This window comes from Piliocolobus tephrosceles, chromosome 12 (genome assembly GCF_002776525.5).
Source record: "Piliocolobus tephrosceles isolate RC106 chromosome 12, ASM277652v3, whole genome shotgun sequence".
In the NCBI taxonomy this organism is placed as follows: Eukaryota; Metazoa; Chordata; class Mammalia; order Primates; family Cercopithecidae; genus Piliocolobus; species Piliocolobus tephrosceles.
Window position 1 is genome coordinate 75,755,857 of NC_045445.1, and position 72,089 is coordinate 75,827,945.

General features: G+C 40.7%; 2 protein-coding genes across 2 annotated transcripts; one reads left to right on the forward strand and one right to left on the reverse strand.

Moving 5' to 3' along the window:
- Positions 1-15,057: 15,057 nt before the first annotated feature.
- TAF9B (TATA-box binding protein associated factor 9b) lies at positions 15,058-23,896 on the forward strand. The gene is made up of 7 exons (XM_023202334.1): positions 15,058-15,195; positions 15,832-15,913; positions 16,667-16,803; positions 16,882-17,016; positions 17,775-17,850; positions 20,153-20,263; positions 21,883-23,896. The coding sequence occupies exons 1-7, from the start codon at positions 15,145-15,147 to the stop codon at positions 22,044-22,046; spliced, it is 756 nt and encodes a 251-aa protein (XP_023058102.1). The 5' UTR covers positions 15,058-15,144; the 3' UTR covers positions 22,047-23,896.
- A 3,471-nt stretch (positions 23,897-27,367) lies between these two features.
- PGK1 (phosphoglycerate kinase 1) lies at positions 27,368-49,921 on the reverse strand. Its single transcript, XM_023202333.1, has 11 exons — positions 49,557-49,921; positions 43,335-43,385; positions 39,664-39,819; positions 39,403-39,547; positions 36,149-36,252; positions 35,395-35,514; positions 30,815-30,929; positions 30,390-30,569; positions 28,703-28,880; positions 28,212-28,310; positions 27,368-27,848 (listed from the first exon to the last, which is right to left on the reverse strand). The coding sequence occupies exons 1-11, from the start codon at positions 49,619-49,621 to the stop codon at positions 27,808-27,810; spliced, it is 1,254 nt and encodes a 417-aa protein (XP_023058101.1). The 5' UTR covers positions 49,622-49,921; the 3' UTR covers positions 27,368-27,807.
- Positions 49,922-72,089: the final 22,168 nt, after the last annotated feature.

Genomic DNA, 72,089 nt, shown 5'->3' on the forward strand with positions numbered 1-72,089 from the left:
AGCAATAGTTTCAGGGGGTCTCCCTACATCTCCCCCTTTTCTCTGATTTAAATGAACCATAGCAATCATACCTTGGTGCTGATTACGACTAGATTGAAGAATACTTTTTCCAATTTTACACATGAACAATAAACCAATAGCACAAATTATACACAGAACAAAATTAACGATAGTGGATCCTCCCAAATATTTTACCCATTGAATGGGGTTGAGATTAGATAACCCCTCAGAGATACCGTCTAAAACTTCAACACTGGGTAAAGCAGTTAAGTGTGCTTGAGAGGCCTCAAAAATCTGTTCTTTTAGTTTGCTTATGTCTAAACTTAAATTATCTTCACTTCCTTGTAAATGGCATTTTACCAATTCCCAATTGTGAACAGACTCATTATATTGAAACGGAGTTATACAAAAACCAGAAGTATTCCAAAGACATTGCATTTTTAATCTATGTTGTAAACTCATAATTCTATCTCCCATCCATATAACAACTTGTCTTAGATCATTAATTTGATTGGCCAATTTTTGATCAATACCTGACTGAGAATTCCACACTTGAGTAGAATTTGCTTGCCATTTATCCACAAAATGAACAGTTTGAATAGATTGATGTAATGCAACTCCAGCAGTAGCAGCAGTCGCAGTAACAGAAATCAAGCCCATTATTACTGCAATTAATGTAAAAATAAATCATTTACTCCTCTTAGGAATTTTTTGTAGAATATTGTTAATAACATGGATAGAAGGGGAAGATTCTCAAGGCCTATGTAAGGCTACAGGGAGCTAAATACCTTCTCTGACTCTGACTATTAAAATACTATGGTATTGATTAAAGGATGAGTCAAAACAAGTATACAAGTAACAATTAACACAGGTAAATATTTTTTTAAAATAATATGCATCTTTTGTACTAATAACATATATGGTGGTCTAACACAACTTTTAAGTGGGATAGTTTTGTTGGACTCCATATAGAGAGTACATATATTTTGGGATAGTACTCATTTTTGTGAATGTGGAGTGGGGGGAATAGGTTGAATGAGAGGTGGTGGGGGGACATTAGCAACAGGGGGGTAGAAGTCCTCATAATCTTTACTGTCCCATCTTTGAATTGACCTTTTGATGATTGCCACAGTGATATTTTTGGCTGTGTGGAAATAGTAGTGTAAATCAATCTGCTGTCTTAGTTTTCGAGGTGACAAGGTAGATTTACTTATAACACTTTCTCCAGCCCAAAGTCTCAACCAGTCATAGCTATGGTTAATCTCCATAATTCTGAATGTTCAGGTCCTAAGTGGGGAACAACGAGCCTTGGCTTTGGAGAGGCAACCCCTGCCCCTTTCCACTTAAAAGGAAAAACGGAGTTAAACATACGATATAATAGCAGAGGGTTATCATTACTTTTTAGATAAGTAATATCATTGAGAAAATGTTGATAATCTCTGTGACCTTGAGAGCAATCATTAGTAATATGACCTTTAGGAGCCCAATCAGCAATGGTGTAGTGAGAAGAATTAAATAACACAGTTCCTTCTGAACTAACACAATCCTTCCATATTAATTTGTCAGCATTGGAAGACAAGTTCAGGGGACACGCAGGTCCTAAAGGCTTATATTGGGATGTGTGAATATAATCAGTGATTCTTATTTTGATCTGTCTTAGAGGTTTTAATGAGAGCCCTGATACCAAGTTTCCTAATAGAGGGACAGAGTGACTAGATGGTAGTGTAACTGCCCAAGTTTGAATATCTAATGAAAGACATCCATTAGCGGGTCCCAGGCACAAGGTGGATACCTAAAACCTAAAGTGATATTTAAAGGGGTTCTTTGTTCTGAAGGTTGGGCAGGACAACGATCATCTACAGAACCAGGCATCCAAATACTATCATTAACATAGACCTCAATAGGGGCGTCCATCCATGTCATGGCTCGAATAAGAAGAGGAAAAGGAATATAGGCTCAATATGTATGGTTTTCAACAGTCTGTGGGGTGACAGATGGTAGAAGGATCAGTGTCATCAGGAGGAGGCAGAGGTTGAGCCAGACCTGGATCGCTGCAGACAAGTTGTTCAGGATGATTGACTGGATTGTCTGTTGTAAAGGAGTTAGCGTGGTCATTTTCTTCTTTTTGACGATTGGATGTGTTAGTTGTTTCCTGCTGTGGCATTTTTTCCAGCAAATTTCTCTGTCTTGTTGTTGCATGCATCTTCAGGACACAATTTCAGGTGTCTAGCAGGAATCCAAACAGGAGATTGATGTTCACATGGGGAAACACAAGCATAGCCTCTTCCCCACATTAAAATAGAACCTTTTGACCATAAATTAGATTGAACATCTTTCCACCATACTTCCCTTCCTTGGTTTACCTTGGGATAGTTACCAGAAAAATGTTTTTCAGCAGCAGTAACAGAACTAGATTTAGGAATATTAAGAAAATTTAATGTGAGCAATTCCAAGTTTAGTTGTATGTGAGGGATAGACAACTCCTTATTCCCCTCTTTTTGTTTAAGTAATTGTAATTTTAAAGTTTTGTTAGTTCTTTCTACAATAGCTTGGCTTTGTGGGTTATAAGGGATACCAGTAATATGTTTAATATGCCACTGATCAAGACAATTTTTAAAAGCTTTACTGCAATAGGCTGGACTATTGTCTGTTTTGGGCTCACTAGTAATTGCCATAACCACAAAACATGAAAACATATGTTTTTTAATGTGAGAAGTGGCTTCTCCAGTTTGACATGTAGCCCAGAAGAAACTGGAAAAGGTGTCAACTGCGACATGCACATAAGCTAATTTTCCAAAAGAAGGAACATGAGTAACATCCATTTGCCAAACAGCATTAGGAGAAAGGCCTTGGGGATTAACTCCGGGAGATTATGTGGGTAAGACAAGAACCTGACACTGAGAACAGTGTTGTACAATTTGTTTAGCTTGTTCCAAATGAGAGAATATTTATGTTTAATATTCTCTCACTAATGAGGCATTAGTATGGGTGAGTTGATGAAATTGTTCTGCATCTATAATGGCTAGAGAAACTATAGTATCAACGTTATGATTACCACTGGATAAAGGTCCAGGGAAATTAGTATGAAATCGAATGTGAGTGATGAAAAAAGGGTGGTTTCAGTTTCTGACATTTTTTTGTAACAAAGGGAACAAGGAAAATAGATTAGTGTCAGTAATATTTTTGGTGGTAGCTGTTTCTATTGCCTTAGTGGCATGGACTACATAAGCTGAGTCAGAGACAATATTAAGAGGCTGATCAAAATCCTGTAATGCAGAGATAACAGCAAACAACTCGGCTTTTTGAGTAGAAGTGTATGGAGTAGAAACGACTTTATCTTTAGGTCCTACATACCCTGCCTTTCCATTACTGGATCTATCAGTAAAAATGGTAACAGCTGCCTCTAGTGGTGATGAACTTGTAAGTTTTGGTAGAATCCAGGAAGTATTTCACAGAAATTGAAAGAATTTTGACTTAGGCAAATGATTATCAATAGTACCAGTGAAGTCAGCCAGATTAGTCTGCCAGCACAAAGATGTAGAAAAGGCAGTTTTAACTTCATTTTTTGACAAAGGGACCACAATAATGTTTGGATCAAAGCCAGAAATTTTAGTGATATGTTGACGTCCTAACCCAATCAAAGTGGCCATTTGATCAAGATATAATGAAAGAGTTTTAGAGGCCGAATTAGGAGGAAATACCCTTTCAACTAGAGAATCATTTTGTACTGTAAGTCCCGTAGGAAAGTGGATGGAAGGAAAAACTAAAAATTGTAAAGGCAAATTTGGGTCAATACGAGAGACTTGTGCCTCTCTCACTCTTTGTTCTACAAAAGACAACTCTTGTTTTGCTGGTTCAGATAGAGAGTGAGGACTGTTTAAATCTGTATCTCCTGATAAAGTAGCAAATAGATGAGATAATGCATAAGTAGGGATGCCTAAGGTTGGTCTGAGATAGTTGATGTCACTAGTAATTTTTGAAAATAATTTAAGGTGTTTAAATTGTCAGTACAAAGTTGGACTTTTGGGGGCTTAATGGAGTGAGCTTCTAGCTGCATTCCTAAGTACAGAAAAGGAGTGGCTTGTTGAATTTTATCAGGAGTGATGTGGAGTCCTGCACTGGCAACAGCTAATTTTAAAGAAGTAAAACATTGAATTAATTCATCTTTAGTGGGGGCAGCAATCAGTATATCATCCATATAATGAAGAATGTAATTATTTTTAAAAGTCTGTTGGATAGGTTGTAACACAGTACCAACAAACAACTTACAAATAATAGGATTGTTAATCATTCCTTAAGGTAAAACTTTCCATTGATATCTAGCTGCAGGAGCTGAATTGTTAATGGAAGGTATAGTGAAAGCAAATTTTTCACAGTCTGACTTGTCTAAAGGAATATGAAAAAAAGCAGTCTTTAAGGTCAATGATAATTAAAGGCCATATGATGTTTGGTTTTCCATTCCTAAGTTACTTCACTTAGAATATTAGTCTAATGAGATCAAAGATATAATAAAAAGTCTCCCACAAAAGAAAAGCCCAGGACCTGATGGCTTTACTGATTAATTCTATGAAATATTTAAAGAACTAATACCAATTCTATTAAAACTATTCTCAAAAAACAGAGGAGGATAGAACACCATCAAACTCTTTTCTATGAGGCCAGTATTACTGTGATACCAAAACCAGACAAAGACACTTCAAAAAAAGAAAACTACAGGCCAATATCTTTGATAAATATTCATGCATAAATCTTCAACAAAATACTAGCAAACCAAGTTAAACAAAACATTAAGAAGATAATTCATCATGATCAAGTGGGATTTATCCCTGGGATGAAAAACTGGTTCAACAAACACAAATCAATCAACGTGATAGATCTTAGCAACAAAATAAAGAATGAAAACTATATGATTATTTCAATTGATGGTGAAAAAGCATTTGATAAAATTCAACATCCCTTCAGGACAAAAACCATCAGAAAACTGGGTATAGAAGGAACATACCTCAACATAATAAAAGCCATATATGACAGACCCATAGAGAGTATCATACTAAATGGGGAATAACTTAAAGCCCTTCCTCTAAGATATGGAACAGGATAAAGATGCCCACTTTCACTACTGTTATTCACCATAGTACTGGAAGTCCTTGCTAGAGCAATCAGACAAGAGAAAGAAATACAGGGCATCCAAATTGAAAAGGAAGAAGTCAAATTATCCTTGTTTGCAGATGATATAATCCTATATTTGGAAAAATCTAAAGATTCCATCAAAAAACCATCAAACTGACAAATTCAGTAAAGTTGTATAATACAAAATCAACATACAAAAATCAGTAGCATTTCTATATACCAACAGTAAACAATGTGAATAAGAAACAAACAAAAAAAGAAATCCTATTTAAAATTGCCACAAATAAATTTAAATACCTAAAAATTAACTTAAGAAGGTCTATTAGTCCATTTTCACACCACTGATAAAGACATACCCGAGGCTGGGCAATTTACAAAAGAAAGGGGTTTAATAGACTTATGGTTCCACGTGGCTGCAGAGGCCTAACAATCAAGGTGGAAGGCAAGAAGGAGCAAGTCATGTCTTACATGGATGGCAGCAAGCAAAGACAGAAATTGTGCAGGGGAACTCCTCTTGATAAAACCATCAGATCTCCTGAGACTTATTCACTATTGTGAGAACAGCAGGGGAAAGACCAGCTCCCATGATTCAATTACCTCCCACTGGGTCCCACGCACAATATGTGGGAATTGTGGCAGTTACAATTCAAGATGAGATTTGAGTGGGGACACAGCCAAACCATATCATTCCAACCCTGGCCCCTTCCAAATCTCATATCCTCACATCTCAAAGCCAATCATGCTTTCCCAACAGTCCCCCAAAGTCTTACCTCATTTCAGCATTAACTCAAAAGTCCACAGTCCAAAGTCTCAACTGAGACAAGGCAAGTCCCTTCTGCCTATGAGCCTGTAAAATCAAAAGCAAGCTACTAACTTCCTAGATACAATGGAGGTACAGGCATTGGGTAAATACAGCCATTCCAAATGGGAGAAACTGGCCAAAAGAAAGGGGCTATAGACCCCATGCAAATCCAAAATCCAGCAGGGCAGACAAATCTTAAAGGTCCAAAATGATCTCCTTTGACTCTATGTCTCACATCCAGGTTACACTGATGCAAAAGATGGGTTGCTATGGTCTTGGGTAGCGGGTAGCTCTAGCCCTGTGACTTTTCAGGGTATAGCCTCCCTCCTGAATGCCTTCACAGGCTGGCAGTGAGTGTCCACAGCTTTTCCAGGCACACAGTACAAGTTGTCAGTGGATCTACCATTCTGGGGTCTGGAGGACAGTAACCCTCTTCTCACAGCTCCACCAGGTGGTGCCCCAGTAGGAACTCTTTGTGGGGGCTCTGACCCCACATTTCCCTCCCATACTGCCCTAGCAAGAGGTTCTCCATGAGAAGGCTCCAACGCCACATTTCCCTTCCACACTGCCCTAGCAGAGATTCTCCATGACAGCTCTGTGCCTGCAGCAAACTTCTGCCTGGGGATCCAGGCATTTCCATACATCCTCTGAGATCTAGGCAGAGGTTCCCAAATCTCAATTCTTGACTTCTGTGTTCTTGCAGTCTCAATACCATGTGGCAAGGCTTGAGGCTTGAACCCTCTAAAGCCACAGCCCAAGCTCTACATTGACCCCTTTCACCCATGGCTGGGGTGGCTGGGATGTTGGGCACCAAGTCCCTAGGCTGAACACAGCACTGGGACCCTGGACCTGGCCCACAAAACTACTTTTTCCTCCTAGGCCTCTGGGCCTGTGATGGAGGGCCTGCCCTGAAGACCTCTGATATGCCCTGGATACATTTTCCCCATTGCCTTGAGGATTAGCATTCAGCCCCTTGTTATTTATGCAGATTTCTTCAGTGGACTTAAATTTATCCTCAGAAAATGGGATTTTCTCTTCTATGGCATTGTAAGGCTACAAATTTTCCAAAGTTTTATGCTTTTCTTCCCTTATAAAACTGAATGCCTTTAACAGCACCCAAGTTATCTCTTGAATGCTTTGCTGCTTAGAAATTTCTTCTGCCATATACCCTAAATCATCTCTCAAGTTCAAAGTTCCACAAATCTCTAAGGCAGGGGCAAAATTCCACCACGTCTCTTTGCTAAAACATAACAAGAGTCACCTCTGCTCCAGTTCCAAACAAGTTCCTCATTTCCATCTGAGACCACCTCAGCCTGGACTTTCTTGTCCAGATTGCTATCAGCATTTTGGGCAAAGCCATTAAACAAGTCCCTAGGGAGTTTCAAACTTTCCCACATTTTTTCTGTCTTCTTCTGAGCCCTCCAAACTGTTCCAACCTCTGCTTGTTACCCAGTTCCAAAGTCACTTCCACATTTTTGGGTATCTTTTCAGCAGCACCTCATTTCTGGTACCAATTTATTGTATTAGTCCACTTTCACACTGCTGATAAAGACATACCCGAGACTGGGCAGTTTACAAAAGAAAGAGGTTTAATTGGACTCAGTTCCACGTGGCAGGGGAGACCTCACAATCATGGCAGAAGGCAAGGAGGAGCAAGTCACATCTTACATGGATGGCAGCAGGGAAAAAGAGAGACCTTGTGCAGAAAAACCCTAGATTTTTAAAACATTCAGATCTCATGAAACTCATTCACTCTCACAAGAACAGTGCAGGAAAGACCCACCCCCATAATTCAGTCACCTCCCACCAGGTTCCTCCCATGACACATGGGAAATGTGGGAGTTACAATTCAAGATGAGATTTGGTTGGGGACACAGCCAAATCATATCACTACCCAAAGAAGACTATGTCAAGGCATTTAATAATCAGAACCCCAAAGGTCAAGGACAAACAAAGGATCATAAAAGCAGCAAGAGGAAAGAAACAAATAACATACAATGGAGCTGCAATACATGTGGCACCAAACTTTTCAGAGAAAACCTTACAGGCCAGGAGATCTGTAAGGTACAAGCAATCTACAGATTCAATAAAATTTCCATCAGTATACCAATGACATTCTTCACAGAAACAGAAAAAACAATCCTAAAATGTTTATAGAACCAATAAAACTCCAGAATAGCCAATGCTGTCCTAAGCAATAAGAACAAAACTAGAGGAATCACATTACCTGACCTCAAATTATATTACAGAGCTACAGTTACCAAAACAGCCTGGTAGTGGCATTAAAACAGACACATAGACCAATGGAACAAAATATAAAACCCAGAAACAAATCCACACAAATACAGTGAACTCATTGTTGACAAAAGTGCCAAGAACATACACTGGGAAAAAGACACTCTCTTCAATAAATGATGCTGGGAAAACTGAATATCCATATGCAGAAGAATGAAACTAGATTCACATATCTCTTGCCATATACAAAAATCAAATCAAAACGGATTAAATACCTAAATCTAAGACCTGAAACTATGAAACTACTGAAACAAAACATTGGAGAAACTCCAAAAGGCATCAATCTTGGCAAAGATTTCTTGAGTAATACCCCACAAGTACAAGCAACCAAAGCAAAAATAGGCAAATGAGATCACATCAAGTTAAAAAGCTCCTGTACAGCAAATGATGCAATCAACAAAGTGAAGAGACTACCCATAGAATAGGAGAAAATATTTGCAAACTACCCATCTGACAAGGGATTAATAACCAGACAATATAAGAAGCTCAAACAACTCTATAGGAAAATAATCTAATAATCTGATTTTTTTAAATAGGCAAAAGAGTTGAATAGACATTCTCAAAAGAAGACACAAAAATGGAAAACGTACATGAAAAGGTGTTTGACATCATTGACAATCAGAGAAATACAAATCAAAACTACAATGAGATATTATCTCATTCCAGTTAAAATGGCTTTTATACAAAAGACAGGCAGTAACAAATGCTGACGAGGGTGTGGAAAAAAGAGAGTCTCCTACACTGTTGGTGAGATTGTAAATTATTAATATTCAGCCACTATAAAGAAGAGTTTGGAAGTTCCTCAAAAAAACAAAAATATAGCTACCATGTAATCCAGCAATCCAACTGCTGGGTATACCCAAAAGAAAGAAAATCCATATACCAAAGAGATGTCTGCACTCCCATGTTTATTGCAGCACTCTTCACAATAGCCATTATTTGGAAGCAATCTAAGTGTCCATCAACAGATGAATGGATAAAGAAAATGTGGTACCAAAACAAGGATGCCCTCTCTCACCACTCCTATTCAACATAGTATTGGATTCCTGGCCAAAACAATCAGGCAAAAGAAACAAAGGGCATCGAAATAGGAAGAGAGGACGTGAAACTGTCCCTGTTTGCAGATGACATGATTCTGTGTCTAGAAAATCCATAGTCTCAGGCCAAAAGCTCCTTTAGCTGATAAACAACTTCAGCAAAGTTTCAGGATACAAAAATCAATGGACAAAAATCACTAGCATTTCTATACACCAACAACAGTGAAGCCAAGAGCCACATTAGGAATACAATGCCATTCACAATTGCCACAAAAAGAATAAAATACCTAGGAATATAGCTAACCAGTGAGGTGAAAGATCTCTACAATCAGAACTCCAAACACTGCTCAAAGAAATCTGAGATGATACAAACAAATAGAAAAACATTCCATGCTCATGGATAGGAAGAATCAATATTGTTTAAATGGCCATATTGCCCATTTACAGATTCAATGCTATTCCTATCAAACCACCAATGATATTCTTCACAGAACTAGAAAAAATTTTTCTTTTTTTTTTTTTTTTGAGACAGAGTCTTGCTCTGTCACCCAGTCTAGAGTACGATGGCATGATCTCAGCTCATTGCAACCTCCACCTCCCGGGTTTAAGCGATTCTCCTGCCTCAGTCTCCCGAGTAGCTGGGATTACAGGTGCCCACCACTGCACCCAGCTAATTTTTGTGTTTTTAGTAGAGACTAAAAATCTCTACTAAAAGAGGGTTTCGCCATGTTGGCCAGACTGGTTTTGAACTCCTGACCTCAGGTGATCTGCCCACCCCGGCCTCCCAAAGTGCTGGGATTACAGGCATGAGCCACCACACCTGGCCAAAAAAACTATTTTAAAATTCATCTGGGAAAAAAAAAAAAAAAAAAAAAAAAAAAAGCTCTAATAGCCCAGGCAATCCTAAGCAAAGAGAACAAAGCTGGAGGCATCATGTTACATGACTTCAAACTATACTACAGGACTACAGTAATCAAAATAGCACGGTGCTCATACAAAAACAGACACATAGACCAATGGAACAAAATATGGGACCCAGAAATAAGCTCATACACCTACAACCATCTGATCTTCAACAAAGCTGACAAAAACAAGCAATGGGGAAAGGACTCCCTATTCAATAAATGGTGCTGGGATATCTGGCTAGCCATAGACAAAAGATTGAAACTGGACCCCTTTCTTATACCATATACAAAAATCAATGCAAGATGGATTAAAGACTTAAATGTAAAACTTGAAACTATAAAAATCCTAGAAGACAACCCAGGCAATGCCATTCTGGACATAGGAATAAGCAAAGATTCATAATAAAGATGCCAAAAGCAATTGCAACAAAAGCAAAAATTGACGGATGGGATCTAATTAAACTTGAGAGCTTCTGCAGTGCAAAAGAAACTATCAACAGAGTAAACAGACAACCTACAGAATGGGAGAAAATATTTGCAAATTATGCATCTGACAAAGGTCTAGTATTCAGCATCTCTAAGCAACTTAAACAAATGCACAAGAAAAAACAACCCCGTCAATAGGTGGGCAAAGGATATAAACTGATACTTTTCAAAAGAAGACATACATGTGGCCAACATGTATATGAGAAAAGCTCAATATCACTGATCATTAGAGAAATGCAAATCAAAGCCACAATGAGATACCATTTCACACCAGTCAGAATGGCTGTTATTAAAACGTCAAGCCAGGCACAGTGGCTTATTTCTGTAATCCTAGCACTTTGGGAGGCTGAAGTGGGCAGATCGCTTGAGTCCAGGAGTTAGAGACAAGCCTGGGCAATATGGCAGAACCCCACCTCTACAAAAAGTACCAAAATTACCTGGATATGGTGGCACACACCTATAGTCCCATCTACTAAGGAGGCTGAGGTGGGAGGATCGCTTGAGCCCAGGAGGTCAAAGCTGCAATGAGCTGTGAGCGTGCCTCTGTAGTCCATCCAGGGTGACAGAGTGAGACCCAGTCTCAAATAAAAAGAAGTCAAAAAATAACAGGCGTTGGCAAGGTTGCAGAGAAAAGGGAACGCTTATACACTGTTGGAGGTAGTGTAAATTAGTTCAGCCATTCTGGAAAGCAGTGTGGCAATTCCTCAAAGAGCTAAAAAGAGAACTACCATTTTACCCAACAATCCCATAACTGGGTATATACCCAAAGGAATATAAATCATCTACCATAAAGACAAATACAAGCCAGGTGCAGTGGACACCTGTAATGCTAGCACTTTGGGATGCCGAGGCAGGTGGATCACTTGAGGTCAGAAGTTCGAGACCAGCCTGGCCAACATGATGAAACCCTGTCTCTACTAAAAAAAATACATAAATTAGCTGGAAATCACTTGAACCTGGGAGGCAGAGGTTACAATGAACCGAGATCACATCACTACACTCTAGCCTGGGCAACAGAGCAGGACTCCATCTAAATATATATACACACACACACACACACACACACACATATATATGCATGTGAATGTTCATTGCAGCATTATGCACTATAGTAAAGACACAGAATCAACCTAAATGCCCATCAGTGACAGATTGGATAAATAAAATGTAGTACATATACACCATGGAATACTATGCAGCCATAAAAATGAACAAGATCAGGTCTTCTGGGAACATGGATGGAGCTGAAGGCCATTATTCTTGGCAAACTAACGCAGGAACGGAAAACCAAATACCACATGTTCTCACTCATAAGTGGGAGGTAAATGATGAGAACTCATAGACACAAAGAGGGGAACAACAGACACTGGGGCCTACCTAAGATTGGAGGGTAAGAGGAGGAAGAAGATTAGGAAAAATAACTATTTGGTGCTAGGGTGACAAAATAATCTGTATGACAAACCCCTGTGACACAAGTTTACCTATATAACAAACCTGTACATATACCCCTGAACATAAAATAAAAAAATTTTTTAATGTGGCACTTACACGCAATGGAGTACTATTCAGCCATAAAAAAGAATGAGATCCTGTTATTTGCAACCACAAGGATGGAACCAAAAGTCATTATGGTAAGTGAAATAAGCCAACGACAGAAATACAAACATCACATGTTTTCACTTATTTGTGGGATCCAAAACTAAAAACAATTGAACTCATGGACACAGAGAGTAGAAAGATGGTTACCACAGGCTGGAAAGGATAGTGGGATACAGGTATGTTTATGTGTACAACAAAATAGAAACAATGAATAAAATCTGGCATTTGCTAGCACGACAGGGTGACTATAGTCAAAATAACTTAATTGTAAATTTTAAAATAACAAAGAGTGCAATTGGATTGCTTGTAACACAAACAATAAATGCTTGAAGAGACGGATACCCTATTTTCCATGATGTGATTATTTCACATTGCATGCATGCATCAAAACATTTCACATACCCCATAAATATATATACTTACTATATGCACAGAAAAATTAAAAATATAGATAGATAGCTGTTTGTCTTATTGTATTTACATTCCTTTTAAAAGTCATATTTCTATATATAAAGAATACACAATACAGAGTACAAAATTTAAATGTGCAAGAGTTAGATTGTGCAGAAGACAGAAATATAATGAAAAACATTGTTAGATTTTCTCACACATATTATTTAACTTATCCTACTATTAATTACTACTAATGGCCACGGTTTAGTCCTAGTGTTGTTTAAATAGCACTTATGTAACAGAAAATAATACATAAAAACATAATTTCAAGCGAACACATTGTTAAGTAATGATACATATGGACAATTATTTATAATATATTATGGGTTTTCTTCATCTACAACATCTAGGTCCTGGGTTGGCTCTCTGAAAGTTGGTCACCCAAAGACTGTAGTACCATTCTAGTGGGAGGAAAAATATACAAACAAGATACTATTTGTAAATTGCACAGAATAGAAACTGATAAACAATGGTGCCTTCTGTGAAAGTGACATCAGTGGCCGGAACAGGTGAGAGAGGCTTTCTTTTACTAGAGTATTTTAAGGTAGTCTTAAATGTTGTACCCTGCAAATATACCACGTATTTTTATTTTATTTTATTTCTTTTTTTGAGACGGAGTCTCTCTGTCGCCCAGGCTGGAGTGCAGTGGCACCATCTCGACTCACTGCAACCTCCACCTCCTGGGTTCCAGCTATTCTCCTGCCTCAGCCTCCTGAGTAGCTGGGACTATAGGCTTGTGCCGCCACGCCCGGCTAAATTTTGTATTTTTAGTAGAGACAGGATTTCACCACGTTAGCCAGGCCGATCTCAAACTCCTGACGTTAAGTGATCCGCCTGCCTCGGCCTCCCAAAGCGCTGGTATTACAGGCGTGAGCCACCGTGCCTGGCCTCCACCTATTTTTAAATGTACCTTGCAAATATTCAAAAGCAAGCGACTGTTCTGCACAGGGGTTGGCAACAGTGAGAGTGGGGAAAGGCACTAGCTCAGCGTGGGGGCACGTGCTCTCACTCGAAACAATGTATTCAGAACACACGGTTCTTGGGAGTTCCGGCCCAAACTTCAAGCTGGCGGCGAGGTGGATGGCTGATTCTGTTGAGTCTGATGAGGTGAGCTGCTCCGCAAAACTGAAGGGCCCACTGAGCCTGGGAAATTAGTGTGTACTTGTGTATGTGTTTGTGAGGAGAGCCGCTGGAGGGTTTTAAGGAAAACAGTGATTGGATTTATGACCAAAAGGTCCGTCTAGCTGTGTAAGGAATGTCGGGGGACACTATTTGGGGAGCATATTTCTGTAATCTTGGTGAGTACGGATGTTGGCTTGGACTCGTTAGCATAGTAGTACTGGATGGAGATGTGGAGACATGGATAGAACTTTGGGAGGTCACCCGGACAAGACTTGTTGCTAGATTGAATGTGGATTGTGAGGGAAAGCACCAACATGGCTGCCTGCTCCGTTTCTGGCCTGGGTGAGTTCCTGTTCCGGAGATGGAGAATCCTAGGGCGTTGGTTTATGTGGAGGGTAAGAATGAGTTATCTGCGACATTTTAAGCCAGAGATAGTTAACTGATGCACTTTTTTTTAAAGTCACTGGGGCTAGATGGTCGGTTCTCATGAGAGTCATTCGGGCAGTTCTGTGGGGAGGGGCGGGGAAGGGTGTAACTGGGAGGCAAGGAAGGGTCCTGTGTTGGCCTCAGCGGGGTGACAGGAAGCTGCTCGGTGCCGAGAGTGGCTACAGGGTCTCTAACGGGCAGAGTGAAGGCTTTAGTTTTTCATCAGTGTGAAATGGGCAGCCACGGTAGGGCTTTGAGTGTGCCAAGGGCTAATGAAAATCCTGTGTGGACAGCAAGCTATTGGGTAGGATTGCCAGATTTAGCTAATAAAAATCCGGGACACCTGGTTAAATATGAACATCAAAACAATTATTTCGTAGCATAAGTATGGCCTGTGCAAATCTGGGATATACTTATACTAAAAATGTATTCGTTGTTGATGTGACATTCAAATGTAACTAGTCCAACTGTGTTGGACCAAGCAGCCCTAACACTGACTGGGTCTGGAATTTCGGGAAGCCGAAAGGGGCCAAGGTGGTAGCCATGGAGGTGTGAGGAGGGATCCCCGCAAAGGTGAGGTTGGCCCATTTGGTGCCCTTTGCCGGAGAACAACTCTGGGGAGTCGAGCTTCTCGGCTCCTCTACTTCTTTCAGCCCCCAGCAGGCTCCACGGGGAAGGATTACCTGCCTCTTCCAATCCTGAGCTCCGGCGCCCGAGCGCCTCTCTTCCCCTGGCCAGGGCCTTGCTGAAACTCCCGCCCCCGGCGGCTGGCACGTAACCCCGCCTTCCACTTCCCTCCTCCCGCTCCCCGCAGGGGTGGAGCCTGAGCGAGGAGCCCGCGAGCTCCTCTGTCTCTCCTCTCTCCTCGGATGACGAGTGGCTGGATAACATGGAGTCGGGCAAGATGGCGCCTCCCAAGAACGCTCCGAGAGATGCCTTGGTAAGTGGGAAGGATGAGCGGCGGAGCGCGAAGCCAGGTGCAGCCAGGGACCTGCGAGGCAGGGCCACGCTGAGGGCCTGAGGGTGGGCTCGCACGCTCGTTTCAGTCTGGTCAGGGTCGTCAGGAGGTGAGGGTGATGGGGATGCGCCCTGGCCCCCGGGCCCCTATCTCGCCGCTCGGGCCAAGCTCTGCCAGAGGGTCGTGGTCCAGCGGAGCTTGCGGAACGGCTGCCCAGCTTTGTGTCCTGGGCTTCGGGCCCCTGCCGCCCCCTCGTCTCTACCTGTCTGCCAGCCCTGACTCTGCGTCCAGGGTTCTGATGCTAGCTTATCCCGCCGCCACAGCCAAAAATGACAACCAGCTGGAGCTATCCCTGCCTCTGCTGGGGAAGCCAACTTGTCTTCTCTTTGCCCCTCACCCCGCCCCCAACCCCGCCAAAAAATAAAAATAAACGTTTTCTGCAAAAGCATACTATGCGATTTGGTGTGATCACTGACTCACTTGGGAGGGCAAGGGTGAGTAGGACTTTGGAGCCCAAAGAAGGGGAACCTTGTATCATAAATATAAATACTACCCTTCTGTCCAGCCTTGATTTCCAGTACCAAATTCTGCATCTGGCGTTTTTATTTGAATCCACAGGTGATGGCACAGATCCTGAAGGATATGGGAATCACAGAATATGAACCAAGGGTTATAAATCAAATGTTGGAATTTGCTTTCCGTAAGTTAATGAAACACCAAAAACTTGCCTAACTTGTGAACTAGAAAAGATATTTTTATTGTAAGGACATTTTCTTTTCTTTTCTTTTCTTTTTTGAGACAGGGACTCGCTGTTGCCCAGGCTGGAGGGCAGTGGCGGGATCTCGGGTCACTGCAGCCTCCGGCTCCTGGGTTCAAGCGATTCTCATGCCTCAACCTCCTGAGCTGGGACTACAGGCACTTGCCACCATGCCCGGCTAAGTTTTGTATTTTTTGTAGAAAGGGAGTTTCGCCATATTGCCCAGGCAGGCCTTGAACTACTGACTCAAGTGATCCGCCCATCGTGGCCTCCCAAAGTGCTGGGATTACAGGCGTAAGCCACCGCGCCCAGCCTTGTAAGAACATTTTAAACCAAATTATGTTAACAGTATCGTAGAATTCAGCCTACAGAACTAAAAAGGAGTTCATGCTAGGGGACAGTAGTATTCATACGGTGATATCTGTTTAAAACTGATCATATAGACAGGACAATTACCTATTAAAATCAGCATTTAGGCTGGGCACAGTAGCTTACACCTGTAATCTCGGCACTTCGGGAGGCTGAGGCCGGAGGCCAGGAGTTTGAGTTATGCCTGGGCAACATAGTGAGACCCTGTCTCTACAAAAAAACACAAAATTTATAAACTGTCTACAAATTAGTGGAAACTTTTTTTAAGTAGCCATAAATATTAAGCTGTCTTCATATGTTTAAGAAAAGATTGTTTTGTTCTTAAAGGTTATGTGACTACAATTCTGGATGATGCAAAAATTTATTCGAGCCATGCTAAGAAACCTAACGTTGATGCAGATGATGTGAGACTGGCAATCCAGTGTCGTGCTGACCAATCTTTTACCTCTCCTCCCCCAAGAGATGTGAGCAAACTTGGATTTGAAGTTATTTTTACTTAAAATTTTTTAAACTGTAGTTCTAATAAGGATTTTTTTTTTAAGTTTTTACTGGATATCGCAAGGCAGAAAAATCAAACCCCTTTGCCACTGATTAAGCCATATGCAGGACCTAGACTGCCACCTGATAGATACTGCTTAACAGCTCCAAACTATAGGCTGAAGTCCTTAATTAAAAAGGTAAGAAATTTTAGCCAACTTTTCTTTTTTTAAAAGGTGGAATATGATAGGGGACTTTGTGAAAAGCAAATTCCTGTAGCTAGTATAATAGATTAAAAGTTAAGATAACTTACTAGAATTTTTTTAATTTAAAAAATTTTTTGAGCTAGATGGAACTTTAGTGCTCATCTAACTCAACAGTCATTGTTCACATCAGGAAGCGGGGCCTGAACTCATTTGTGAAGTTGGTAGCAAAGCTAGGACTGATTCCAAGCCTCATAACTCCCAATCTTTCCACTATATCATAGTTTTTTAGTGAGGCCTAATAATAGAGGGAATGATACCATCAGGAATTGGGCCAGCTTTCTGAAATACGACCTAAAGCCCTCCCACCACTGAAAAAGTTCTCCCTATAATAGGCTGCCTTTGTTTTCTGAAGTTCTACTAGAAGAGTTTTATTCTTTTTTGGGTTAAGAAATTGACTAGTTAAGATTACAAATCACAAAGTAGTTAGCTGTTATCCCCATTCAAATAAGACTCTATCTTAAACTTTAATACTGCATAAGATTATATATGTATTCATATCTATTTTTATATAAAGACATGTATATGTTTATGCAAACCCCAGATTAAATGTTGGATTTAGAACACTGAGAGAACAAAAACAGGACTTTCTTGCCATGGATAATCCATAATCATTTACATCAGCAATCCTAATTTCATTCCTGGTAAATTTAGGTGTCATATCTTAACATTAATTTGCTTTTTAAATCCCCTAGGGACCTAATCAAGGGAGACTAGTTCCACGATTAAGTGTTGGTGCTGTTAGTAGCAAACCTACTACTCCTACTATAGGTAAGTGAGAGGAGACAATGGCATTTCTGGCTGGTAAAGCAGTGCCTCAGCACTTGGTTTTGAACTATAATGCAAGTCAAAAAGTGAATCAGAAATTCTTGTGTATGTGTTACTATTAATAATTTTACTCATCCTCTAATAAAACTATAAACATACATGTTACTGGCTTTCAAAATGAGAAAGCCACAAGGAACGTCTGATCTCAAATGAGTATAAAATTGGACATTGCCCCCATTGTTGGTGGTATAAACTCTGATACCAAAAGCAGTTTACTCTTAGCTGTGTACTTTATGCCTTCTATAAGGTGCCACAGACACTTATGGCAGTAGACTACCTATTAGAAATTTAAATTTCCAAATAAATTGATAAGAGAATACAGTAGAAGATTAAGATGTACAAAAATCTTAAGGATCTCAAAGAAAAAAATTGTTTTTAATTCTAACCACCACGCCAGCCCTAAAGATGCAAGTTTTAAACTTTAAAAAAAATTAAAATGAGTTGGCCAGGTGCAGTGGCTCATGCCTGTAATCCTAGCACTTTGGGAGGCCGAGGCGGGCCTATCACTTGAGGTCAGGAGTTCAAGACCAGCCTGGCCAACATGGTGAAACCCCGTCTCTACTGAAAATATAAACATTAGCCGGGCATGGTGATGGGTGCCCGTAATCCCAGCTACTCAGGAGGCTGAGGCACGAGAATCACTTGAACCCAAGAGGCGGAGGTTACAGTGAGCCGAGGTCATGCCACTGCACTCCAGCTTGGGCGACAGAGTAAGACTCTGTCTCAAAAAAAAAAAAAAAAATTAAAATGATTTATATAGACCTTAAGACCTGAGTATTTACTCTGTTCAATTTGGGGAGGCTCCATCTACAGTCTAATGTGTTCAGTTTTAAAGCCTGAACTCCATACCTGCTTAAATGTATTAATAATCCTTAGGCCAAGAAAACATTCACCTACTGTGAATTTTCTTTTTTCTTTATAAAATAAAATACTTACATTGCTTCATTACGCTTCACCAAATTCTTTGGACTGATCCTTAATACATGGGAAAACTTACTTAGGGATGGAGATATTTTAGAGGAAGGTCTTACCTTCTGTGTTTGGGAGAGAAAGCAGTAAAACCTGGATTTCTCGGTACTTTTGAGCTTTCTTCCCTTAGACTTTCTTCACCTTTTTCTCTAGAAATGATCATTGTAGTGTCCTCAGCAACTCTATCTCTGGGTAGGCTGCTGGTTCCCAGGGGGAAGGCATGTATTGGATAGCCTGCATCCCCAAACGAATAATTGGAAATGGCTACATTTCCATAAATGTATTTTTTGAGAGAGCAATGATGTCAGTATGTATAGTAAGTCTTCGAGTCTTGCAAAATACATTTATTAAGCAAACATTTGTTGAGTAGCTATTAGGAGCAAGGTAAAAGAGCCGTGTGCTCACAAGGATGAAAAATGTTAGCCAAGCTTGTAATCTAGTCAGTGAGATAAGATAATAATAATGACTCCTATGACATTAAGGGAACTTCAGAGGCAGAATATAAGACGTTTAACTGAGAAAATTAAGGAAAGTTTTATAAAACACGGTAGTATTTGAGTTGTACCTTGGAATAATGGGTAGAATTTAGATGATTAGGGGTTTAGACTAGGTTATCTCCAAGATATTTTTCTGCTTAAGAAGTATCTGAACACAGAAAGGGAATAAATTTTCTGGGCCCACCTGGAGACCTCAAGGGGTATATTTGATCTCTGCTTTAGTTTCATGGGCATAGATGACATCTTCTGATTCTCAGCAAGCGACCAAGATGAAAAGTGCTAACTAAGGTAATAAATAGAAAACCTGGGTCTTTATTCTGGTAGGTTAAACTCTCATCTTTATGTCTTCATCCAGCTAAACCTCAGTGCTTACTATGTACCAGATGCTGTTTGAAGAGTTTTACAGGGATTAGTTTTACTTAATTTTCACAAGAATTATATGAAATAGGTGATATTATCTCCCATTTTACAGAGGAGAAAACTGAGGCACAAAAATTTAAATAACTTGCCCAGGGACACTCAGCTAGTAGGTGAGAGCCTGAATTCAAACTCAAAGCAGGTAGGCTACAGAGCCTACATTCTTTAACACTATTCTAAACTGAATTTTGTAACATCTAAGCAAGCTTGTAAATTTTTTAAGGTTCTTTTGCTCTTATTTTTAATGACTTTTTCCTCACCTTTTATTAGTTTCCTTTGCTTTGAAGATAGTTTGCGGTGAGTGTAGAATATAAATCTGTATAAATCACCTAACAAACATGGTCTGTTTATTGTAACTACAGCAACCCCACAAACAGTATCTGTCCCAAATAAAGTTGCAACTCCAATGTCAGTGACAAGCCAAAGATTTACGGTGCAGATTCCACCTTCTCAGTCCACACCTGTCAAACCAGGTAATGTGATCGGGGGTAGGGAACAGAATTTGTAATTTGTAATAATTTGAAATTGTAGAACCATTTGTGTTCCTATAGCAAGAGGTAAATTGTTTTAATATCCCAACAGGAAGGTGGCAGTAATGCTGCAAGTCAGGGTTCTTCAGAGGGACCTATGAGCCCTCTAAAATTCTGTGAAATTTTAGAGTCTCCCCCCTTATCCTTGAGGGATTATGTTCCAAGACCCCCAGTTAAATTTACAACCTTTAAAGTTCAATTTATAAACTTTCTAAATTATGAGGTTTAATTTATAAATTAGGCACAGCAAGAAATTAACAATAATAAAAAAAGAACAATTACAACAACATACTGTAAAAAATATATGTGAATGTGATCTCTCTCGAAGTATCTTACTGTACTGTACTCATCTATTTTTGGATCGCAGTTGAACACAAGTAGCTGAAACTGCGGATAAGGGGGGACTACTATATATGTAATGTTTTGGGGAGGAGGAAAAGAGTAGTCAGTGTGTTCATCAGATTTTCAAAGAACACCATGAACTAAACAGGATCCACAAATCTAAGGCATCTTCAAGGAAAAGCAGTTAAGGTAAAAGCTCAAGAAAGCGACAAAACTTAGTGATGAATATGTGTATGCAATCCAGAATATAAATGTAAATTCAAATGAAACTGTATCATTCAAATGAAACTGTATCTTTAGTTCATAGGATACGCGCACACACACACACACACACACACACACACACACACACACACAGACACACGCGGCTGGAATAAGTAGAATTCTGTCATAGCACAGTTTACTAATAAGTATGTTTAGATTTCACATCTTCTGAAACCTAACTGCACGCAATAAGCAACTTATGTAAAATACTGACCTATTAGGGAAGTGATTCCTGACCTTGAACATAGGCCTTTATTTAGTATGTTGCATGATGAGTCCAGTGCAGTTTCCCATGACTAAATTGAAATTCTAGGTTGTTAAAATACAACAGAACTTCTTCAACCTTGTACTAGATATGTTTGATTTAATCTTTATCTATACATAGATCAGAACATCACATTATATGCCATAAATATGCACAATTATTGGCAGGGTGCGATGGCTCACACCTGTAATCCCAGCACTTTGGGAGACTGAGGCAGGAGGATCACTTCAGGCCAGGAGTTTGAGACCAGCCTGGCCAACATGGTGAAACCCTGTCTCTACTGAAAATACAAAAATTAGCCAGGTATGATGGCACATGCCTATAATCCCAGCTACTTGGGAACCTGGGGCATGAGAATCACTTGAACTCAGGAGGCAGAGGTTGCAGTGAGCCAAGATCATGCCAGCTTGGATGACAGAGCGAAATACTGTCTCAAAAAAAAATTAATAATTTAACAATAAATAAACATACAATTATTATTTGCTAATTAAAAATAAAGATTTTTTAAAATTTAATTCAACTCATTGCAGTGTAAGTACCTGTGTTTCTTCTTCTATGATATAGTTGCACTTCATGCTACTGAAATTGGTATTAGAATTACATTCAGCTTTGTTGTATACTTTTTACCATGTTTTGGATTCTGGGTAATTCATAGCTTGGTTTTGGGGGGGGCTTTCTTCTCTGTTTACAGTTCCTGCAACAACTGCAGTTCAAAATGTTCTGATTAATCCTTCAATGATTGGGCCCAAAAATATTCTTATTACCACCAACATGGTTTCGTCACAGAACACGGCCAATGAAGCAAACCCGCTGAAGAGAAAACATGAAGAAGATGATGACAATGATATTATGTAAGGAATATAGTCTAGTCTAGATGCATTTCAAAAGGAAAGTTGGTTTTGAACTCAGTATACTGAACTAGAATATTCTAGATCTTCTCGTTTTACCTTAAGACTGAAACGTAGCTGCAGTATTTTTCATCAGTTAAAACTGTTAGATCTCTTTAGTAAACATACAAATGTGTTTATCATTAGGCTTCAATTACAAACAGTTAAGTATTTGTTTCTTAATAGTTTCATTAATGTTGAGTCCTAGTATGGCAGTTCTGTTTTTGAGACACTTTTCTGCCTTCTATCACTGATAGCAGCACCTAAGTTTCAGGTTCTACAGCCTGGTCAGCAGATTTATCTTTAACAGCATAATTTCTGATCTACATTTAAATACTACTTTATTTTATAAGGTAATATAGTTACTGTCACTAGCTTATTTTTTTTTACCAAATCTCTCAATTTAGGAAACATTTTTTGGAAAGGGTGGATTTAGAGGAGAGATTCTAAATCCATTTTGAATGTATCTGTTTCTTTGCCTTCCTTAACTCCCAAACTCAACTCCTTTTCTGGATCCCATTCATTTTCTGCACTTCCCCCATAGGCTTGTTTCTCTCCATTGCTGTTAAATGTAAAAGGCCATACCTGGAATTTTAAAAATATCATTCCTGGTAATACAACTCAGTGTCATTTTCCTATTTTTAAAACATGCTCTACATGCCTAATGTTTTGTGATTCACTTTAACCTGATGGTTTGCATTTGCTGGTTTTCACTCTTAATATCAGAGCAGTTGGGTTTTACACCTTAGTTTTTATGCCTGTTAAGCTTTACTGTGCTTGACAGGTAGTTTTGGGTTACATTCAGTTTTAGTCTTGTATTCCAAGTTGATAAGTACATGTTTCACATTTCTAAATTTAACAAGAGATGCTGTAGCTTAAAACATGTTTTGATAAGTAATTACACTGGACCTAGGCAAAAACCACTGAAGAACAAGTGTTCCTTTTTACCACGTACATATTATGTTTTGATCACTGCTGCTTGAGCCCCCCATTGGTATAATTCAGATCATTTTTTTAGCTTGTTGACATGAGGATGTCACATGTAAGACGGGATCAAACCTGAAAGTAAGACACTGATGGTTCTCCATCCTCCATAAGGCCCACAAGGAAAACAAATTAGTGTGATGTGACTTGCATTTATGTGCACTCTGCATAGGTTTCCCAATAATACTGTAATGTTGCTGAACACTTTACCCTGTTTTCCATTTACACAGATATTAAAGTCATATTGGGAAAGATGGCAAAGCTTTTGCAAATATAAACACACCTGTTTTGTTTTTCTTAAGTTCAATGTACTTTTGTAGAATTTTGTAAAATAAATGTGTTCGTATCATAATTTAGAATTTATAGCCAAGGATCCTCAAAACAGAAGTTTCATCTTAGGATAATGCTTGATATATCTAAGAAAAAGTCCAGTAACAGAGAAGAAATGTCTCATCAGTTTTAGTGTTTTCGATATTAGGGAAAAGTAATATAAAAACAGGTAAAATGTATAAAAACAGACCTGATCAACATCATAGGAGATAAATATTCATTATATAGCATAGGATATTATTACTTGAATGTTCTCAGGGAGGCAGCAAGTCAGGAGGCCTAGGTTCTAGTCCTAGTTCCATCATTTACCAACTGTGTGACCTTACTTCACCTCTTAGCCTTGTTCTCCTCACTAGTAGTAGGAAAGTAACACCTACCCTGCCTACCTCACAGGGCTGTTGTGAGGGTTCAATTGGTATTTGTGAAAATTCTTTCAAAATTGTAAAATACTATATAAGAAATTATTGTATTTGTTCCAAGGTTATTAATAAAAATTTGAGCTTATCAATCAGTGCTCTTTCATTTTTTACTTAAAGGATTCAAGGGAGATAACAAAACCCAGTAATTCTCTTGGCCAAAAGCCATTAAGACTTGTTTAACAGTTAATTATGTATCAGAAAATCACTTGCTTTCATCTGGAATCAGCATGTGACACATCATAGTGAAGCAAATTGAAAATGAGTAAAAGAATATGCGTTTAAATCTGTTGTCCTTCAGCTTCTAGGTGGAATTTTTAAAAAATATGTGCTGATGGTAAATGGGGTGAGGACACTGTTACCTCTAGTTCTTCCTTTTATGGGTAGCAAACAAGTGTCTATAATCTAAGTATGAATATAGGAATATAGCCAGCATGGGGCAGGGGGAGAATGAAAGATATGATGCACACTATGGTCTCAGGGATCCAAAGTGACAGGGAATACTCAAGAGGCAGGAAAGAAAACACTAATCAGAACTACAGAAGAGCAGGTATGCCACCATTTACATTTTAATATATTTATATACAGATATACACACATGGTATGCTCTTTATGCAGTCTCACTCTGTTGCCCAGGCTGGAGTGCAGTGGCCTATCTCAGCTCACTGCAATCTCCGCCTCCCGGGTTCACGCCATTCTCCTGCCTCAGCCTCCCGAGTAGGTGGGACTACAGGCGCCGACCATCACGCCCGGCTAATTTTTTGTATTTTTAGTAGAGACGGGGTTTCACCATGTTAGCCAGGATGGTCTCGATCTCCTGACCTCGTGACCCACCCACCTCGGCCTCCCAAAGTGTTGGGATTACAGGCGTAAGCCACCGCGCCCAGCCTCTTTATGTATATTAAGTAGCCTTAGATTGAAGGAAACTGGTCTTCCAGAGGTTGCTTCTGGGGAGGGAAACTGGTAGGTAGGGGAATGAGGAAGGTGTCTTCATTGTATACTCCTTTTTGATCATGTGTAAACCCCTGTGCTAGAGGGAAATTTTGGAAATGAAGAAGAAAACAGGAAAACACTGAGCTAAAGAACCAATTTGTTCACTTACGACATGGGGATTTTTTTTTTTTTTCTGCATATAAACACACACATATATACAGTCTAGGGTTAAAGGTGAATTTACAACTTAAAAGCATATACCTTTGCAATATTTTACCAATTCATAATTCCAAATTAGCATATCCTTATACTGTTTTGTGGGGTTTTTGTTATGAGGCAGTCTCGCTCTGTCACCCAAGCAAGAGTGCAGTAGTGTGATCTCGGCTTACTGCAACCTCCACCTCCCGGGTTCAAGTGATTCTCCTGCCTCGGCCTTCCCAATAGCTGGGACTACAGGCACCCGCCACCGCACCCGGCTAATTTTTGTATTTTTGGTAGAAACGGGTTTTCACCATGTTAGCCAGACTGGTCCCAAACTCCTGACCTCAGGTGATCTGCCCGCCTCAGCCTCCCAAAGTCCTGGGATTACAGGTATAAGACACCATGCCCCGCCCCTTATGCTGTTCTAGCTTATATGCACACAAATTATCTACTATCTTCTTTGGCTAGGTTAAAAATTCCTTTGGAACATAAATGCTGTCTTATATTCCCTCTATCACGTCTTTAAGCACATAACAGGAACTCAAATTTATTTGCCTGACAAGTTGTTTACGACTGGAGTTTCCCCCATTCATTCTTTAGGTTAACAACCCAAATAAATGGGGGGTACTTTTTAAGTACTTTCTACTGGAAACAAACTAGGAAACAGTCCAGTAGAAAGTACTTAAAAGGTACAGTCGGAGATTGTTGGATAGATAATGTTGGCAACTGTAGAGTCTAGGTGCTGGGTTTATGGGAGTTTATGCTTCTTTCAGTTCCATTTGAAATAATTTTGTAAATGTTGGAGGAAAGGTAATCAGTAGGAAAAAGAGTCAAAAAAATTGGACTAGAATTCCTGAGTACCCTTAGAGGTATGCAGAAACATAGCGCAATTTAAAATTAACTACAAATACGGGTACAGTACTAACTAAAATACAAATGAAGTAAGAAAAAACTTGAGCTTTCAAATTTGTTTTGTTCAGAGCAACCACTAAAATTTTCTTTTGCTATTCTATCACGGGTTAAACAAAATAGTCTAGAAGCATCGTGTCAGGGATAGAGTCTAGAAGCATCATGTCAGGGAGGGAGGCACATTGGAAAAGCATCAACCACTGGAACCAGACAAACCTGGACTTGAATCCCTGCTGTTACTCAGTAGCTCTGTGGTCCTGTCCAAAAGTTTAACTATTTCTTTGTCCCTAAAGGTGAAATACATATCTTGCCAGCACAGAATTTCTGGTCAGACATGGCTTTTTGAAGTCATGTTTACCTCTGCTCTCTCCCAAAACTCCATTAAAAGGACAGGAAAGAGATAGGAAGGTAAAATTATAAAGAGGATGAAAGAATCCGAATGGCCATTAGATTCTCAACAGTGACAATGAAACTGTGGCTTCGAGTCTCAAAAAGTGATACTCAAGCTAAAATTCTATATATAGCCAAACTAGGAATCAAGCATACGGGTCGAATAAAGACATTTTCAGACTTACAAAGTCTTAGAGATCTTGCCTCCCAGGCACCGTTTCTCAGAAAGCTAGTAGAGTCTTGTGTTCTACAAAAAGTAGACCAAGAAAGAGGGAAAAGGGGGAATCCAGAAAACAGGAGTCTAACACAGGAGGTAAAAGGAATCCCCAAGAAGGTTATATGAAATCCCAGAGCAATAGTTAGCTGTACAGCTTACTTAGAGGGCATCAAGTACAAATTGGAAAAGGAGCACCAAGGACTCCTGCAGGGATAACTCTAACAAGGATTATTCAATATGTTTTAATATATTGAGACACACTTCTGGAAGATTTGGGAATGAATCACTGATGGGTATACACAGAAAAAGAAAATTTTTTTAAACACTGTTAACGCCAAAGACAATAAAAGTTACATAAGTAAATTCAATCGTGCATACTACATAGCTCAGCTGTGAGTATTAGGTATGAAGACTTTTGATCTAATCTATAATTGTGACAAAACTATACTGAGAATGAAGAAGTAGAAATATATGTGAAATAGAGCCTTCCTCCATGGTATGAAAGATAGATTTCTTTAAAAAATAAAAAAAAAGAAGTGAACAATATAAGCATATTACTTAGAAACATGGACGTATATACCTGAAAAACTCAAGAGTTGAAAGTGGTCACCTCTGTGGAGTGGGAATCTTGAATGGGAGGAATGGGCTGGGGCTTTTTTGTTACAAGCCTTGACTTTTTAAATTATGATCATGTGTAACTGATAAACATAAAAGTTGATAAACATAAAAGTTAGAATAAAAGCACTAGCACAATGTCTGCCATAAAGTAGGACCTTGATAAAGAAAAGACATTTATCTAATTGTCCCATCTCTCCACTGCTGCTGCCCCACTTCTCGCATTCAGCAATGCGTTCCTCAAGTTTCTATTCTCACCCTTCCTAACAAAGTATGACAGGAAAAAAAAAAAAATCACGGTTTCAGTGGACACTTTTATTGTTTATTTAATGGATCATCAATTTTGTCTCCCTACCTACAAATGGAATTTCATCTTGTTTCCATGCTGAGTAGTGAAACAGTGACAAAGCTAATCATAATAGCCTACATCAAAAGAGAACTAAGCTAACACAGCTCACTTGTTTTAACAGGCAAAATATAAATATATGCACTCTAGAATGCACAATGTTTAGTCACTAAGAAATTCAAATGGGATCTTGAAGAATGTAGGTAAATCCAGGGTGCAGTAAAGATGAGCTGAGATGCTGTGCAACTGTTTAAGGGTTCCTGGCACTGCATCTCTTGGCCACTAGCTGAACCTTGACATGGAAGGTTTTAGCTAATGCCAAGTGGAGTTGCAGAAAATGCTAAGTTGACTTAGGGGCTGTGCACAGGAACTAAAAGGCAGGAAAGTACTAAATATTGCTGAGAGCATCCACCCCAGGAAGGACTTTACCTGTTTTTGAGAGAGCACACATACAGACAGCATTACTATAGTGCCCAGTAAGCCAGATCTCCCCCCACTTTATCTTCCCAATAACATGCCAGCTCTTTTTAGGATATATGGCCAGGAGTTGGCCAACTTTTACACTTTGGATTCCAGGTCTACTAGACCATAACTCTCAGAACAAGTTTCTATCTGTCCCTCCCCGCCTCAGCGGATGCCAGAAGCTTTATCTGAAGTTCCTCTGTACTGCCCAGCTAGTAATGACTGCTAATGAAAACACTACTTACTAACTTTCTCCACTCCATTCTACCCACCTCTCACTACACAGTCCCGCCCTTCTCCCAAATAAGTCAAAAAACAGAAGAACCTCACCTTCCAGGAGCTCCAAACTGGCACCACCCCCAGTGCTCACATGGCTGACTTTATCCTCCGTGTTCCATTTGGCACAGCAAGTGGCAGTGTCGCCACCACCTGTTGAATGAAAGCCAGGTAAAAAGGGAAGAGAGAGAAAAGAAAAGAAAAGAAAAGAAAAGAAAAGAAAAGAAAAGAAAAGAAAAGAAAAGAAAAGAAAAGAAAAGAAAAGAAAAGAAAAGAAAAGAAAAGAAAAGAAAAGAAAAGAAAAGAGAAAAGAAAAGAAAACAGATTGGCACCAAAACTGTAAGACAGTGTGCTCTCCAATCCAAAAGGTAGCTGATAAACCCCAACTCTATCTTACCAAGAGGCTCGTCTGTAAATTATCTACCTGTTTAGTTCTTAAGATTTACCCAGAATAAAGAGACACAGAAGTAGTTCTCCACTCCACCTTCCTCTGATCAGAATTCTGCCAGCTTATACTGGTAGTAGCTTTGTATAGTACCACTTACCTATGATGGTGATGCAGCCCCTAGAAGTGGCTTTCACCACCTCATCCATGAGGGCTTTGGTTCCCCGGGCAAAAGCTTCCCATTCAAATACCCCCACAGGACCATTCCACACAATCTGCTTAGCCCGAGTGACAGCCTCAGCATACTTCTTGCTGCTTTCAGGACCACAGTCCAAGCCCTGACGGGTAGAGGTGAGAGAAGATGAGCTATCAAGAAAAGCTACTTAAACACTACCTCCACCAAGAACAGAACTCAGGGCTGTACATCAAAGTTTCTTCTAGAACCAAATGGTACTCTTCAGTCTTTAAAATTATAAACCTGTTCATGCCTTTTGTACTCAAAAATTCTGCTGTATGGAAGATCAAGACTAAAAGAAAACCTCAAAAGTTATTTAATAAAAACATTCTTAGCCACACTATTTATGTTAGTGAAGACTAGATCAATGGTTCTCAACCAGGGTCAGTTCTGCCCCTTCACAATAGATAGGCATGTGGCAATGTCTAGAGAGAGTGTTGTTGTTGCAACTTGGGAGGGTGCTACTGGCATCTAGTGGCCAAGGATGCTTTCAACAACCTTACAATTCAACAGTCCCCCACAAAAAAACAGATGTCAATAGTGTTGAGAATGACAGTGAACTAGATCAGTAGTACTCAAACTTTGCCACGCATGAGAATCACCAGGAGAGCTTATTCAAACACAGACTGTTGGGCCCCACCCCCAGTTCCTGATTCAGTAGGTCTGGGGTGGGGCCCAAGAACTTGCATTTTTAACAAGTTCCAAAAATGATACTGATACTGCTGGTCTTAGGAACGCACTTTGAGAAACATTGAACTAAATAATACATGAATGCCTGACAAAAGAAAAATAAGCAAACTAGCATGGTAAAAACATGATACAATTTTACACAGCAATCAAAATGATATTTGGAGCACCCTAAAATCAACTATATTAGTCTTTAATATACACTTACATTTCTCCCTGATTATAATCAGTATACTTATTAATTTTTTCATATGAGAAAGTTTTCTTATATAGCTTTCTAGATAGCAACATAATCCAAAACAACCCAAACCTTGAAAGTACATGACACTATCTCCAGCACATAGTAAGTACTTAATACACATTAAACAGATGAAGAAAAAACAGATAAAACTAAAAATGGGCCGGGCACAGTGGCTCACGCCTGTAATCCCAGCACTTTGGGAGGCTGAAGCGGGTGGATCATGAGGTCAAGAGATCAAGATCATCCTGACCAACATGGTGGAACCCCATCTCTACGAAAAATACAAAAATTAGCTGGGCATGGTGGTGCACACCTGTAGTCCCAGCTACTGGGGAGGGTGAGGAAGGAGAATTGCTTGAACCTGGGAGGCAGAGGTTGCAGTGAGCTGAGATTGTGCCACTGCACTCCAGCCTGGTGACACAGTGAGACTCCGTCTCAAAAAAAAAAAAAAAAGGTTTTGCAACACATTACTGAAGGCCAGTAATCCAATAGCACTGCTTTTCTCCCACGGATTCTTCCATAATGAGGGACTCAATGCAACATTCGGAGCCCTTTCTGGCAGAGATCTCCTATAGAGATTGATAGAGATTGTTTTAAAATGCTTGTTGATTGGCTGAATCAATGAATGATTGATACCACAAAGTTTCTGTTCACTCACACTACCAACCCACTCAAGTGACTCACCATCCAGCCAGCAGGTATGCCAGAAGCCACAGTGGCTTGGCCAGTCTTGGCATTCTCATCAAACTTGTCAGCAGTGACAAAGTCAACAGGCAAGGTAATCTTCACACCATTCTTCTCAGCTTTGGACATTAGGTCTTTGACAATCTTGGCTCCCTCTTCATCAAACAGAGAAGTGCCAATCTACACAGGGGAGCCAAAATGATGGAGGTCAGCATCTATACTAAGAACAAGACTGCCTCACAAAGCGAACAGGAACCAGACACAATACAGTATAAAGGAACAATGCAAAGACAAAAGACTTGCCAAAATAAATAAAAATGGGAGTTTTCAGGGCTTATGTTAAAAGACTGTTTTCTTTTTACATTTATACAACCTGCTATTATCATGGAGAGCTATTTCACATCCACTTGGCATTGGTTTCCTACCTCCATGTTGTTGAGCACCTTAAGGAAGGTAAAAGCCATTCCGCCACCAATAATCATCTCGTTGACTTTGTCCAGCATATTATTGATCAACTGGATCTTGTCTGCAACTTTAGCTCTAGAAGAGAAAGCAAGAATCATCACTTAAAGAACAATGGACTAGAGAAGTGATATTACATAGAACCTGAGTTTCTATTTCAAGGCACAGGAACAAAGAAAGTCTCAAAGTGACAAAAGTACTGCCTAACTTTGCTCTATGTTTCTCCAACCCAAAAACTCAATCCATTTCTAAGAAATCCTTTTAAGGTATGGCTCCAGACATCAGTACATCTTTTTAAAAATTCCTCACCCCACTTACCATCAGTACATTTTTTTTTTTAATTCCACCTAGAAGCTGATGGACAACAGATTTAAATCCATATTCTTTGTTTAAGTAGGGCTGAGAAGACCTACTCTTATCTAAGGAAACTATGGGTTCCAAATCTATTTTGCACACTCCCCAACACACACACACACAATTCAGAGCATCAAGGTTGCTAATTGTGTCTAAGCACGATTGCTAACTGTGGGATCCTAGAGACACTCAGAATTATCCTAACCTTAGAGCAGGGATCAGACTGTATACTAAATAAATATATACTGAACAAAAATAGATATTCCTGAAGTCATACCCTATACTCAGTTGCTGGGACATTTTTTTTCTCTGTCTTTTCAACACAAAGTCTCACTCTGTTGCCGAGGCTAGAGTGCACTGGTACAATCATAGCTCACTGTAACCTGGAACTCCTAGGCTCAAGCAATCCTCTTGTCTCAGCCTCTCAAGTAGCTGTGACTACAGGCATACAACACTACCCCTGGATAATTTTTCTTTTTAAATTTTTTTGTAGAGACAAGATCTCACTATGTTGCCCAGGCTAGTCTCAAACTCCTGAGCTCAAGTGATCCTCCTATATTGGCCTTCCAAAGCACTAGGGTTACATGCCTAAGCCACCATGCCCAGCCGGGATATTTTCATTATGGCATTTATTTTTGTTGGATCACCCAATTCAACACATTTACGGGGCACCTACTCTGTGCCAAGCACTATTCTAGGTCTTTGAGAAACATCAGAGGGCAAAGGCAACAGAAAGACCTACCCTTTGGGAGTTTATTTTCTAGTAGATGGAAATAAGATAAACACACATTTATCTTTCATCTCCCTATGAGACAAAAAAGACCCAAACTAAAGAGAAACAAAGTAATAGCTTGCCTTCCATAAATATTCCCATATAACTAAATCCCACTTACATGGACAAATCACCTTGCGTCTGTTTCTTTCTTCATTCAATAAACAAGATAATACCTATCCGGTGAGAGACCCTATGCTAGGATTTGTGAAAAGAAGGTATGAAACAACAGTGATGTGGGTGAACGGATGGCAAGAAACTATTTACTATTTATTTCAGTTGTAAAGATTGGTTGCCACCAAGGATAAAGATAGTTTTAAATACACACACACACACACGGAAGAAAGCAGTTAGAAAGGAGTTCAATTTCTTCTAAAGAATAGCTTACAGCTCGAATGCCTGTTTCTTCAACAAATCAACAAAATGAAAATAATAACTAGGGGATTATTACAAGAGATACCTAACAGCCAAAGGCAATGCATGGACTTCATTTGAATCCTTATTCAAACAAACCAACTGTAAAAAGACACTTCTGAGATGATCAAGAACATCTGAATACAGACTGGGTATTAGATGATAGTAACAAAACTGCTAAATTTGTTAGGTATAATATGGTGATTATTTAAAAGAAATCTGCTTATCAGTTACCAGATGTATACAGGAGTATTATAGGTTGAGGATCCCTATTCCAAAAATCTGAAATCCTCCAAGATCAAAACTGTCTGAGCTCAAAGGAAATATCATTGGAACATTTCAGATTTCATATTTTCAGATTAGGATCCTCAACTAGTAAGTACCATGCCTTCCAAAATCCAAAAATAAATCTGAAATCCAAAACACTTATGGTCCCAAGCATTTCGGATAAGAGATACTCAAACCTACGTAAGTGAAAGTATATGATGTCTAAGGCTAACTTAAAAACATTACAGGCACAAGCTCACACCTGTAATCTCAACACTTTGGGAGACCAAGGCAGTCAGATCGCCTGAGCCCAGGAGTTCAAGACCAGCCTGGGCCAACATAGTGAGACCCTGTCTCTACAAAAAAAATTCAAAAACTAGCCAGGCATGGTGATGCATGCCTGTAGTCCCAGCTACTCGGGAGGCTGAGGTGGGAGGATCGCTTGAGTCCAGAAGGTCAAAGCTGCAGTGAGCTGTGATCATGCCACTGCACTTCAGCCTGGGCAGCAGAAAAAAAAAAAATAGATAGATAGATAGATAGATAGATACACACACACACATTTATTTCACTTATATTCACTTTGTCAGGAATATATACATATGTGTGTGTGTGTGTGTATATATGTGTGTATACATTCCTGACAAAACAGTTAGGACATAAAAGAAACAAGATTAGCAAAAATGTCAATTAATTGTTGAAACAGGGTAATGGGTACCTGGGAGTTTACTATACTATTCTCTCAACTTCTGTACATATGAGTGTTCATTACAATAAAGCTTGTTTAATAAAAAATAAAAGTTTTCCCAAAAACTGTTAATGGCCTAGGGAAACTACACTGCAAGAAAGGTGGCAAAAAAATCTCACATCCACTTCCCCATAACAGCTATTTCAGTCTGAACCTAAAAACCTAACCATAAGGTGGCAATAGGTGGCACTCACTCCCATATTCCAGGTCTACAGAAAGTTGGAGAACAAAGCCCAGGAATATATATCTTTTTCCAAGAACAAGACACAACAACCTGTATCTACCTGAGTTATTTTTAAGACTCTGAAACTGGGCTCATAAAGCCTAGAGAGCAACTGTATTAGCCCATTTTCACAATGCTATAAAGAACTACCTGAGACTTGGTAAGTTATAAAGAAAGGTTTAATTGACTCACAGTTCCCCATGGCTGGAGAGGCCTCAGGAAATTTACTATCATGGCCGAAGGCAAAGGGGAAGCAAGTCATCTTACATGGTGGCAAAAGAGAGGCAAGCGAGGGGGGAACTGCCAAACACTTTTAAACCATCAAATCTAGTGAGAACTCACTATCACAAGAACAGTAATGGGGGGAACCGCCCCCATGATCCAATGGGGATTATACAACACATGGGGATTATAATTCGAGATGAGATTTGGCTGGAGACACAGAGCCAAACAGTATAAGCAACTATACTACCCGAAATTGACACCCAACTCCAGAGTCAATTTTCATCAGGAAAGAGTATGTTCACTCCCCTGGGGGAAAAAACTCTGCTCATAGAAGGGTAATGGGCCTCCAGCCATAAAGAGGCTGCTACCTAGATCACCACACCAAGTCACAGAAAGTTGTCTTATCCAAGCAGTGCTGGCTCTCTATCCCTGCTTTATCACCTAAAATTTATCCTCCTCTCAACCCTCAATTCTGAAATTTCTATTTTTAACTAAGCCATTAGAAAATCATTATCTACTTGCTGCCTTACCCTATAGGAGAAAAAATAAAATAGGTATGTAATCTGGAGAAATTAGGTCTAAATTATATATTAAACACATATGAAGAGGTTTTCATAGTTATACACTGCCAGGTTGTATGTATGTAAAAGGCTCACGCACTTCAAAATTGCTAGATGAGCACCTATGGTGGATCTTTCCCATTCTTCCCTGCAGAGCCATCTTCTATCCTTCTCTACCCTGTTGTGTCACAGGAGGCGGACCTGCATGGACTATATCAAGGAGCTTTCTTGCCCTCTGGTTTCCATTTGGGTTTCAGCCAAATTGAGGGTAGGAGGGAGCGCAGCAGCAGGAGACTGAAAGATTAGAATATTTATTGCCCTCGCTCCCCCTCACTACCAGATCTTGTGTCCTCTGACCAAAGGCTACAGTTCCCATCAGATAGCTCTCTCCACACCAACTGTCCTCTCTGAATTCTGATAACCATTTCCCTCCCTTTGTCCCTTCAGGCCTAGAGATGGTGATGCCTGTTGCTAGCCCCAAATTACTGTACTGTCCCTTTGCGGTTTCCTGAACCCTACCCACACCTCTGTATTTTATGTATTTATTTATTCATTCATTGATTCATTCACTCATTTTGAAACAGGGTCTTGCTCTGTCACCCAGGCTGGAGTGCAGTGGTGTGATCACAGTGCACTGCAGCCTCTACCTCCCAGGCTCAAGTGATCCTCCCACTTCAGCCTCTCTGGTAGCTGGGACCACAGGTACATACCACCACCGCCCAGCTAATTTTTTTGTAGACATGGGGTCTCACTTTGTTGCCTGGGCCCGTCTCAAACTCCTGGGCTCAAGCGATCTTCCTGCCTGGGCCCTCTCAAAGTGCTAGGATTACAGGTGTGAGCCACCATGCCCAGCCTATAGTTCCTTTATTAAATTCTCCTCAGTTACCCAGTGTGACTGAGCTGTATGACAATAAACCACCCAAGTTATGGCCTACTACCAGGCAAACAATACTTAAAGCATGATCTTAAAGAGTTCTTCATACCCGCCCAGGATGGCCAGGAAAGGTCGCTCTGGGCTCTCCAAGGCCTTGGCAAAGTAGTTCAGCTCCTTCTTCATTAAAAATCCACCAGCCTTCTGTGGCAGATTGACTCCTACCATGGAGCTAGAAAAGATCAAAGACATTCAAATTCTAGTCAATCCCTATCATTCCTCCTAGTCCTAGAGGCCAGCTCCTTATCACTAAAATAGTTCTACTTTTGGACTGCAAGAAATCATGGTTTTCATCCCTACATTGCAACAAAAAACACTTAGGTACAAGATAAGATTTTTAACTAATAATGCAAGGTCAAGGGGAAAGAGTAAAAAGTAATGAACTTAGGTAGAATTTAAGATACCCAATTAACACTCTTCAGCAGGCCAAAGGGCAATTCACAGATAAGTAATTGGCCGGTTGATGATAGCAGAAGAGGATTCCTCAATTTTCTTCCTACTGACAGCATGAGAGTCTGCTCTTATAACGTTCATAAAAGGATAACTCTGTACAAAGTATCTAAGGTAAGAAAGAGCAACCTCTTCCTGAAACTCCACAAAAGGCTCTACAGTCACCAACATTTTTTTACTTTTATTTGCTCTTTGGATGAGAGCTACTCAACAAGAGCCACAGTGACAGTTTCAACTAGAGAAGCTGAAAGGATTACAGTATAATACAGGACTCTCCAAAAGCAACCCAGAGCTTGGGCTACTCAAGTAAACAGGAATGCTGTTCTTAGTGTGGTAGTCAACAAGGTTCTTGGCACCTGTGGGCTCTGTGAGCAGTGCCAAAAGCATCATTGACGTAGACATCCCCTAGCTTGGAAAGTGAAGCTCGGAAAGCTTCTATTTTGGCTGGTTCGGCTTTAACCTATAGAGAAAAACAAAAACAGAAAATGTGATAGCTCCAAAGACAACTATAAAAGCATTTCATATACCAAGAGTCCTCTTAAACATCTCTAAAGACCCTGAGTAGGTGGGACAGTGATTTTTTTACAACCGGCAGTAGGATGTGTTCTTTCTTCCAAATATTCCAGGTACTTTGGTCATTTCTACATGTTTCTACCCTCCCTTAACTTCCCTCAAATTGCAAACCTAGTATTCCTGAACAATGGCTTAACCTCTAATCACATGAAGTTAACAACATCCCACTAGCCTCTTCCCAGCCTTCAGCTCAAGGTTCTGATTATCCTTCCCTCTCCTTGACTTCGTTTCTCATTTTAAACATTCTCCTTGTGATAGTATCATACTTGACTCAAGCTGCTGGCTACCAAGGCCTTTCTGTGAAGTGAAAGGGGCTCTCACACATATTCCTTATAAAAGCAACAAGGGCAAGCTGGGACAGAGAAGGCAGATGGAAACATGACAACAGAAAAGACTTCAGAAACACTTTACATTGACAAAGAGGTATTTTATGGCCTTCTCTGGAAGCTAGGCATCTGAGAACACAAGAAATATACTTCTACAAAAAGAGAGAGGAAGAAAATGTAGAAGTTAAACATAGAGCTTTGAAATGTCAGCTTGCCATCAAAGGATACCCCAAAGGGGACAGAAAGCAAGATGGGAGGATAAGCAAAACAGAGAGTCTCTGGCAGGAGATTAAGCAAAGATGCACAGGAAGCAAGCCAGATGAAAGGAGACATGACACAGAAGAGTACACAGCACAAAGCGGATGTTCATTTTAGTCACTGCCCACTCCTATGCTCCTATGTATCAAGGAGGTGAAGGGGACTGCCACAAAAAATGGGGCTTTTCCCTAAAGACCCAAAGAACTGCTGAGGCACTAATGCTAAAATTGAAGACTGTGGCACTCCCATAACCTCTCTAGAATAGAATAACATCTGCCACTAGTGATTGGAAGATGACACATGTAGTAATTATAACAATGCTCAAATGTAAGGAGACCTGAGTTCTATATTCAGCTCTGACACTAATTCATTGTGTAACCTTTGGTAAGTTGCTATCTCTGAAATTTTCCCTTCTGTCAAAAAGGCATAATAACCCCTCCATTTAAGAACTATTTAAGGAGGCCAGGGGCAGTAGCTCACACCTATAATCCCAACACTTTGGGAGGCCAACATGGGAGGATCACTTAAGCTCAGGAGTTCGAGATGAGCCTGGGCAACATAGCAAGACCCCGTCTCTACCAGAAAAAAAAAAAGTAAAAGTCAGTTGGGCATGGTGGTATGTGCCTGTAGTCCTAGCTTCTCACGAGGATGAGGCAGGAGGATCACTTCAGCCCACAAGTTTGAGGCTGCAATGAGTTAGGATCATGCCACTGCACTCCACCATGGGCAACAGAACAAGACCCTGTCTCTTTAAAAAGATATTTAAGGAAAAACGGGGTAAACTGAAAGCTCTTCATGAACAAAGGTGCCATGGAAATAAACAATATCAATCAGAACTCATTTCTCATTTACTGATCTGCAAATAACTAGAAGAAAGAGAAGGCCCTTAAAAGATCAATGTGGGCACTTTGGATAAAGGGAAAATGTTTATGTCCTCATGTCCTCACTTTGTTTTTGTGGTTTTTTTTGAGACAGAGTCTTGCTCTGTTGCCCAGGCTGGAATGCAGTGGCGCAAACTCGGCTCACTGCAACCTCCACCTCCTCGGTTCAAGCAATTCTCCTGCCTCAGCCTCCCGAGTAGCTGGGATTACAGGCAATTGCCACCATGCCCAACTTTTTTGTATTTTTAGTAGAAACGGAGCTTCAGCATGTTGGCCAGGCTGGTCTCGAACTCCTGACCTCATGATCCAGCCTCCCAAAGTGCTGGAATTACAGGTGTGAGGCACCGTGCCCAGCCTCACTTTGTTTTTTTAATCCATTTTGAACTTGGGACTGACTCCTGAAATTTCAGGTATTAAAAGCCATTGGATAGTGAATGTCAAGTCAATTAACTAAAAGTCATAGACTAGCACAGTCAGCTCATCATTTCCTAAATAAAAAGTTTTGCTTCAATTTGCCCGTTGCCTCCTGCCACTTCTAAGCCCTAGAGTTCATGCATCATGAATTCCAGTTTAAAAGGACACCAAATTTTAGGTCAGCATTTGACTCCTAATACTGTAGCAAGACCATGCCAAAAGCAGGATAAGGCAAGACCAGCACCTTTGGTGCTAAAAACAGAAACTGCTTGAAAGCAGGCACTCCCAATGACCTTAAGAAATGTGAGAAGCCAAAGGAGACTGAGATACTAGACTCGGAGCATCTTGTTCTCTGAGACACTAAAGACCAGAATAGTGGAAAGTACTAAAAAATGCCTTCAGCTTCCTTTCTAGCCAATGGGCAAATTCAAAGTCATCTGCAAAGAGACAGTTTTATCATTGAATATTTGAATTCCGGTTGTCAGTTCACAATAATCTGTTTGGTGAGTTATCTAGGCTGCTTTGCACAACATCGGCAGAGATGAGTAGTTCCAACAGAGACTATATGCAGACGGAAGTGACTGCACAACACAGAAAGCCTAAAATATTAACTATCTGGCCATTTACAGAAAAAGTTTGCTGATTGAATGGGCTGAGCTCTAAAGCCCACCAACAGCACCACTGCCTCTAACTTTAATCATATGACTGCCTTTCAGAAACTAAAGTTTTTTTTTTTTTGAGGCTTAGTTTCTTTATGAAATAAGGTGATACCTGTACCTCTTTATCTTAAAGAGAGATTTAAAGGAACATGCTTTATATGTCTTAAGAAAATGCCTTAAATCCAAGGTGACATCATCATGACCATCATATTCACTTTCGAATACTCTTCCACGACAAAGGTGTTCACATACTTTTCAAACATATTTAAACATCACATGAACATGAAGGAGGGCTTCTGGGACGCTGGTAATATTCTATCCCTTGACCTAGGTGGTGGTTACACAAGTGTGTTTACTTTGAGATAATCCATCAAGCTGTGTATTGTATACTTCAATAAAAGGTGTCTAAGGAAAACTAAATGAGCTTTCTCTATTCTTCAACCAGTCTCTTACAGACTCAGGCCCTCATCCCCAATAATGTCAAAATCACAGGTCCTACCTTGTTCCCAGAAGCATCTTTTCCCTTCCCTTCTTCCTCCACATGAAAGCGGAGGTTCTCCAGCAGGATGACAGACCCAGCAGCTGGGTTGGCACAGGCTTTCTCCACTTCTGGGCCTACACAGTCCTTTAAGAACAGAACATCCCTGAGGAGAGGAAGAGATGAAAACACTTGAGCAGTCTGAAAGTTAAGAACCAGTAACAACATGCTTGACAACCTCCCCCACCACAAAGTCTACCAGCACCAGAGCCTGGCACTTACTTGCCCAGCAGAGACTTGAGTTCTACAGCAACTGGCTCTAAGGAGTACTTGTCAGGCATAGGGACACCATCAGGCCGGCCTAGGTGGCTCATAAGGACTACCGACTTGGCTCCATTGTCCAAGCAGAATTTGATGCTTGGGACAGCAGCCTTAATCCTGCAACCAAAAAGAGACAACAAACAGAAGGAAGTTAGTCCTAGAAATTAGTGGGAACTACTTTATTGACAATCTCATAAAGCATAAAGTTCCTTTTCTTCTCTAAGTTCCTTCAAATCTACTTATCAGTAATTCAGTGGTGGTCCTTAGGGGAAGAAGTTAAATACAATGCCAACCCTCCACCTAGGATTGTACAATCTCATTATGTATCTGCCCCTTTCACAGAAAAGAGTTAACACAGCAGGCCTGAGGCTGCTATCTACAGAAGGACCTGTTTGCAAGACTGGATCCTGGCTGGTATCTTGGGAACTTGGCTTTCAAAGTTAACTGACAAGTGACAAGACCAACAAGGGCTATTCGCTCTTCCTAGACTGTCTATACAAACATGGTGATTTATGCTGAACACCTGCCCCACTCTAGAAGTCTAGAATTTTTTTTTTTTTTTTTTTTTTTTTTTTTTTTTGACAGGGTCTTACTCTGTCACCCAGCAGGCTGGAGTGGAGAGGCACAATCTCGGCTCACTGCAGCTTCAATGTCCCCGGGGGCTCAGGTGATCTTCCCACCTCAGCCTCCCAAGTCGCTGGAACTACAGGAATGCACCACCATGCCCAGCTAATTTTTGTATTTTTTGTAGGGGTTTTGCCATGTTGTCCAGGCTGGTCTTGAACTCTGGGCTCAAGTTGTCTGCCAGCCTCAGCCTCCCAAACTGCTGGGAATACAGGCATGAGCCACCACACCCAGCCAAAGTTTGGAATTTTGGTAGCTGCTAGGCAGAGGATACCTACGTGACCAGTTCCCAACAAAAATCTTGGGATCTGAGTCTCTAGCAGGCTTCTCCAGGCAGAAACATTGCAGACAATTACTGCATTTTTCACAGCTGAAGAAAAACACTTGATGTGTCCCCTCACGGAAAACTGGAAGCCCATGGATTTCTCTAGACTGCCCCATGGTCTTTTCCTCTTCCTAATCTTGTCATGCATTCTTTCACTGCAATAAACTTTAGCCATGAGAACAACTCTGAATCCTAGTAAATCATCATGAGATATGTGGGTGGTCTTGGGGACCCCTGAACACACTCTTCTTATGTGACTATGGAAAATACATAAAATTCTCAAATCTTGAAACCATCAAAGGAAATCTGGGGAAAAATCAAAAACATGTAGTAACTTTTCTGCACCTATTATATTAATAGATACTAAGTCACTTTTTTATGTAGGAAAAAATAATTGCACTGTACAGAGCTTGGTTTCCATAAAGTATCACATTTATTACATTACAAATTAATCAAAAAATTAACTCCCTTTAGACATTTAAAAGTTTTGTTACAAACCTGCTACTAACTTGCCATTTTGCCAGTTTATAAGAAATTAAAATTGATAAAGAAAAGCATTTATTTATTCACCAAATAGTTAATGCTTCTTTTGTGCCAGGCATCATTCCAGGTTCTGAGAATGAAACGGAAAACTTTTTTAAAAAGTCTATGTTCTCATGGAAGTGAAATTCTAATGGAGAGAGACAATAAACATGTACGTATGTGTGTGTACATGTAATACATCAGATGGTGAGATACAGAAAAAACACACCATTGTTCCTCATTTTTGTCTCCCTACTTTTGAGGACAAAAATAATTGGAGAACAATGGTAGAGGAGATTTTTAGACAGGATGGCCAGGGACAGTCTGATAAGATGACATCTGAGCAAAGAATGGAATGATTAAAGAAGTTATATTTCTAAAATATCTTATGCTATTAATAGTTAACAGATATAAGGGATGTGCTTGGCAAAATGACAGGCTCTATTCTGGGACCAATACCTGAAAATGTTCTGGGTCTATATCTGCACCATCCAATACGACAGTCATTTAGTCTGTGTGTCTGTTGAGTACTAGATATATAACTAGATCAAATTGAGATGTGCTGTAAGTATAAAAACACATGCCAGATCTTGAAGACTTAGTACCAAAAAAGTTAAATGTCCCTTTCATTTAATTAATACAATTTGACTCACATTATATTTCTATTAGATGCCACTGGTCTACATCATTGGAAAGCACCTTGCCAATACAACCCTTCATTTAAAATTTAAAATAGGCCGAGCACAGTAGCTCACGCCTGTAATCCCAGCACTTTGAGAGGCCAAGGTGGGCAGGGCCCAGGAGTTCAAGGCCAGCGTGGGCAACATGGCAAAACCCTGTCTCTACAAAAAAAAAAAAATACAAAAAAGTAGCCAGGTGTGGTGGCCCACGCCTGTGGTCCCAGCTCCCTGGGAGGCTGAGATGGGAGGATCACTTGAGCCCAGGAGGCAGAGACTGTAGTGAGCCAAGATTGTGCCATTGCACTCCAGCCTGGGCAACAGAACAAGGCCCTGTCTCAAAAAAAAAATAATAATAATTAAATAAAAACCTTCTTGATGGTATCAAAATATCTCATGTAACCCATATATATATATATTCTACAAAAATTAAAAATTAAAAAGTAAAGACAAAAATAAATAAAGACCTTTTACAATCTAGTCAAAAGCAAGAGCAGTACTCTCACTTAAAATTTGTTTCTAAATCTTGGATCCAAGACATTGGAGCAGCTAAACTGACTGAAAATGTACTTCTGAAGTCTTTCCTGTTTGTTTTTTAGAAGCAAAAACAAATGAAAATTCTCAAAAATTGACTTTAGCTGAGCCATCTGGAATGAGGGCTTGTAAAACTACACATAACCTTAATAACTACTGGTACTTTTAAAATCCTTCTCTTTCATAGTTCTTCATTTTGCAAGAGTAGCCAAGTAACTTTAAACTTTTATATTCTTTTTATTTTTGTGTGTTTTATAGAGATGGTGCCTCACTATGTTGGCCAGGCTGTTCTCGAACTACTGGCCTCAAGCAATCCTCCTGCCTCGGCCTTCCAAAGTGCTGGGATTACAGGTGTGAGCCACCGCACCCAGCCAACTTTTATATTCTTTAAAAATGAATACCTCTGCCAGGTGTGGTGGCTCACACCTGTGGTCCCAGCACTTTAGGAAGCCAAGACAGGAGGATCACTTGAGTCCAGGAGTTTGAGAACAGCCTAGGCAACACAGTGAGACCCCATCTCTACAAAAACATATTGTTTTAATGTAACCAGGCGTAGTGGCATGCATCTGTTGTCCCAGCTAGTCGGGAAGCTGAGGCCAGAGGATTGCTTGAGCCCAGAAGGTTAAGGCTGCAGTGAACCGTGATCACACCACTACACTCCAGTCTGGGTGACAGAGTGAGACCCTATCTAGGGTCTCAAAAAAAAAAAAATGAACTCCAAATTCTTCCAATTTTCAAAAAACAAGGGGAAGGGAATCACTTTCTTAAATATTTTGCTTACATTTGTATATTCTCATAAATAAGAAAGCAGATCAGATAGTGGGTTGATAGAAAGCCAAAATCGTATGTCTCAAGTTGCTACAGTTCCATAACACAATATGAAAGGAAAAACATTTCATCCTATGTACCCACACATTTAAACCCAGCCCAAGGCTTAGCAGGGACCTTACCTCTGGTTGTTTGTTATCTGGTTGTTCTTCATAGGAACATTGAAGTCGACTCTAAAAAAGAAAGATTCAAGACCATGATCAACTTATTGTTCCATCAAAGATGAGGAGATGCACTTTTAATGAACCAGTTAAATAAGTCGGAAATTCAAATCTCATCTTAAAAATAATCAGTGGCATTAAAAGTTAAAATAGTGGTTAGTCATGGGGAGGATGGAGGGAGTGGTGACTGGGATAGGACACCAGAGGCTTTGGGGTTCTGGTAATGTTCTATCTCTTAACCTCAGTGATCATACAAATGTGCTCATTCTGTGGTAATTCTTTGAAATTGTGATTTGTGCCCTTTTAGGTATATACTCATACTTTTAAAAGAATTTTTAAAAAATAAAACCTAACTTAAATCACAGGAACTAGCCCTGAAGATCTGGGAAGCTAAAGCCAGTTCCATCTAAAAAGATTATCTGTCTGGGTCTGGCACAATAGTATCTGGGTAGCAGCTGGAGGGGTGAGGAATAATAAGGAATGCATCTTAATCCTAATTCCCTTGATACTATTTCTGGTCCTCGTGAAACTAACATGACTGGAGAAAAAAAATTAACTGGAAAAATAAATAAAACACACTAAGAGAAAATCATTCTTTTTTTTTTTGAGACGGAGTCTCGCTCTGTCGCCCGGGCTGGAGTGCAGTGGCCGGATCTCAGCTCACCGCAAGCTCCGCCTCCCGGGTTTACGCCATTCTCCTGCCTCAGCCTCCGGAGTAGCTGGGACTACAGGCGCCCGCCACCTCGCCCGGCTAGTTTTTTAGTATTTTTTAGTAGAGACGGGGTTTCACCGTGTTAGCCAGGATGGTCTCGATCTCCTGACCTCGTGATCCACCCGTCTCGGCCTCCCAAAGTGCTGGGATTACAGGCTTGAGCCACCGCGCCCGGCCTGAGAAAATCATTCTTTTTGGAGAAAGTCTGGGGCCTTAAGACTAGGGGTCCTTCAAGCAATACACACTAACATAAGACAGCCTCTTTCAAAAAGCCTGAGAAGAAAGGGTGGGACATGTGCCCCAGCCCTCCTGACAAACAGGCAAATTAGAAGGGAAGTAATCAAGATGACACAAGATAATAATGCACTGCAGTCTCTCTTACCCAACAGATTACTGTGTTACCATTCTTAAGAACCAATTATTCTGAACTCCTTGGAACCTCAGCCTACTTCAATGTGAATGAAAACAATAATGTATAGTAGCTATTTTTAAGGTCTGTGCCTACCATGATCATTTTTAAGTGATTTTTTTCTCATGGGGATGACAGTATCTACCTCATAGTTATTGAGAGAATTAAGTCAGCCAGCAATTTGTAAAGTGCTTAGAAGTGTACCTGACATACAGTAAGTGCCATAAAAGTGTTAGTTGTTGTTATATGTTTCTCCAACATGTAATTCTGTGATTTGACAAGTACATCAACCACTACTAAAAACAGCTAGCATCACTTGCAAAGGGACTACAGTGAAGTATGACCTAATCAGGAAGACTGCTGCTATCCTTGATTATAAGCCTCCATCTTTTTCATCTGCCTTTTTAAATACCCCTTCCTCTCTAAGGCTAAGGCAATTACAAACTCCTACAGACATACTGAGAAGACCACCAATTTCCTATATCCACTAGGCCTGAACTCCAATCCACCTCACTGAAGAACAGCCTTTCCAAAGGTAGGTTGAAGAAAAATAATTCTATATTAAAACATGTTTTAAAGTCTTCAAAATTAAAGGCAGTAAGCCTCTGATGAAAGAAATACACTCTACTTTGCTTCAGGCCACTTGATTCTCTGTCTTCTTTAAATATCCTGAAGAAAGTGCCTGCCAGCCTTAAAGTACATTCCAAAGAAGAGAGAGTATCCCATTACCATGGGTCATTTTGCCCCATGCAACCTCCCAGAAGGCCTATGCTCAAAAGGACTAATCGCAAAAGGATGGGCACAAGCCACTTCTTGCAGTGCTACTCTCTACCCCCAACCCTTACAGAGAGAAATATCTCTGGGCAGAGACACCTAAGAATCTGTCTCATCTATCCTAGCTGCCATGGTGTCAGCTTACTAATGAATTAGACTTGGTTTATACTCTCTCCTCAATGCCCTCTGGATTACCTCCCCTCATCTCCTACACTCAAACAGCTCTGCTTTTACTTCTCCTCTGAGGACTCCAACACAGAAACTGCTCTTGCCTACAGATTCTACTTGTTCCATTTTACATAAAATATGCACAATTTCCTTTTTTTTTTTTTTTTTTTTTCCGTTTCCTTATTACGCTCCTGAGCTTTACTTCAGGCACAAAGTCAGTTATTACTACATATCCATCAGAACAAAGAATAACTAAAAATAATAGCACCACCAAGTGCTGGTAATGATGCAGAGAAACTCATTATTCACATACTGCTGGTAGAAATGTAAAATGCTGCAGCCACCTTGGAAAACAGTCTGGGGATGATACCTCAAAAGGATGTGGCCCAGCAATTCCACTCCTAGGTGTTTACCCATGAAAAATGACAGCATATGTCCATACCAAGACTTGTATACAAATGTTCACAGCAGCTTTATTTGTAATAGCCCCAAAACAGAAACAACCCTAATACCCTCCAATGATAGTTAAAGAAACTATGATACATCCATATCATGGAATACTACTCAAGAATACACAGGAATGAACTTTTGATACATGTGACAATGTGGATAAATTTTGAGGACATTATGCTAAGTGAAAAAAGTTAATCCCAAAAGGTTATACACCACGTGATTCTAACTGTATAGTATTTTTGAAGTGACAAAATTTTAGAAACAGTGGACAGATCAGTAATTACCAGGAGTTAGGAAACGGGGTGGTTATTATTATAAAGGGTAGCAAGGAGGAGATCTTGGTGGTGATTGAATGAATAGTTCTGTATCTTGATTGTGGTGGTGGTTACACAAATCTATGCATGTAAAAATGGCATAGAACCACACACACTTTATACCAATGCAATTTCCTACTTTTGATATTGTACTATAATTAGGTAAGATGCATTCATTGGGGGAAAATGGGTGAACACAAGACCTCTCTAACTTTGTAACCTCCCATGAATCTTTAATTATTTCAAAATAAAACATTACAAAATATACTGGTTTAGCTGGAATAAGAATATCAAGTCTCGGCCGGGCGCGGTGGCTCAAGCCTGTAATCCCAGCACTTTGGGAGGCCGAGACGGGCGGATCATGAGGTCAGGAGATCGAGACCATCCTGGCTAACCGGTGAAACCCCATCTCTACTAAAAAATACAAAAAAAAAAAAACTAGCCGGGCAAGGTGGCGGGCGCCTGTAGTCCCAGCTACTCGGGAGGCTGAGGCAGGAGAATGGCGTGAACCCGGGAGGCGGAGCTTGCAGTGAGCGGAGATCCGGCCACTGTACTCCAGCCTGGGCGACAGAGCAAGACTCCGTCTCAAAAAAAAAAAAAAAAAGAATATCAAGTCTCTATCCCCTGAAATCTCAGGTACCAAGTCCAGTTCCATTAAAAACTCTCAAAGGAACCATGTCCATCAATGCTTCACTGCCCCACATGGAAAACTGGGATATTTGTGAGTGTCTTAGAGACTTTTTCTCTGCTCTCAATTTTTTCCGGTTTCTCTTCCCACTACATCAAAGCAGTTTCTTTACAAGTTACAACAGGTTAGAGAAAACCAGTGAGGTTTAAAAAAAAAAAGGCAGGAGCAAGCAAAAAGGAAGTGCAAGCAAAGGATGACTGGCAACCTATGAGAGAAAGAAAGGAAATTACCACAAAAATAAGCAGAAGTGTATTCAAAGAGGCTGTAAAGTCAACTGGGGAGTCCTAAAAAACTAAGATGGAACCTGGTAATTAACAAGTCAGAGGTTTCTGGCTACCCCATTTTCCCTCAACAAATCAATTTCCCTTGGCAATCCAAACCAGTGGACCAGAAGAGTCAGCAAATACCAGAGTTCACTTCTGCAGGACAAAGACGACAAATGAGGCAGCCACTACTCAGGAAGCCCCACTCCGGAAACACTGCCAGCAACCACCACGTTGAAACAAAAAAGAATTGAGCTGACACCACATGGCTGCCTAGGCACCTCCAAAAAAGTAGGCCTACAACGAAACTCTCTGTTCACAAGAAATACATTAATAATCAGGGAACGATGTAACTTCCTGTCCTCACCTAAATAAGAAGGTATCCAGATTACAGGAGAAAGGTCTATTACAGGAGAAAGGTCTATTTCAACGTATCCTTGGTCATTGTCTCGAATATCTAGCTGATATTGTCTCGAATATCTAGCTGATCTAGAGGATCCAGCTGATAGCCAAGGAGACCCAAATTCTACTCCCAGCTCTGCCACCAATTTGGTAGTTCAGTAACCCTGAACAGGTCATTTTCCATCGGCAAAACATGACTAGCCAATCATTTCAAGGCTTTGGATTGGTGTGTGCTAAATGAAACTTTATTAGGTCCAGAGGGAGAAAAGTTAAGCAGCTCCTACAATCCCACCCCCAGCTAGCTTCTTCAAGCCAGTTTCCCTACAGAGAGAGGAAATAAAGCCCAAGACTGCAATTATAGGAAGGTTATCCGCAGGATGTCCCACTCCTTGTCTTTTAGTTGGTCCATGCATCTGGAAGAATCAGCCTCGAACACAGGGGAGATGCAAGCAACTAATTAAAACCTAAAAGCTAGTTGCATGCCAATGTCCACCTGTCCTGTTTTTTACAGGGTCTATCCCCTTTTATTAGGATTATATGAGGGCCAGAAAGGGCACTCTTCTAGTACTAACATGGCTGTGATTCCTACTTTGTCCAGATTACAAAGGCCTATGCCATTTGGGGAAATGTGGAAACCAGGTATTTTTCATGGACGTAAAGTATTGGGTTATTCTATCTCCACAGCAGGGCAGAGGTTACCTGCAAAGTAATAATGACCAAAGTGAAATAAGAGAGAAGGGGAGAGCTACACGTACTTTTAGAGTACCCATACACTTCCCTAACTCAAACGTGTCCTCGTATGTTTAAAGTTAGAGTAAAGGGAGATCTCCTACTGACTTATCTGTCTGTTAATATCCAACACAAGCCCTCATTTGAACCTGCCCAAATTGAAAAAGGGGCTAGATTACACCAGCCACATGCCTACCCATCAATCAACCACTTCCCAAAAAGGTCAAGGTTGCAAAATGCTATCAACAGAAACCTTTATGACCCCTCAAAAACACCACTCTTGGATCCTGTTAAGGTATATGAACAGTCAAGTCCATCAGTTACATACCGACTCATCCTCCTGCACCTTGCTCCTGGCATGCACAAATATACCGCACGTGACAAAAAGGATAAAGGTAAAAGCTCCACACTATACCAACAATTCTGGCAGATAAGAAGAGAGAAGCCGTGTTGGCAAGTGACCAGAGATCCACATGCGCAGAGCAAGAGACCCAAAGTGCACAAGGAACCTTCTCCCACTTTTAAAATTCTGATTTTCTAGCCACACGTGGGGATGAGGTTGGAGGCCAGCAAGTATGAGCAGCCACACCCTGCTCTACCATTACCTAGTATGTCACAATCCTGATGCAAATCCTGTGCCCAAGAGTCCAAGGATACCACGCTGCAGGGCAGCAGAGGCCTGTTACATAAGCTCTGCAGGGCCTCCTCCGGTGCGCCCCGCCCTACCCTCCCACCCCAATTCTTTAGTGGTGGGGGACTGGGGGGTCTACTCCTGAACAGTTAAATCAACATCCTCTTGGAAAGATACCCTTTTGTGCAGGGACCTGTGAGATGTGGGCCGTTTCTCATTTGTCTGCGACGATCTAGGAGCGTGGGGGAAGGGAAATTAACAAGATGACCTTTCAAGGTCCCTTCCTTGAAGCCTAGAGATTTGCAGGCTAAGCATTAAGTCTCATCTAGCCGACTGGGAGGTGGAGGCAACGGAACTGCATTTCACCAATAGGAAAAAGGACAAAATGGGTCCCAGCAGCAATCTCAGCCCTTCCTTAGTCAGACCCATCCCCGAAGGGGGTTTCGGCTGCTTTCTGGGCTGCAGAAAATGCGGTTAGAAACCACCAAACCCGTGAGCAGCCTCGCCCTCCAAGCCTAGGACCCGTGGGGCCCAGCCAAAAGCTAAAAGCGACGTAGAGCAGACGAGAAAACAAGTCGGCTCAGGCCAAAGAGGTTTGCGACAGAGCACAGAGGCCACGCGGGCAAACGTGCAGGATTACCTCATAACGACCCGCTTCCCTTTAACATCCAGCTTGTCCAGCGTCAGCTTGTTAGAAAGCGACATTTTGGAAATACAGCTGGGAAGAGAGGTCGGTGATTCGGACAACCAGGGAGCCTGCTGCAGACGTGCGCTCGGGAAACAAGAAGAATGCCGAACACCACGAGGGCAGGAACAGGGGCTGCACTGCCGCGCCACACCCCGCCTTCGGCACCGCCCCTTCCCGGCCGCTGCTCCCGGCGCGCCGTGCTGAGCAGCCGCTATTGGCCACGGCCCATCGCGGTCGGCGCGCTGCCATTGCTCCCTGGCGCTGTCCGTCTGCGAAGGTACTAGTGAGACGTGCGGCTTCCGTTTGTCACGTCCGGCACGCCGCGAACCGCAAGGAACCTTCCCGACTTAGGGGCGGAGCGGGAAGCATCGCCGCGGGGTGGGCCCACAAGTGAAGCGGCGAAGATCCGGGTGACGCTACGAACGGACGTGAAGAATGCGCGAGACCCAAGGTCGGCGACGCTGCGTTTCCCGGAAGCGTGCCCAGAGCAGCCGCAGCCCAGCGTAAGCCCAGGACTGCATTGGAACAGGCTCCACCCCCTAACCCGTGGAATTCGCAGCTGCCCTACCAAGATCAATGCAAATGCCACCTCCTTTTAGAAAATCCTGGTTTCCCAGCTCCCTTCATGGAATTCTGCTACTTAAGGCTTACTTAATAAGAGACCTCTCATAAGTTGGAAAAGGCCCAGGTCCACTCTGGCCCCCACGTTTTTAAAAATAAAAATGCAATGTAATTTTTTTGGTTATGGCATGATGGATGCTAATAGCAAACACATATGGCATTTTTCGTGTATTAACCAAAGCTCACAAAATGCAGAAGTGACTTTCACCCTCATTAGGCAAATGAAGTAGCTGATGCACAGAGAAGTTTAGTGGGCCAGGCGCCCTGGCTCACGCCTTTAATCCCGGCACTTTGGGAGGCCAAGGCTGGCGGATTGCTGGAGCTAGATGGTTCGAGACCATCCTGAGCAACATAGCGAAACCCCATCTCTACTAAAGATACAAAAAAAAAAAAAAAACCCAGCCTGAGCAACATGGCAAAACCCCATCTCTACTAAAATACAAAAATTTAGCTAGACGTGGTGGAGGGCACCTGTAGTCTTGTTACCCGTGGGGGTGTCCAAATTCTTGGCGTCTTGAACTAAGAACTGGACAAAATGCACAAAGCAAGGAAAGAATTAAGCAATAAAAGCAGAGATGTATTGAAAACGAAAGTGTAACTACCCAATGGGTTCACTTTGTCCGCTGCCTAGACAGAGTTGATTTATCAAGACAGGGAAATTGCAATGGCGAAAGAGTAATTCACGCAGAGCCGTTGTGCAGGAGACCAGAGTTTTATTATCATTCAAATCAGTCTCCCTGAGCATTCCGGAATCAGAGTTTTTAAGGATGATTTGGCGGGTATGGGTTGAGAAAGTGGGGAGTGCTAATTGGTCGGGATGAAGATGAAATAACAGGAGGTCGAAGTGAGTTCTTGCAGAAGTGAGTTCTTCCTGGGTGGGATCGTGGAGCTAGTTGAGCCAGATTATCAGTCTGGGTGGTGTCCTCTGCTGCATGAGAATGCAGGGGCTGCAAAACATCTCAAGCACTGATCTTAGGTTTTGCAATGGTGATGTTATTCCCAGGAGCAATTTGGGGAGGTTCAGACTTTTGCAGCCGGAGGCTGCATGGTCCCTAAACCGTAATTTCTAATCTGGTCCCCCCCAAGAAGGGGAAAGGGCTATTATCAATTTTTTCTCAGAGTTTACACTATAAATTCCTTCCCAAGGCTAGTTTGGCCTATACCCAGGAATGAACAAAGACATTTTAGAAGTTAGAAGGAAGATAAGGTAGGTTAGGTCTGATCTCTTTCACTGTCATAATTTCCTCAGTTATGATTTTTGCAAAGGCGGTTTCAAAAGTATACTCTACAGGGCAAGAACAGGCCTGAGCAAGCAGCTCAAGAGGTTGATTACAGAAGTTTCTGGGGTTTAAATACCCTCTAGAGGTTTCCCATTACACCCCATGCAAATGAAGTAGTGGTCCATGATCAGTCTGATTGGTTGCAGAAAGCGACCAATCAGAAGCTGAAGTGAAGTTACACAGTTACACTCCTATACAAATGAAAACTTGGCCTGCCACCAGCCTGGTTGGTTGCAGGAGGGGACCAATCAGAGGTACTTTCAATTTCTCATTCAACTGACTTTTATTCACGGCGCTGGGAAAATATGTATACTGACCGAGGAGATATTCCAGTTAACCAAGTGTAATGATGATATATCACTCAGATTCCCTTTCAGAACTGAGGCACTCATTATTAGCTGCTGGGAGTATTAGTTACTGACAGCTCACAGCTGAGTCTCTCCCCAGAAACTGCCCTCTGTTGAAGGAAGCTGCCTTGCCTAAGGTTATACCCACTTCCCTGTGAAAAGACTAAAAGGCAGGAATGAAATCCATAGGCAGACAGCCCGGGCGGCGCCCTGAGCCTGGTTAAAGATCGACCCCTGACCTAACCGGTTATGTTATCTATAGATTCCAGACGTTGTATGGACAAGCGTTGTGAAAGTCCCTGTTCTGTTCTGATTACCGGTGCTTGCAGCCCCCAGTCACGTACCCCCTGCTTGCTCAATCGAAACCACCCCCCTCCCACCCATGGTTAAGCAAGCAGTTTGTCTAAAAAAAAAAAAAAACCCTAGACTTTTGTAGTTTAAAAAAGGGCGGGAGCCAATCAGAAACTGCCGAATGTTCAAACTTCAAAATGTCAACCAATCCCAATCTTGTAACTGCAAAAATGCTTTAATCTTCTGTAACCTGTTTGTGCCTTACTATAAAAAGTAGGCTTGAGCTGTGCTCGGGACCTCTCTCTTGCCCTCCTGACTACGCCTGTACAGAGAGAGGTCCGGGTTCGAACCTGCAATAAAGTGATCCCGGCCGCTTGGCTTTGACTTCGGTTTCTGGTGGTCATCTTTGAGGGGGGTCTCGGAACTCAGGGCACAACACCTGGGGCATCCATCAGTGATTGCTCAATGCAGTTCCAAAGGCCTGGCTTCTTTGCTTCATTTCAGGACATCTCTTAAAGGACCAGCTCTGCTTCAGAACTGTCTGTGGGTGGCTGAAGCCTCTATTGAAACTTCTCCCTCTCTATCCAAGTCTGATTTCCTTACTCCTTTACAGGTGTTGTTCCCAGAAGCAACCCCCAGTAATCCACCTGCACACAAATCTCAATCTCGGAGCCAGTTCCCAGGGAACACTGGGAAGAATTCTAAGATGGTGCCCATGATCTCTGCCCTCTAGTGTTCACATCTTTCTATAATTTCTTCCTCTTGAATGTGAGCTGGACCTATGACTGGCTTCTAACCAATAGAATGTGGCAAAAGTGATGAGATATAACTCCCATGATTAGGTTATGATGTGGATATGAGAGTCCATCTTTCTAGTTTGGTCTAGAGAGACTCCCTTGTTGGCTTTTTTTTTTTTTTTTGAGACGGAGTCTCACTCTGTTCCCCCGGCTGGAGTGCGGGGACATAATATCGGCTCACTGCAACCTCTGCCTCCCGGATTCAAGCGGTTCTCATACCTCAGCCTCCTGAGTAGCTGGGATTACAGGTGCATGCCAACACACCTGGCTAATTTTTGTATTTTTAGTAGAGACGGAGTTTCACCATGTTGGCCAGGCTGGTCTCGAACTCCTGACCTCAAGTGATCCGCCTGACTCGGCCTCCCAAAGTGCTGGGATTACAGGTGTGAGCCACCACACCCAGCCCAATGTTATTTGTTTAAACCAATGAGAATTCTTGACAAACAACTTTGCAATCACCCCCTCTCCTGATTCATCCTTTTTTCTTAAAAAATTTGAACCTCCCCATTGTTCTCCGGAGTACTGTTCAAGGCAACCTGGAAGTGTGTCCCAGGCTGCAGTTCTCAACCATGGCCAAAATGACCTCTCCATAGTTTGCCTACACTTCTTCCTTTTAGGTAGACATGATCTATAGAGAAAAATCAATTGAAGATACCTGTAATGTTAAATTTTTTAACCATAAAATACAACTGTGAGACAGATTGCAGGCAATTTTATGAAAAAACTTAAAACAATAAGACCATATTGAAAAAAATACATTTTTCAGAAAATTACCAGTAACATGGTATTAGAGACAGATATAGCTAAGCAACTGATCAAAATACGTGTATGCCCCAAAAAAAATCTGTGTGTGGTTATTTTTTGGGGGGGATGTTGTTTGCTTGTTTTAAAGACAGGACCTCGCTCTGTATCCCAGGCTGGAGTGCAGTCCAGCAATCAGCTCACTGCAATCAGGCTCAACCTCCGGGGTTCAAGGGATCCTCCTGCCTCAGTCTCCCAAGTAGCTAGGACTACAGGCGTGAGCCACCACGCCCAGCCTACCTAAACTCTTTATCCCAGTTTAGGTGGTAAACCATATGGTCTCTCTAAGGCTATAGAATCTTTCCTTTGTGGCTGTTTCCTATCCTTTAGTTATCTATTACCCAGATCCCCTTTTATATACAAGCGTAGCCTTCTGTAATAGCCTTCCTCTATTGTGAATTCCTGGAGGAAAGTTTATGCCATTATTTACGTTACAATGCCCCAATACCTTCTACATTGGGGTCCTTACCATCAGGTCACCATTGTGACAGAGACCATTTTCCCTATCTTTACTAATAGGACTCCTAAATTTTAATCAAACACATGGCTATCCAGCAAGAGACTACATTTCTCCATCTTCCTTGTGGTTTGGAGTGGCCACGTGACCAAGTTCTGATGTGACCAGTTGTCACTGATGTAAGCCGTTTCCACATAGTGACCCTAAAAAGGAAAGTTCATGGTGTCTTTTGGCCCTTTTCTGCCTTCTGCTGACTAGGAGATGGCAGAAGCTGGGGCAGCCACCTTGGCCTCAGTGATGATAGTGCTTTCTCACCAGCCCTGGACCACTCACCTCTATACTGTTAACATGACAGAAAAATCAACTTCTATCTTGTTTAAACTACTTGTGTACAATCTTTGTTACAGTACCAGTCCCCTCCCTAATAAAACTATGGTGAGCTAACCTTGCAAAATGAAAAACACACACATTGAATCACTGGAACATGAGTAGAAAGACCAATGGGACAGAATAGAAAGTCTATAAATAGAACCAAATGCATATAGAAAATTAGTACCGAGTCAAATCAGTGGGGTAATAATGGACTTTTATTTTAAATCAATAGTCTTGAGACAACAGCATAGCTATATAGAAAAGGTAAAGCTTTGCCGGGCGCAGTGGCTCACGCCTGTAATCCTAGCACTTTGGGAGGCCAAGGCAGGCGGATCACGAGGTCAGGAGATCAAGACCATCTTGGCTAACACGGTGAAACCCCGTCTCCACTAAAAATACAAAAAATTAGCCGGGCGTGGTGTCAGGCACCTGTAGTCCCAGCTACTTGGGAGGCTGAGGCAGGAGAATGGTGTGAACCCAGGAGGCGGAGCTTGCAGTGAGCCCAGATCGTGCCACTGCACTCCAGCCTGGGTGACAGAGCGAGACTCCATCTCAAAAAAAAAAAAAAAAAAAATTTGATCTCTTCTTCACACATATGGCTGGTAAACTCTAAGTGACACAAAGACCTAATAGATTTACCCTTTGAGCCAGCAGTTTCATTTCTGTGAATCTAGTGTAAGGATAGATCTGGACTTTATGTATTTATGTATGTACATTTTCTCGTTGTTTGTCATAGCAAGAGACAGGAAAAATCCCAAGTGTCTGTCAACAAAGGACTAGTTAAATAAACTATGGTACATCAATACAATTGAATACTGTACTATATGAAGCTTAAGAATGAGGGAGTTCATTCCAAATCAAAGCTGCAGTAAGCTATGATGGCACCACTACACTCTGGGTGGCAGAGAGAAACCCTGTCTCTATTAAAAAAAAATACATATATATATATATGGCTTGTGGTTGCCCAAAAAAACACCGGCAGGACACGGTGGCTCACGACTATATCCCAGCCCTTTGGGAGGCCAAAGCCGGATAATCGCTGGAGGCAAGGAGTTAGAGACCATCCTGGGCAACATACCAAGACCCCTGTCTCTACAAAAAAGAAAAGAAGAAGAAGAAAGAAGAAGGAGGAGAAGGAGGAGGAGGAGGAGGAAGAGGAAGGAAGAAGAAGAAGAAGAAGGAATACTGAAAGGATATATAAGAAACGAATAATGTTGTTATTTATTGGAGTAGAAAGTGTTAAGTTAGATTGGGACAGGAGTAGGTATGGGGGTTATAAATGTAAATCTTATTACTTTAATTTTTGATCCATGTTAATGTATTATTCAAAATAAATAAATAACTTTAAAAAAAATCAGGATTAGAGAAACAAGATCATCCATAAGCTACATTAGGAAAGCCCAAGATTTTCTGAGAAGCTAAAGCTGTCAGTAGTTGCTGCTACTTAAACAACTCACTGAATACCCGTGTGCCCCCAGTGAACCTACGGAAAAGGAAATCAAGAAAACTGGCAAGTCGTTGGGCTGTAAACTGGCTAGAGAATCCAGATACCATGAAACGACAGTAGAAATTCACACAGAAGTTGATGGGTTTAGCATTCTCTATGGTGGTAGATGAGACTTCTTTCTGTCCCTTTTCTGTCCCTTTTCTTGTCATCAAGTATGGTTTCACGTGCAGTCACTTTAGACCACATAGTAAAATGGCAGAGACCATTAACAATGAGATCACAAAACGCAATGAGCTTTTGTTGAATCACTTAGCCTCTGGGATATATGCAAAGACAGCTAGATGTGTAGGGAGAATTGATGATGATCTTCAAATGGCTTCCAATAGGCTAAGTAGCTCCCTTGCTCAGATTTTCTGCCTTGAACTACCAAGGATACAAATGTTACCCTTTAAGGCAATGATTGAGTAACAGGTTGGAATGCTCTGGCTAAATAGTGAGTTGGGGAGTTATCATATTAGGCAATTACCACTCAGTAACACCTTATTATGCATTGGCCAGTTAACTAGAGTTCTGAAATGTGAACAATAAGTTATTAGATTTTCATGCTGAAGTAAAGGCTAAAAGGAATAGTGCAATGAATAGTATCAGAAGAGGGCAGGCTTGGGAGAGTAACAATAATGGGGGTTTGGGGAAGGGGATGAAACATGAGAGCCTGGGAAATGACAAGGTACAGACCTGGTCATGGAGGAACCATTACAAAAACTGCCTAGTTCCATGTAGTTTGCCACACAGATGTCCAAGCCCCACCTAGGTTTAGTGTTTTGTTGTTTATTCATCTGTTTTGTTTGTTTTTGTTTTGAGACAGTGTTTCGCTCTTGTTGCCCAGGCTGGAGTGCAATGGCGCGATCTTGGCTCACTGCAACCTCCGCCTCCCGGGTTCAAATGATTCTCCTGCTTCAGCCCTCCAAGGAGCTGGGATTACAGGCACCCACCTCCATACCCAGCTAATTTTTGTATTTTTAGTAGAGACGGGGTTTCACCATGTTGGCCAAGCTGGTCTCGGACTCCTGAGCTCATGATCTGCCCGCCTCGGCCTCCCAAAGTGCCGGGATTACAGGTGTGAGCCACTGCACCCGGCCCCACCTAGGTTTGTTAAATCATATGTCCTGTGAAATTCCAAATGGAACAACAATGTAATGCACTTAAAGGGAAGTTATAAAACTTCTCAAGTACCCCAGGTGAATCTAATGCACAGTAAGCCTCGCAAACTGCAACTTTCTGGTATCTACTGGCCATGACAGTTTTATTTCTCACTGCAAATAAATTTATTTTTTCAGTCAGGTAGTTTCTGAAGGGATCAACCCTGGGACATGCGTAATTCCCCAATGAGAGTGGGGTAGCCAAATAGCTCATGATCGAAGACTGGAATTAACACACACGAAAACAGAGAGGGCAAAATAAACATTTTAAGAACAGTTTAAAGTAAGGCAAGTTTGCACAGACACTGGCCTAATCATAAGATGAAGGAATTGAAACTGCCTTTGCAAAAATTATATCAGTGAGTAATAGAGCAGCTTAGCTTCAAACTATGTTTTAATTTTTTTTTTCTTTTCTTCTTTCCCCCCAGTCTCAAGACACAGCTTTGAGACAAACTACAGAAGTATTTTCTTTTTTCTTAAAATACAGCCTGGGGATGTGCTTTAAAACTTCACTTCCTCCCCTTTCCCACGTTATGCTCCCGTGCCTTATGCATATTTATTTACCTGGATGCTTGTTAAGTTCACACTGGCTCACTTATCTGGTCATATATTTCCTTACAAGCTTCAAGGACCAAATCCTGACAGGAAACAGGCACCTCCCGTATTCTCTTCCCAGCAGGAGATTACTTCAAGACCGGAGTTCCCTCTGGGCTAGAGATTGACTGCGAGATTGACTGCAAGTTTGAATGTGATTGATTTGTAACCTGTCAGGTCCACAATGGTGCCAGCCACTTCACCAGATGGAACAATAATTCAAGATAAGCCTTCAGAGCAAGTCACACCATCTGGCACCTCCTAGCCCCCTTCCTGTCTTGCATTCCAAGCCCCTCTTCTTAAACCCTTGCCATCTCTCCAGAAATTGGAAATTGGCAATTTTTGGAAAGGATTCCAGCCACTTTCCCCTTTGCTGGCAATGGATAATAAAATTCACTCTCTTTTTATCATACCCAGCTCTTGTTATTTTAACTTCTTACTGCAACCATCAAGCAGCCAGACCCTCTTTTGGTTATAAGACATACTCACAAATTCCAGTAGAATCTACTATTGTGGTTACAAACTGAAGGATAATGTTCACATATGCATACTATTAAAATAATTAGTGGTCATACACTGAACCATCCACCACATCACATTTCTCTCACTATTAGCCATGTTATCATTAAACATAAAGGACAATAAATTAAATATATGTAATTTAAGTACTTTTACCAATGGAGGTGAGCAATGTCAGATAATTCAAGCTATCAAATAATTCAAAACGAATATCAGTTTGGCTGTGGAATATATTTTAAAATGTGCTCTGCTTTAACAAAACCAAATATATATCAAAGCTCAGATGATAACAGGTAAGTGTTTACTCAAATTACAAAAGATTTTTTTGCGTTGTAGCAAGTGTGCTTACAGTATGATTCTGTTTATAATAACTTCTCTTGTTGCCATCTCTTTAAATCTGTTAAATTTGTTTTAATTATTTGGGGAGTTGAGGGGCAAGTAATGACTGAAAGGGACACAAGGAGGCTTCTGGGTGCTAACAATGTTCTGTTTGCTGATTGGCTGCCCATTACATGGGTGTTTTCAGTTTCTGGAATTTCATCATCTTACAATATGTTTGCTTTTATGTATGTATACATCAATCAAAAGGTTAAAAATAAAAGATGGAGGCCTAGTGTGGTGGTGCACTCCTGTAGTCCAGCGACTCAGGAACCTGAAGCAGAAGGATTGCTTGAGCCCAGGAGTTTGAGGCTGCAGTGAGCTATGATCACACTACTGTACTCCAACATGGACAAAAGAGTGAGACTTTGTCTCTAAAATAAAATAAAGGATGGACAGAAGTATAGCAGGAAAACAGAAAGAACACACAACAAAACATAAACAATGCTAGGGCATTATATCCAAATAGATGCTATTTCATTTTCTTTTTTTCCTTTGTTTTTTTTTTTGTTTGTTTTTGTTTTTTTGTTTTGTTTGGAGAGACGAGGTCTCGCCATGTTGCCCATTCTGGAGTACAGTGGCATCATGATAGTTCACAACATCCTTGAACCCCTGGACTCAAGCCATCCTCCAGGCTCAAGCCATTTTCCTGCCTCAGCGTCCCGAGTAGCAAGGGCTATAGGCACACAACCACCATAGTCAGCTAATTTTTTAATTTTATAAAGACGGAGTCTCTCACTGTTGCCCAGGCTGATCTTGAACTCCTGGCTGCAAGCAACTCTCTCTCTTTGGCTTCCCAAAGTGCTGGGATTACAGGCATGAGCCACCACACCCAGCCGATGCTGTCTCATTTTCCTGTAAGTTTGATGAAAACCAAACAATCCTGTCCCACTCACCAATCTAGAGATAACTGTGAACTACATGTGGAAGAAAATTTGGATACGGATGTGAATGACTGAACAAATATGAATTACATTTTTGACAGTATTTCTTTTTCTTTCTTTCTTTCTTTTTCTTTTCTTTTCTTTTCTTTTCTTTTCTTTTTTTTTTTTTTTTGAGACAGAGTTTTGCTTTGTCACCCAGGCTGGAGTGCAGTGCAGTGACATGATCTTGGCTCACTCCAACCTTTGCCTCCCGGATTCAAGTGATTCTCCTGCCTCCGCCTCCCAAGTAGCTGACATTACTGGCATGTACCATCATGCCCGGCTAATATTTGTATTTTTAATAGAGACAGAGTTTCACCATGTTGGCCATACTGGTCTCAAACTCGTGACCTCAGGTGATCCACCCGCCTCTGCCTCCCAAAGTACTGCGATTACAGGTGTGAGTCACCATACCTGGCCAACATTACTTTCAAAAGCAATAAGACAAAGCTTTTTGGCTATATATATCCTCTCATCCTCTCAGATTTTCTAGAAGAAAATTATATTGTTTGCAAACAGTGACGGTTTTGTCTCTTCCTTTACAATATTTATACATTTTTCTTTCTCTTTCACATTGACTGGAACCTCCAAGAAAATGTTGATGAGAAGCAGTGTTGTTGAACATCTTGCTTTTCTTTTTGACTTTATAGACACTTTCACCATCTACATAAAAGTTTTTCAACTTTGTTTTACAATGTCCCACAGCAAAAAACAAACAGAAAACATTTTAGTTTTGCAACCCAGTATACACACAGACACACACACACACACAAACACATTTTCAAGAAATAATGCTTACCCTTTCTACCTGCAACACACTCTAATATTTTATGTTCTAGTACATGTTTTCATGCTGAGTGCATTAAAGACATTTAGAGGCTATTTGGGAAATATGCATATGGCTAGGTTTTAGATGATATTAAGGGATTGCTGTTAATTTAGGTATGATAATGGTATTGTGATTATGTGAGGAAATGTCCTTATATTTTAGAGATGCATACTGCTATGGTCTGAACGTCCCTTCCAAAAATAATGTTGAAACTTAATCCCCAATGTGGCAGTATTAAGAGGTGAGGCCTTTAAGAGGTGATTGGATCATGTAGGCTCTATCCTCAAGAATGGATTAATCCATTCATGAATTAATAAATTAATGGGTAATGAGTTATCATGGGAAGGGAACTGGTGGCTTTGTAAGAGAAAGAAGAGAGACCTGAGCTAACATGCTATCACAGTAAGCCCCCTTGCCATGTGCTGCCCTGTGCCATCTTGGAACTCTTCAGGGAGTTCCTACCTGCAAGAAGGCCCTCACCAGATGTAGCTTCTCACTCTTGGACTTCTTTGCCTCCATGACTGTAAAATATAAATTCCTTTTCTTGATAAGTCGAGGCAGAGCAAGATGGGGGAATAGAAAGCTCTACAGGCCATCCCCCCACTCTGCAAAAACACAAAATTAACAACTATCTACACAGAAAACAACACCTTCATAAGAACCAAAAATTAGATAAACACTCCTAGTACCTTGTTTTAACTTCGTATTACTGAAAGACGCACTGAAGAGATATGAAAAACAGTTCTGGATCTATAACGCCACCCCTCCCCAACCCTGGTAGCAAAAGCATGGTGTGGAGAGCATCTCTGGGGGGTGGGGGAGGCAGAGCACAGCAATTGTGAGGCACTGGACTCAGTGCCACCCTATTAAAGTAGAAAGGAAACCTGAATCAAATTTAGATAACACCCACCCACAGAGTGAGCATTTAAACCAACCCTAGCCAAGAGGGAATCGCCAATCCCAGGGATGCTTCTTGAGTGCTTTCAAACCTTGCCACCGAGGGCTACAGCACTCCGTGTCTCCAAGTAAACTTGAAAGACAATCTAGGCCATAAGGACTGCAACTCTTAGGCAGCCCTAGTCTTGAACTAGGCCTAAAGGCAGTGGACTGAGGGGGCACGATGTGTCATACTGAGACACCAGCTGGGGCAGCCAAGGGAGTGCTGGCATCACCTCTCCCCTAACCCCAGGCTGCACAGCTTGAGACTCCAAAAGAGACCTCTTAATTCCACTTAAGGAGAGGAGAAGGAAAAGTAGGGAGGACTTTGTCTTACATCTAGGAAACCAGCTCAGTCACAGCAGGATAGGGCACTGGTCTGAGTTGTGAGGCCTCTGTTCCAGACCCTAGCTCCCAGATGACATTTCTAGAAGGGAACCCACGGCTTTAAAGGAAAGGACCCAGTTCTGGCAGCATTTATCACTTGCTAACTGAAGAGCCCTTGGGCCCTGAATAAACAGTAGCAATACTCAAGTACTACATCAAGGGCCTTCAGTGAGCCTCTGAGATTTGCTGAATTCACATGAGACTCAGCACATTACTAGCTGTGGTGGCTACCAGGAAAAACTCCTTCTGCTTGAGAAAAGCAGAAAGAAAAGTAAAGGGGCTTCGGTACCAGAACAGCCACAGGGGGGTAGTAGAGCACCAAGCAGGCACTTGGGGTCTCTGATTCCAGGACTTAACTCTTCAATGACATTTCTGGACATGCCCTGGCCCAGAGGGAAAACCACTGCCCTGAAGGGTAAGTCCCAAATCAGGCAGCATTCACCACAAGCTGACTTAAGAGACCTTGGGGCTTAAGGGAACATCAGCTACAGCCTGACAGTAGTCCTCATGGCCTAGGGTGGCAGTGGCCACTGGGTGGGGCTCATCATCCTTTGCAAAGCGGAGGAAAGAGTGGAAAGGACTGCATCTTGTGGTTTGAGTGCCAGCTCAGCTGCAATACAGTAAAACTACAGGTAGACATCTAAGATATTTGACTGTAGTCCCTGGCCCCTAGACAACACTTCCAGACCCACCTGGGACCTGAGGAACCTTGCGGCCTTGAAGGAAAGAATACAGGCCTCACTGGCTTTGCCATCTGCTGATCGTAGAGGCCCAGGGCCTCGAGTGAATATAAGCAGTAGCGAGGGAGTGGTCACAGCAGACCTTGGGGGAGATGCAGTGCTGTGTTGGCCTCAGGTCTGACCCAAAGCAGTCAAAGTAGTGATGGCCACAGGAGTGCTTGTGTCACTCCATCCCCAGCTTTAGGTGGCTCAGAACAGAGAGAGAGACTCAGTATGTTTGGGAGATAGTAAGGGAAGAGAACAAGGGTCTCTGCCTGGCAATCCAGAGAATTCTCTCAGATCTTATCCTAGACCATCAAGGCAGTACCTCTATGAGTTTGAAGAAACCACAGCGTTACTGAGCTTGGAGTGCCCCCTAAAGTAGATATAACTTAGATCACAACACTAAAGTTCTTTCAAATATCTGAAAAGCCTCCCCAAGAAGGACAGTTACAAATAACCCCAGATGGTGAAGACTACAATAAATACCTAACTCCTTAATGCCCAGACACCAAAGAATATCTGCTAGCACCAACAACATCCAGGAAAGCACAGCCTCACCAAATGAACTAAACAAGGCACCAAGAACCAATCCTGGAGGAACAGATATGCTACCTTTCAGACAGAGAATTCAAAATATCTGTGTTGAGGAAACTCAAAAAAATTCAAGATAACACAGAGAAGGAATGCAGAATTGTATCAGAGATATTTAACAAAGACATTAAAATAATTAAAAAGAAGCAGAATTTCTGGAGTTGAAAAATGCAATTGGCATACTGAAGAATGCATCAGAGTCCATTAATAGCAGAACTGATCAAACAGAAGAAAGAATTAGTGAGCTTGAAGACAGGCTATTTGAAAATACACAGTCAGGAGACAAAAGAAAAACTAATAAAAAACCTTAAAGCATGCCTATAGGGTATAGAAAATAGCCTCAAAAGGGCAAATCTAAGAGTTATTGGCCTTAAAGCAGAGGTAGAGAAAGAGATAAGGGTAGAAAGTTTATTCAAAGGGATAATAACAGAGAACTTCACAAACCTAAAGAAAGATATCAATATCCAAAAACAAGAAGGTTATAGAATACCAAGCAGATTTAACTCAAAGAAAACTTCCTCAAAGCATTTACTAATCAAATTCCCAAAGATGAAGGGTAAAGAAAAAAATTTTTAAAGCAGCAAGAAAGCAAGAAACAATTAAAATTAAATGGACCTTCAATACATCTGGCAGCAGACTTGTCAGTAGAAACCATAAGGCCAAGAGAGAGTGGCATGACACATTTAAAGTGCCGAAGGAAAAAAAAAATGTTTACCCTAGAATAGTATATTTGGTGAAAATATCCTTCAAGCATGAATGAGAAATAGACTTTCCCAGAAAAACAAAAGCTGAGGGATTTCATTAATATCAGACCTGTCCTATAAGAAATGCTAAAGGGAGTACTTCAGTCAGAAAAAAAGGACATTAATGAGACATAAGTAATCATCTGAAGGTACAAAACTCACTGGTAATAGTAAGTACACAGAAAAACACAGAACATTATAACACTGTAACTGTTGTGTGTAACTACTCTTATCTTAAGTAGAAAGACTAAACAATGAACCAATCCAAAAATAATAACTACAATGATTTTTCAAGACTCAGACAGTACAATAAAATATACGTAGAAACAATAAAATGTTAAAAAAGTGGAGGTATAAAATTAAGGCATACAGTATTAGTGGGGTTTTTTTTTTTTTTTTGCTTGTTCATGCAAACAGTGTTGTCATCAGCTTAAAATAATGGGTTATAGTATCTCCAAGTGTCATAGCAACCTCAAACCATAAAACACACAATGGATACACAAAAAATAAAAAGCAAGAAAGTAAATCATATCACTAGAGAAAATGATCTTCCCTAAAGAATTCAAGAAGGAGAAAAAGAAGGAAGAGAAGACCACAAAATAACCAGAAAACAAATAACAAAATGGCAGGAGTAAGTCCTTACTTATCGATAATAACATTGACTATAAATGGACTAAACTATCCAATCAAAAGACATAAAATGGAGGCTGGAAGAACTGGCTCATGCCTGTAATCCCAGCACTTTGGGAGGCTGAGGAGGGCAGATCACCTGAGGTCAAGAGTTTGAGACCAGCCTGGCCAACATGTTGAAACCTCATCTCTACTAAAAATACAAAAATTAGCTGGGTGTGGTGGCAGGCACCTGTAATCCCAGCTACTCAGGGGGCTGAGATGGAAAGATCACTTGAACCCAAGAGGTGGGGAGGTTGTAGTGAGCTGAGTCACTCCAGCCTGGGTGACAGAGCAAGACTCCACCTCCAAAAAAATAAAAAAGAAAAGAAAAGAAAATGACTAGCCGGGCGCAGTGGCACAAGCCTGTAATCCCAGCATTTTGGGAGGCCGAGACAGGCAGATCACGAGGTCAGGAGATCGAGACCATCCTGGCTAACACGGTGAAACCCCGTCTCTACTAAAAAAAATACAAAAAACTAGCCGGGGGAGGTGGTGGGCACCTGTAGTCCCAGCTACTCTGGAGGCTGAGGCAGGAGAATGGTGTAAACCCGGGAGGCGAAGCTTGCAGTGAGCTGAGATCCGGCCACTGCACTCCAGCCTGGGCGACAGAGCGAGACTCCATCTCAAAAAAAAAAAAAAAAAAAAAAAGAAAGAAAGAAAAGAAAATGACTGAAGGGATGAGAAAACAAAAGCCATTGATCTGTTGGCTACAAGAAACATACTTCACCTATAAAGACACACGTAGACTGAGAATAAAAGGACAGGAAAAAGCATTCCATACCAATGGAAACCCAAAAAGAGCAGGAGTAGCTATACTTACAGCAGACAAAACAGATTTCAAGACAAAAACTATAAGAAGAGACAAAGAGGGTCACTATATAATGATAAAGGGGTCAATTCAGCAAGAGGATATAACAGTTTTAAATATATGTCTGCACCAAACACTAGAGCACCCAGATACGTAAAGCAAATATTATTAGAGATAAAGAGAGAGATAGGCTCCAATACAATACTAGCTGGATACTTCAAAACCCCACCTTTAGCATAAGACATATCTTCTGGACAGAAAATCAACTAAAAAATCAGACTTAATCTACATCATAGATCAAACGGATCTAATAGACTTTACAGTACATTTAATCCCCAAGAGCTGCAGAATACACATTTCTTTCCTCCCCACATGGATCATTCTCAAGGAGAGACTATATGTTATGTCACAAAACAAGCCTTAAAACATTCACAAAATTGAAATACCATCAAGCATCTTATCTGACCAAACTGGAATAAAACTAGAAATTAATAAGAGGAATTTTGGAAACTATACAAATACATGAAAATTAAACAATATGCTCCTGAATGACCAGCGGGCAATGAAAAAATGCAGAAAGAAATTGAGGTTGGGTGCAGTGGCTCACACCTGTAATTCCATTACTTTGGGAGGCCAAGGCAGGCAGATCATGAGGTCAGGAGATTGAGACCATCCTGACTAACACAGTGAAACCCCATCTCTACTAAAAATACAAAAAAATTAGCTGGGCACAGTGGCACACAGCTGTAGTCCCAGCTATTCAGGAGGCTGAGGCAGGAGAATTGCTTGAACCCAGGAGGTGGAGGTTGCAATGAGCCAAGATCGTGCCACTGCACTCCAACCTAAGCAACAGAGCAAGACTCCATCTAAAAAAAAAAAAAAAGAAAGAAAGAAAGGAAAAGAAATTGAAAAAATATCTTTAAATGAATAATAGTGGAAACACAACATACCAAAGCCTATGGGATACAGCAAAAGCAGTACTAACAGGGAAGTTTATAGCTATAAGTGCCTACATCAAAAAAGAGGAAAAACTTCAAATGAACAATCTTAACGATGCATCATAAAGAACTAGAAAAGTAAAAGCAAATCAAACCCAAAATTAGTAGAAGAAAAGAAATAATAAAGATCAGAGCAGAAATAAATCAAATTAAAATGAAAAAGATAATACAAAAGGGCAAGGAAACAAAAAGTTGGTTTTCCAAAAAGTTAAACAAAATTAACAAACCTTTAGCCACACTAAGAAAAAAAGAGAGATGGTTCAAATAAATAAAATAAGAAGTGAAAAAGTACACATTATAACCAATACTGCAGAAATTCAAAGATCATTAGTGGCTACTGTGAGCAACTATATACCAATAAATTAGAAAATCTAGAATAAAAAGACGAATCCCTAGATACTAGACCCTAGAAATCCAAAACCTGAAGAGAACAATAACAAGTAATAAGATTGAAGCCATAATAAAAAGTCTCCCAGCTGGGCATGGTGGCTTATGCCTATAATCCTAGCACTTTGGGAGGTCGAGACAGGCAGATCACTTGAAGTCAGGAGTTCAAAACCAGGCTGGCCAACATGACGAAACCCCATCTCTACTAAAAACACAAAAAAAATAGCTGGGCATGGTAGGGAGTGCCTGTAATCCCAGCTACTCAGGAGGCTGAGGCAGGAGAATTGCTTGAACCTGGGAGGCAGAGGTTGCAGTGAGCCAAGATCACACCACTGCCCTCTAGCCTGGGCAAAAGAGCAAAATTCTGTCTCAAAAAAAAAAAAAGCCTGGGAACTGAATTCTACCAAACATTTAAAGAAGAATTAATACCAATCATCCACAAACTATTCCCTTTTTTTTTTTTAGGATTATTTTGTTTGTTTATTATTTTTTTCTTTTTTATTATACTTTAAGTTCTAGGGTACATGTGCACAATGTGCAGGTTTGTTACATATGTATACATGTGCCGTGTTGGTGTGCTGCACCCATTAACTCGTCATTTACATTAGGTATATCTCCTAATGCTATCCCTCCCCACTTCCCCCACCCCACAACAGGCCCCAGTGTGTGATATTCCCCTTCCTGTATCCATGTGTTCTCATTGTTCAGTTCCCATCTACGAGTGAGAACATGAGGTGTTTGGTTTTCTGCTCTTGCGATAGTTTGCTGAGAATGATGGTTTCCAGTTGCATCCATGTCCCTACAAAGGACACAAACTCATCCTTTTTTATGGCTGCATAGTATTCCATGGTGTATATGTGCCACATTTTCTTTATCCAGTCTGTCACTGATGGACATTTGGTTTGGTTCCAAGTCTTTGCTATTGTGAATAGTGCCGCAATAAACATACATGTGCATTGTCTTTATAGTAGCATGATTTATAATCCTTTGGGTATATACCCAGTAATGGGATTGCTGGGTCAAATGGTATTTCTAGTTCTAGATCCTGGAGGAATCGCCACACTGTTTTCCACAATGGTTGAACTAGTTTACAGTCCCACCAACAGTGTAAAAGTGTTTCTATTTCTCCACATCCTCTCCAGCACTTGTTGTTTCCTGACTTTTTAATGATCGCCATTTTAACTGGTGTGAGATGGTATCTCATTGTGGTTTTGATTTGCATTTCTCTGATGGCGAGTGATGATGAGTATTTTTTCATATGCCTGTTGGCTGCATAAATGTCTTCTTTTGAGAAGCGTCTGTTCATATACTTTGCCCACTTTTTGACGGGGTTGTTTTTTTCTTATAAATTTGATTGAGTTCTTTATAGGTTCTGGATATTAGCCCTTTGTCAGATAAGTAGATTGCAAAAATTTTCTCCCATTCTGTAGGTTGCCTGTTCACTCTGATGGTAGTTTCTTATGCTGTGCAGAAGCTCTTTAGTTTGATTAGATCCCATTTGTCAATTTTGGCTTTTGTTGCCATTGCTTTTGGTGTTTTAGACATGAAGTCCTTGCCCACGCCTATGTCCTGAATAGTATTGCCTAAGTTTTATTCTAGGGTTTTTATGGTTTTAGGTCTAACATTTAAATCTCAAATCCATCTTGAATTAATTTTTGTATAAGGTATAAGGAAGGGATCTAATTTCAGCTTTCTACTTATGGCTAGCCAGTTTTCCCAGCACCATTTATTAAATAGGGAATCCTTTCCCTATTTCTTGTTTTTGTCAGGTTTGTCAAACCACAAACTATTCTTAAAAATAGAGGAGAAAGGAATACTTCCAAACTCATTCGACACATTCAGTATTACCCTGATCCCAAAACCAGACAAAGACACATCAAAAAAAAGAAAACTATAGGCCAGTATCTCTGATAAATATTAATGTATAAATCCTCAACAAAATACTAGCAAATCAAATTCAACAATACATTAAGATTCATCATCATTACCAAGTGGGATTTATGCCTAGGATGCAAGGATAATTCAGCATTCACAAGTCAATCAATGTGATACATCATATCAACAGAATGAAGGATAAAAACCATATCAGATCATTCAATTGATGCTGAAAAAGAAGTTGATAAAATTCAACAACCCTTCATGATAAAAACTCTCAAAAACTGAGTATAGAAGGTACATACCTCAACGTAATAAAAGCCATATACAACAAACCCACAGCTAGTATCATACTGAATGCAGAGAAACTGAAAGCCTTTCCTCTAAGACTGGGAACATGGCAAGGATGCCTACTATCACCACTGTTATTCAACATAGTACTGGAAGTTCTTGCTAGAGCAATCAGACAAGAGAAAGATATAAAGAGCCTCCACACTGAAAATGAAGAAGTCAAATTATCTTTGTTTGCAAATGATATCATCTTATATTTGGAAAAACCTAAAGACTTCACAGGAAAACTATTAGAACTGATAAACAATTTAGTAAAGTCACAGGAAATAAAATAAACATACTCAAATCAGTAACATTTCTATATGCCAACAGTGAACAATGTGAAAAAGAAATTTTAAAAGAGTAATCCCATTTACAATAGCCACATGTAACATTAAATACCTAGGATTAACCAAAGAAGTGAAAGATCTCTGTAATGAGAACTATAAAACACTGATGAGAGAAATGGAAGAGAATGCCAAAAAAGGGAAACTTATTCCATGTTCATGGATTGGAAGAATCACTGTTGTTAAAATGTCCATACTACCCAAAGCAATCTATAGGTTCAATGCAATCCCTATCAAAATATCAGCGACATTCTTCACAAAAATAGAAAATCCTATCCTAAAATGTATATGGAAACTCAAAAGACCCAGAATAGCCAAAGCTATACTAAGCAAAAAGAACAAAACTGGAGGGATCACATTACCTGACTTCAAATTATATTACAGAGTTATAGTAACCACACATATCAGTTCTAACTAAACTGGAGATAATTATTGAGTACTTAAGACTCAACAAGCGTTGTGCAAAATGCTTTACAAGTTGTGTTAGTTTGCTCAAGCTGCCATAACAACTGGATGGTTTAGACAACAGAAATTTATTTTCTCACAGTTCTGGAAGCTAGAATTCCAAGATCAAGGTGTTGACAAGGTTGATTTTATTCCCAGGCCTCTCTCCTTGGTTTGCAGGTGGCTGCCTTCTCACTGTGCCCTCATATGGTCTTTCCTCTGTGCACACACATCCCTGGTGTCTCTTTGTGCAAATGTTCTCTTCTGATAAGAACGCCAGTCAGATTGAATTAAGGCCCACCCTTACAGCCTCATATTAACTTGATTACTTCTTTAAAGGCCCTATCTCCATATACAGTCACATTCTGAGATACTGGGGGTTACAGCTTCATCATATGAATTTTGAAGAGATATAATTCAGCCCATAATACATGTATTATCTAGTTATTCAACAATATTACGAGGTACATGCATTCCTCATTTTACCTCTGAAATTCTCCCTTTCCCATCAATGCTTCCTAACCTTCTACCATCTCCCTTTATTATCTCTTCACATTCCCATCCAGACATAGGCCCACAGCAGTCTGCTTATATAAAAATGTTAATATCACAATTATTTATTTCACATATTTGTTCTTGTTTAATATCAGGAAGTGCATGGTTAACTCATTCACTTTTGCTTATTCTGATACATTTCCTTGCCTGAGTGCAAAACCTGTGGATATCAAAGGAAGACTGTCTGTTGAATTGCACAGGACACTGCACACCACAGCTGACAGGAGATGCCTGTCAAGGGCACTGGATATGGGCCTCGAATCTGCAGCTTCACAGAGCTTGAAGAGAGGGTCAACTCTGCCACTTAGGAACTTCTCCACGATTTTCTTCATTTGTGATAATTTACCTTTTTTAAAAAAATTAATAGACTTCATTTTTAGAACAATTTTAGCTTTATAGAAAAATTGAGCAGTAAGTACGGAAAGTTCCCATAGACATCCCCCTTTACCCACTCCCTCACATACATAGATTCCCCTACTATTAACATCTTGCATTAGTGTGGTACATTTATTACAAGTGATGAATCTATATTGGACACATTATTATTATTAACTAAGTATATAGTTTACATTAGGGTTCACTCTTTGTGTTGTATGTTCTGTGGGTTTGACAGATGTACAATGACATATCCACCATTACAGAATCATAAATAATATTTTCACTGCCCTGAAAATCTCCGTGCTCCACTTGCTCATCTCTCCCTCCCTGTTCCCTAACCCCTGGCAAAAACTGATCCTTTTACTGTCACCATAGATTTGCTTTATTACCAGAATGTCATACACTTGGAATCATACAGTGTTTTAGTTTGTTTTCTGTTACTATAGCTGAATGCCTGAGACTGGGTAATTTATAAAGAAAAGGAATCTATTTCTTAAAGTTCTGGAGGCTGGGAAGTCTAAGGTCAAGGGGCCACATCTCATGAGGGTCTTCTTACTACTGCATCATAACACAGCAGAAAGTATCACTTGGCAAGAGGGCAAGAGCATGCTAGCTCAGGTCTTTCTTCTTTTTCTTATAAAGCCACCAGTCCCACACTAATGACTTTATCTAATCCTAATTACCTCCCAAGGCTCCACCACCAAATACCATCAAAATATGAATTTGGGGATTAAGTTTTCAACGTGTGAAATTTTAACACACATTCAAACCATAGCATACAGTATGTATCATTTTAAGATTAGCTTATTTCACTTAGCAATACATGTTTAAGATTCCTTCACATCTCTTTGTGGCTTGAGAGCGCATTTCTTTTTATCATTGAATAAATAAATATTATATTATCTGGATGTATCACAGTTCATCCATTCGTCTATTGAAGGACATTATGGTTGCTCCCAAATTTTGGCAATTATGGGTGAAGCAGCTATAAACAAACATTTGTGTGTAAGTTTTTATGTGGTTGATTTATCTTTTATTTAAAAATAGGAGTTTTTCTGAAATACTTTTCTTTTTGAGATGGAGTCTCACTCTGTCACCCAGTCTGGAATGCAATGGCACAATCTTGGCTCACTGCAACCTCCGCCTCCAAGGTTCAAGTGATTCTCCTGCCTCACCCTCCTGAGCAGCTGAGATTACAGGCGAGCCACCACGCCCAGCTAATTTTTGTGTTTTTAGTAGAGACGGGTTTTCACTATATTGGCCAGGCTGGTCTCAAACTCCTGACCTCATAACCCGCCCGCCTCGGCCTCCCAAAGTGCTAGGATTACAGACTTGAGCCACCGTGCCCGGCCTGAAATACATTTTTAATGTTAGTTTTTCATTACAAAATAATACATGCTTGCTGCCACAAATTCAAATGACATGGAAGTAAACAAAGTAAAAAGTGAAAACTGGTC

What these genes read in the sequence shown, in the direction of transcription:
- PGK1 (XM_023202333.1), bottom strand. Translation starts at nt 49,621, where the DNA reads ATGTCGCTTTCTAACAAGCTGACGCTGGACAAGCTGGATGTTAAAGGG. An exon ending in GGGAAGCGGGTCGTTATGAG is followed by an intron (nt 43,386 to 49,556) that starts GTAATCCTGCAC and finishes TTTCTTTTTTAG; the next exon opens with AGTCGACTTCAATGTTCCTA. An exon ending in AGGTGCTCAACAACATGGAG is followed by an intron (nt 30,570 to 30,814) that starts GTAGGAAACCAA and finishes TCCCCTGTGTAG; the next exon opens with ATTGGCACTTCTCTGTTTGA.
- TAF9B (XM_023202334.1), top strand. Translation starts at nt 15,145, where the DNA reads ATGGAGTCGGGCAAGATGGCGCCTCCCAAGAACGCTCCGAGAGATGCC. An exon ending in ACCTACTACTCCTACTATAG is followed by an intron (nt 17,851 to 20,152) that starts GTAAGTGAGAGG and finishes TTGTAACTACAG; the next exon opens with CAACCCCACAAACAGTATCT. An exon ending in GTCCACACCTGTCAAACCAG is followed by an intron (nt 20,264 to 21,882) that starts GTAATGTGATCG and finishes CTCTGTTTACAG; the next exon opens with TTCCTGCAACAACTGCAGTT.